Genomic DNA, 67,877 nt, shown 5'->3' on the forward strand with positions numbered 1-67,877 from the left:
TCAGAGAAGCCAGAGGGAAGCCCCTGCATGCCCCCCCCCCAGCTGCCTCTGAGCTTAGCCTGTGCTGAGTTCCTGCTCCCCTCTTGGTCATGGGAATGGCTTCATTTCTAAATTCAGCTCTGGCTTGCCTAAACAAACTGGGGGGGGGGGGGGGGCTTTCAGCCACCGGGAAGGTCATGGCTTCCCCCAGAGGGAACAGGGGCCCCATCCTCCTGCAGGGGAGGGGGAGGGTCCTGAACCCTCAGTGTGCTATTGAGGGAGGCTGCTCTCTTCTGGGCTGGTCGTCCACCTGATCTGACTGGCAGCAGCTCTGCGTGGGTCATTCCACAGGGCGGGGGGGGGGGGGGGGGCAGCCAGGCCATGCTTGGTCATTTTGCAGGGGCCCCTGTTGTGTGGCAGGCAGCCGGGCCTGGTGGTCGTGGCCAGAGCCTGGGTGTTCTTTCTCTGGCCCTGCAGACGTCATAAGAACAAGCCAGCTGGATCAGACCAGAGTCCATCTAGTCCAGCACTCTGCTACTCGCAGTGGCCCACCAGGTGCCTTTGGGAGCTCACGTGCAGGATGTGAAAGCAAGGGCCTTCTGCGGCTGCTGCTGCTCCTGAGCACCTGGTCTACTAAGGCATTTGCAATCTGAGATCAAGCAGGATCAAGATTGGTTGCCATAGGTCGACTTCTCCATAAATCTGTCCAAGCCCCTTTTAAAGCTATCCAGGTTAATGGCCATCACCACCTCCTGTGGCAGCATATTCCAAACACCAATCACACGTTGCGTGAAGAAGTGTTTCCTTTTATTAGTCCTAATTCTTCCCCCCAGCATTTTCAATGAATGCCCCCTGGTTCTAGTATTGTGAGAAAGAGAAAAAATTCTCTCTGTCGACATTTTCTACCCCATGCATAATTTTATAGACTTCAATCATATCCCCCCTCAGACGTCTCCTCTCCAAACTAAAGAGTCCCAAACGCTGCAGCCTCTCCTCATAAGGAAGGTGCTCCAGTCCCTCAATCATCCTCGTTGCCCTTCTCTGCACTTTTTCTATCTCTTCGATATCCTTTTTGAGATGTGGCGACCAGAACTGGACACAGGACTCCAAGTGCGGTCGCACCACGGCTTTATATAAGGGCATGACAATCCTTGCAGTTTTATTCTCAACTCCTTTCCTAATTATCCCCAGCATAGAGTTTGCCTTTTTCACAGCTGCCTTGCACTGAGTTGACATTCCCATGGAACGATCAACTAAGATGCCCACATCCCTTTCCTGGTCTGTGGCTGATAGCACTGACCCCTGTAGCGTGTATGTGAAGTTTGGATGTTTTGCCCCTATGTGCATCACTTTGCATTTTGCTACATTGAATGTCCAGGATGATCTCCCACCAGGTTGGGGGTGGGGGGTCTGATGGAGGCCCCCAGGGTTTGCCTGTTGCTGCCAATTTGAGAACTGCTAGGTGCTTCCCGTGGAGGTGGCAGGCGAGGAGAGGAGAGGCTGCAGCGGTCTGTTGCAGGAATAGAAGAGCCCTGAGAAGGCTCAGTTGGATCAGGGCCCTGATGCTGCTTGCCACTGGAGGCATAGACCGGGCATCCACCCATCCCAGCTGCTCTGCGGCCTGCTGGGGAGAGCCCGTCCTGCTGCCCCCCCCTCCCCTACAGCCACAGCAGCGTTCAGGAACAGGCAGGATGGGAAGCAGGTGCCTTTAGCTGCCTCTAGTCCCTGCAGACATGGGGGGGGGGGGGGTGTCGTTGCCCCAGGCGCGCAAGCCGAGTCCGTTTTAAAGGGAAGCAGCAAGCGGAAAAAAGCCCCGTGCAGCCTTGTCCCCGGGAATGCTGGACCCTGGCTCGGGGGGCAGCGTGGCCTAGCAGAGTCACTCGTGCAGAAGGCGGCAGGAGCCCCGTAGGTCCCGCTGGGTCAGGCAGCCTTCCCCCCCCCCAACCCCCCGCAGGATCCCGCCCCCGCCTGGAGACTCAGGAGGGCGGCGAGTCCATAGAAAATCCATTTATTGACGGCCACTTATTCGCTCGCTCGCTCGCTCACACGGGACAGAGGAGGGAGACATCGCGGGGGGGGGGCGGCGTATGTACAGGCGGGGGTGGGGGCGGCGGTCACGGTCGCGGGGCCTGCTCGAGCGGCTGGTGCTGGCTGCGCACGGCGAAGCGGTTGACGTGCACGGGGATGGGCACGACGATCTTGGGGTTGCGGACGGGCTCTCCGGCGCGCCCGCTCACGTTGCCGGCTTTGATGCGCTTCCACTTGGCGCGCCGGTTCTGGAACCAGATCTTGACCTGCACCTCGCTGAGCTTGAGCGCATGCGCGATCTGCGAGCGCTCCGTCAGCGACAGGTACTTCTTGCAGTGGAACTCCTTCTCCAGCTCCAGCAGCTGCTCGCTCGTGAAGGCCGTGCGCCGCCGACGGCTCTTGCCCCCCGCCGCCGCCCCCGCGCCGCCGCCGCCGCCGCCGGCCGCCTCCACGCCCCCGCCCGAGCCCCGCTTGGCCCTGGCCTTGGCCCCCGGCGGCGCCCCGCTGCCTCCGCCGCCCGCCCCGTCGGGGCCCGCCTCGTCGTCGCTCTCCGCCTCCGCCGAGCTGTCGTCGTCCTCGCGCTCGCTGCCGCCGCCGCCTGCCGCCTCCGCCGTCTTCTCGTCGTCGGAGCCGTAGGCCTTCCCCTCTGCCGGAGACACAAGGGAGCAGAAGACGACGTTAGCCCCCGGGCCTCTGACCGTCGGCGGGCGGCCCCCCAGCCCAGCGCTCCCTGCCTGCCCCTTTCCCCTGCCCGCGCCCCCTCCCGCCGTTTCCCCGACGGAGCCCCGCGTCTGCCGCCTTTGGCGGCGCCGGACCCCAAGCCGCTTGCTCCAGCATCCGCCTCCCCGCCCCTTTCTCCGCCTGGTTGGATCCAACCAGTTCTCCACACTTGTTTCTGAGTGCCGAGAAGGGGTTTCTAAAGCCACCTCCCTGCCCAATGGGGACCGGAGGCGCGTGTGTGCGGCGGCGCCACTGCTCGAATCCCACCCCCATCGGAACCTGGTATTAAAATGTTTGGATCCCACCAGTGGTCAGGACGGTGCCTCGCCATCCAACAGCCTCTTCCTGCGTGTTGGCGGCCGGGCAGGAAGCAAGAGGCTTTCCTCGTCGCTGCTCCCCCACCAGTGACTGGGAACCAGCCTCTGCGCGTGGAGGCTCCTGTGCTCCGAGTGACTCGCCCTTTGCCCGATCTGCCTTCTGGGGCGACCCCGTAACACCCCCGGCGGCCACCCAATTCTGTAGGCTAACGGGTCAGTTTTCTTCCTTTTCCTAGCCGGGCGTGGCCAGTCTCATTCCCGCCCCCATTCCCGGAGGTCGCGGAGGGGCCCGCAGGCTCCTGCTCGTGGAAGAGGCAGATTTGTCCCTGGGGAGGCCTTGGCATGTCTGAGCCCCTCGCGGGCCCTGCTTGGGAGACGTCGCCCTCCCATCCCCCCCGCAGGATCCCCCCCACTTTAGAAGAAATGTGAGGAGCAGCCCAGCCTCCCTCTGCCCCCTTCAGCCTCCCCGGCCCGGCCCCGCTGCCAGAGAAGGACGCCCCCCCAGAGACTGATCCTCCGGTTCAAGGGTGGCTCTGTCTCTTCTGTTTAGGATTGGGGGGGGGGGGCTGCTGGGTGCCGCCCTGACCCAGGAGATGGCTGCGCCCGCCCCATGGCTCCCCCGCTCCCACCCAGAGGGTGGGCTTTCCTTTCGCCTGTGAAGGCCCCACCTGCCTTTCTGGCCAGAAGGAGCGCGGGTCCCCCCCCCCCATGCTGGCCCGCCGCTCAGGCCCCCCCACTCCGCTGCCCCCTCCCGTTCCCTCATGCTGTTGCCTGCTGTTGGGCACCCTCTAGTGGCGGTCGGGAGGTTTGCAGCCAGGCCGGCCGCCTGCGGGGGGGGGGACCTGGAGGGGGCAATCCGGCGGCTTTGGCCCTCCCAGGGCCTGCTCCAACTCAGTCAGCCGCGCTCCAGCCGCCGGTGTCTTCCCGCTCTCTCTCTTCTCACTAGTGGGCTAAATCGGCCCCTCCCTCAAGTGGCTCCGGGTGGCCTCACGCTCACAACAGCCCTGTGAGGAGGCAGACGAGAGAGCTGGGCGGGCCCAAGGCCGGCCAGGAACTCGACGGCAGAAGGAAGGGCCGACCTACTCAGACCTGGTCGCCGACGGGCGGGCAAGGGGGAGTTCGAAAGGTCCGGACAGACCCCGCCCCCGCCCCCCCCCCCGAAAAAAAGCGCCTCAAGCTAGAAATGGGAAGTCCTGGTCTGGAGAAGATTGGGGGGGGGGGGGGGAGGGAGGATTTCCATGTTTCCAAGCGGAAAACTGGGAAATGTGGGGGGAACCGGAAAAAAAATTCCTGTGAAGTGTTAAGCGAGAATAAAATGCTTCCAAAGGCCACGTTTTCCCCACGCAAGGGGCGATCATTGGGCAGAGAACTTTCCAGGGGGGAATTGGGGGGGGGGTAGTGGAAAACCTCCCGTGTTGTCCCCCCTTCCTTTTGCAACGAGTGAAACGAAGGAGGGACTGGGCCCCAAAGGGGCATTCTTGTGTAAGGAGCGTCAGGTCCAGAAAGAATTCCTTGGGGTACTGCAGACGCAGGCCTCCTTTTCAGCGGGTTTTTGTTTTAATTTAACGTTTGGCAACAATTCATGTGCTATCAGGTGTTTAGCGACACATCCCGAAAGGGCGCGGCATGCTCAGCTTTATCAGAGGTAACTTAATAACTCAGCATGCTGCGGGGGCGCCTCAGTTCGGAGCGCGGACCCCGCTTGTGCCTTTCCCTCCACCGGCCCCCTTTCTTTCCCCTGCACCCCTCAGGAGGCGAAAAGCCGCGGCCTCGGGGCTCTGGGGGGGAAGGGCGCGGGCAGCCCTTCCTGGGGGTGGGGGGGTGGGGGGGTGGCCGCCTTGCCATGTTTTTCTTACCGAAAAATCAAGACCTTCCCACTTACTCATTCCTTCCATCAATATCCCTCCCAACCAAGGAACAGCGCCCAACTGAGGAACACACGATGCGTCAAGTCAAATCACTATAGGAAGTTTAGGGAACCAAGTCCATGTCCACTTTCTGGGCGGAAAAGTGGGAGGAATCTCCCCCCCGCCCCCGCCCCCCCCGACTTCAAAAGGTCTGCCAATCTGCTGCAGCCTCGATCCATTCCAGCTCTCTCTTCTTCCTCCGACCTTCCCAACCCTTTCCTGAATCCCGAGCGTGTCCCGTCCCCCCCCACCTCGCCCCCGCCCGCAGCCTGCAGATCTGAGCAGTCCTTCCACAGAGGGGGCACCTGCTGGAGAGAAGCCCCCGTGACGCACAGGGACCACCCCCCACGCCGCCGGCCATTCCACCGGGCGGTGGCGGGGGAGGGGGAGGGGCGGCGGCGGGGGCGGGGGCAACTGTAGAGCCGTCGCCAGCCCCACAGCAGCGGCATCTATCCGGGCTGGCTGCTCAACTTCCGCGCCGGCCCCCCTCCCCCTCCCTGCTGGCCCCGGCGGCACCTGCGAATCACCCGGCAGAGGCCCAGGCTGGCCCAGAGGAGAGTTCCAGGCAGGCCCGGGAGGAGGGGAAGGGGGCGAGCCCCCACCCCCGGGGCAGGCTTGCAATGCAGGGACCCTCACAAGGCCACGGCGGTGGCGCGGGGCGGGGGGGGGGCAGCCCCGGGAAACTGTCGGCGTCCGCTTGGTCGGCCTCACCGGACTCTGCCCTGGGCGGGCCGGTCCACCTAGTCTCAGGCCGCGGGCCGGCGTCCCTCGCCCCTCACAGCGGCTGCTGGCGTGGGAATCGGGGGGGGGGGGTCGAACCTGGACGGAGGTCCCCGCCTAGTTCTCCGGCTTGACCAAGTCCCACCTGCTCCTCTGGGCTGTTTCCCCCCCGTGGGCGAGGGGGAGTCCCCTTGTGCGGAGGTGGGGGTGGGAGGTGAGGGATAAATATAAAGTGAAATGAAAAATGGAATGGAATGGAATGGAAAGGGGGGGCTCCGATGGAGAGAGTCGAACGACCCCCCCCTGCACTCTCCGGCCTTGCTCCCAGCAGCCCCTGACTGTGCCGGCGAGCCAGCGTAGGGGCCTCATCCTGCCCCGTGCAGAGGGCGAGCCACAGGCGAAGGAGGCAGCCCACATAGCCCGGGGGCCAAGACCGGGGCCGGGGCCGCCGGCTCCTCTAGGGTCATGGCCGGATGCCAATTTTCACGCAGGCGGAGAATGGTGCCGGTGGGGGCGAGTTCGATTCTGGAGAACCATCTCGCTGGGTGACCCCGGACTTCTCACAGTTCTCCCAGAACTCTCCCAGCCCCGCCGGCCTCTCAGGGTACCTGGGGTGGGGAGAGGAAGGGAGGCAACCTGGTGGGCCGCCTTGAAGGGGGAGAAAAGGGCCCGCTGCTGCGGGGCTGCTCCTGCGGCCCAGGAAGGTCTGAGCGCTGCGGGGGCCACGCGCCGTCTCCAGGCAAGGCCGAGAGGGAGGGACGCTGGGTGGCAGACCGGGGTCGCCCCTCTCTTGCAGGGGAGGCCCAGAGCCGCCGCAGAGCAGCCTAGGAGCCAGCGGGGCAGCAAGCGCCAGGAGCACGCGGGCGGGGAGGCGGAGGACCCTTTGGTTCCGGCCAACGAGCCCCACCCCCGGCCCCCGTGTTTTGCAGTGCCCATTCCCCACGGCACAGGGTACCAGCCTGGCTGCCTGCCGGAAGCCGTTCGGTTGTCCGGGTGAGCTTCTCTCGCTCCCCAAGAGACCCGGGGGCAGGTTCGGGGGCTTGGCTGCTTGGCTGGTGGCAGAGGGGCGCCCCCCCCGCACAAGCCCGGATCAGGACCATTTGGCCAGCTCCCAGGGGGCTGGACTGGTTAAACAGTGCCACCCCCGTGTGTGTGGGGAGGGGGGCGCCCATCGCCTTCTGTGCGCCCACTCCCTCCAAGTCAAAGGCGCGCGATCTGTCCCGTGCTCGCAAGCAGCCCTGGGAGGCGGCTACGGAAGAAGCACTCCCGGTCGCCGTCCAGCAGCCCCTGCGCGGCCATGGCCCTGAGAGCGCCGCGCTTTTGGCTTGGCTTGTGTGTGTGGGGTTGGGGGGGGGGGCACCCGAAGCTGGTGGGCGGCTGGAGGCCCCGGGAAGGTCCTGCTCCAGCTGCCGCCAGCCCCCCCATTCAGACAAGAAACGGAGCGGGGCGGGGGGCGCCTGTCCGAGAAGACGGAGGCCCGCTGCTGGGCTGCAGTTGACCGGCCTCCCGGGACTGAGGCGTCAGGGGCCCCACGGGACAACCCCGGGACACCTCCGACCTCCGCTGGCGCCTGACCCGCTCGCGGAGCCGCTTTCGTGGGCTGATAGAACTACAGCCCCCCGCCGCGGAACGGAGGTGTCCCGGGGTTGGGGTGCGGTGCGGTGGGGAAACTGCGTCCGTTCCCCGCGTCGCTGGTCTCCGGTACCGACGCCAACCGCAGCGGCCGATCCGGACCGGCAGCTCACGGATGCTGTGTGCTCTGAGCGCCCCTGCCAGCCCCAGGGAGTCCCCTCTTCCAGGACTGGCACCCAGCGGTGAGCTGCCTGCCTCCTGGCACCCAGGCAGGCGACCTCAGCCGGGCGACCCCCGCCAACCCTGCCCGGCGCCCTCCTCCTAGCACCATGGACAGAGCCGCCCCCGGGCGGGCTCGCCCCACTTGCGGAGTCCCACTCGGATTAACGGGGAGCAGCTCTCTCGCTCTCTCTCCGGGTCCCGCGGAGGGGCGGCCCGAACCCCACACTGCGTGGGAAGGACGCAAGGACCCGGGCAAGGGCCCGGAAAGACCCACGCCGCCGCCGCCGCCCCCCCCCCCCCTGCTGCCGGTCCCGGAGTCCAGTTGCGCCTGCCCTGCCGAAGACGAGAGAGGCGGCAGAGTCCAGAACTGCTCCCCCCCCCACAAACACACACGCTTGGGGGGGGGCACCCGAAGCTGAAAAGGCTGAACCTGGATCGGACCCTTGGGGGGGGGCGCCTCCAAAAGCGCTCCTCTCAGCGCTTCCCCCTCCCTCCCTCGGCCAAGGGCTCAGGCGGCCCCGGAGAGTAGCGAGCCCGGGTTGCCCAGGCGGAGCAGAAGCAGGCAGCTCCCCCCGCCCCCCAGTGGAAAGCCCCGGGTGGGCTGCCGAGTCGTTCGTGGGGGGGGGCAGGGGCCAGGGGGGGCGGGTCCCGAGAGACTTTTTGGGAGCCCAACAGGGTGCTTCCCCCGGCTGGCTATCGCTTAGCCTCCCGCTCCCCCCTCCGCCCAGCCCCGGCGGGAAGGAAGGAAACTTTGTCCAGCAGAGAAAACTTTGGCCAACTCGCAGGCGGCGGCGGCGGCGGCGTCTCCCTGGTCGGCCGGGGGTCCTGGTGGGAAGCCGCCGCGCTCTTGGCAGCCCCCTGGTCCGCCCGCCTGTCCTCCCGCCTCCATCTCGGCGCCCTTGCCCGGCTGCCTACCTGCCAGGTGGGGGAAGGGGTCCGGGAAGTGGTGGGGCGGCTCCGGGGGCGTCTTGTCCCGGCCGGCGGGCAGCTCCTCCAGGTCCAGGCCTTCGGCCGCACTCCGTCGGCGGCAGGGCGGCTCGGTACTGCTGCGCCCGGCGGCGGCGGGCAGCTCCTGGGCCGGGTAGAAGCCGTCGGGGGCCTCGCCGAAGCTGGGCAGCGCCGTGGTGAGAGCCACCATGGACGGCACGCCTTGGCCGAGGCTGGCGCAGAAGGAGTTGGTCAGGCGTCCGGCGAAGGAGGCGAGCGGTGCCAGCGGCGGCAGCCCCGCGGCTGTCTGCAGCGGCCCGTGGGGGAGCACCAGCGGCCGGTAGGGCATGAACATCGGGTAGCCGGTGTAGAGCAGGGGCCCGGAGCGCGGCGCCGGCGGGGAGTGCCCGATGAGCGAGTCAATGGAGAAGGCGGCGCCCTGCCCCGTCGGTCTCTGCATGGCCGCCGCCGCCGCCAGCCTCCCCGGGAGCCCGAGAGCAGCTACTGGCCGGGACGGCCGGCCCGATCCCCGTTGGGCGCCAGGCTCCGCGCCGGTTGCGGGAGCCGGGGGCGTCACTTGGCTCCAGCCTCAGCCGGGAGACGGGCTCTGCCCGGCGGCGGCCGGTCCAGTGCCTCGGGCGGACGGGCGGGCGGGGGTGTGCAGCCAGCTAGCCAGCCAGCAGCGCCGGGCCACCGCGAGTCGCCCGCCCCGGCTGGGCTGCCCTGTGCCTGGGCCGGCGCTGGCTCGGCTGCTGGCGCGGTCTGCCGAGGGGGCGGGCGGGAGGCAGGGCGCGCAGGGGAGGAGATGGCGGCGCGGGGGAGGGGGAGGGGAGGAGGGGGTGTCGCCCTGCCGCCTCTGGGCTCATCCATCTTCCTCAAATTCCGCTTGAGTTCCCCGCGGCGCGCCCGCCTTCCCGCCCAGCGGCCGGGCCAGGAGCCGCGGCGGGTTCCCACTGGAGCGGCCCTGGGGCCCCCCTGGGAAGGCCCCGCCCTCGCCCGCCTCATCAGCTATTATGGCCCGTGATTGATGAGTGCCAATTACCGGCCGCCCGGCCGCCCCGGGGCCTTTGGGGGCGGGCGGGGCCGGACCAGCTGCTTCAAGGCAGCGCGCACCCACTGACGCCCCGCGCTGCCTGGCCTGGGGGCGGGAGGGACTCCCCTTCAGGCCTCCGCGGGGCTGCCACCTTCCGCTGAGACCCGCCGGAGAGCTCTCTCGAACCGCGGGCAGCCGAAGCGAGTGGACCCGGCGGGCTTCCTCCCCCCGCCCCGCGCGGGTCTACGGCCCAGTGCCCACCGGCTTGCCCTAGAGCGCGGGACGGAGGCATGGCGAGAACGGGCGCTTGGGTAGGTGGGGTTGGGAGGTGAGGCCGAATTTGCTTGCTGGCCGCCTTCCGCTGGCCGAGGTCGGGCCCGGGAAGAGACGACAGACCGGCCTCTTGTGGCTGAGGCCCCGCCGGAGGGGCCCAGCGGGCCTTCTGGTTCTTTGAGGCACAGCCTGAACTCAGCCAAGGGCCCGCCGCGGGCTCCCCCTCGCCTCCCCTCGCCTCCCGCCTCCCCTCGGACGCAGGCCCTGCTGCTGCTGGCACAAGCTGGCCTTTGCTGTTGCTGCTGCTGGCGGGGGTGGGGGTGATGGTGGGTGTCTCAGAACCCCGAGAGGCGGCGGTGGGGTGCGGAAAGGCCAGGCGCCCAGAGGAGGCCAAGCGAGGCGGCCGGCTGCTCCCTTCGGGGAGAGGAGCCCCCAAGGCGGCGCCGGTTGCAGGGGCGCCCTAGTGCAGATCCTTCTCCGGACGGGCCCTTCGCTGTCCCGCTGGGTTGTGGGGCAGCAGCAGTCGGGGGGGGGGTCGGAAAGGGGAGGCAGCTCCCCTCCGGCCTGACCCCAAAGCCGCCCCCAGGCTCTCACCCTTCGAAGAATTCCTGTAGCCTCAATTGATAGCCGCCGCCGCCCCCCCCCCCACCCCCCGCAACGCACACACATGTGGCCTTCTGTTGCTAAGCAAAGATCTGAGGCGCTCAGACCGAGGGGCGCGTCGAAGGTTTCAGGGAATCACGTCTGTTCCCGGCTCCGGCTCCTCACTCCGCCCCCCTCCGGACGACCCCCCTCCCCAAGTCCACCTCTTGCCCAAGGGAGTCTTCCTCCCCTCATTTCAGGCACCCTCTCTCCCTTTGGCATTTTAAACCCTCACCCCCTCACGTGACCTCCCCCCTCCCCCCTGGGTCTTGAAGCTGCCTCTGGAGGGCAAAGAAGTCGAATCGGGGCCCTTACTGCGTTTGGGCCTGATCTGGATGTCCCGCTTCATTTCCGGACCAGACCCGGGCTGCTGGCAGGAAGCGGGGCGGGGCGGGGGGGGGGAGCAGCTTCTTTTCCCATTAACCGTTTTGTCTGGATTCTTTATTGGGGGGCCTCGATAGGTCCCGTGGCCATTTCAGTGCGTGGCCCCCCTCTCCCCCCAGGGACCCTCCCCCCTGAGCTTCCCCGTTTTAGAGGCGGAATGGCAGGAGAGAGACTGGAGCCCCTCTTGCCCAATTGTGGACCCAAGAAAAGGATCTGGCCCATCCCAGAAGTCGACCTGATTCTTGGTGCAGTAGGCCTGGGGGGGGGGGTCGGGTCCCCTTCTCTCACTGCAATGCTGATGCAGCCAGATTCTGTATAGGGGTGCGTGTGACTATTTTGTCAGAGAAAGTGCGGAGGGGGCATGAATCCCGCAGGGGAGCGCTGCCTTCTCCTTCCTGCCCCGCCTAACTCAGGGGAGAGTAGGTGGGCTTGGTGCCTTGGCCTCCTCCGGACCCCCTGTCCTCCACTCAGCCTGGCAGCTCACGAGGTCGCCCATCTGCCTACATATCAGAATACAAACAATGTCTCCTCCCAAGTGACCGACCAAACTTCTCTTTCCCTCTCTGCTGTCAGTGGGGGGGGGGGGGTTGCTGCCTTGCTGTGGGCTCTCTCCTGGGGCAGGAGTGGCAGGCATGGCCAACTTCAACAGGTTGCCCCTGCAGCCCCCCCCCCGCTTTTTATGTGAATGGGCCGACTCATGGACAACCCCCCCCAAAAAAAATTCCTGCTACTTTTAGAGAGAGAGACAGGCCTCAGCTGCAGGGGGGGGGAGGGGGGTTGAGGCTTTCTTTTATTGTTTTTAAGTTGAACTGTGTTGGCTGTGATTTGTAGGCTGCTGTGAGATTATTTGTCTCTCATTCTATCTTGTGCATCTGCAAGCCTGCTTTCCTTTGCTGTTTCCATGTTTGTGAGGGTGGCCCCCCCCCAAATCTCCCCTCCCCCATAAAGCTAGAAGGCCAGGTTCCCTGGATGCAAAGTGTAACTGACACACATTCAGTCAGTGGAATATTGAGCACCCAAAGGCTTCACTGGACCTCCAGTGATTGATAAGAGGGAGCTGCTGAGCACTGATAGCCAGAGCACTGAGAGTTCTGATGGGAGAACTGAACTGAGAGCCAGGATGAATGGTTGTTCTGCTGTAGCTCTGTTCTCTGGAGGCTAAGGGCCAATTCTAAGTGAGCTGAACTACTCTGATTAAATGCCAGGAAGGACAGATTTAAGTTAGGGAATCTGTGCCAAGGTCCTGGAGTTAACCATAGCACAATAACACTGATTAATCACACTGGTGGCTTCGTTAGTTTTCTCTGAGGAGAACCCCCCCACCCCCCACAGTGAAGCTCCCGAAGGTGGTTTAGTTGGTAAACAGAGAAAGGAACTGGTTTTCCTGGAGGAAAGCCCCGAGTCCTCCATGGAAGATAGACACTCTAGAGGAGAGACTGCCTTGGGGTTAGTGTTTGAGGAACTGCGTAGGTTATACTTACCTGAGGGTAGGAATGAAGGTTTTGTGAGCACATTAACTAGAGAGTCAAACCGAAACCTATCCTTGTTGAAAATTTAAGTGACAGTAAAAAGATACTGAAACAACTTGTAAAATAGTGCGTGGTTCAGAAACCTGCTTCTTGTCTCATCGTAGTCAGCGTCATCAAATCTGTCAGGCTAAGTAGTCCATATTGGGCAACAGGTGCTCTCCAGCATTTCTGGCTTTGGGCGAGCATTTCAGCCTGTTCCCCCGTGCAATATTCAGTGCCTCCAGGTCTTGCTTAAATGTTCTCCTCCAGGTGTTTCGGGCGTCCTTGCTGTGTTTGGCATCAGGAGGTATCCACCTCATTGCAATCTTTGTTATCCATTCAGTCGTTCTTGACCCTTGGCGACCCGATATGCAAGCTCTTTCCACATTTTTCGATTAAGTGCTGCTTCCTTCAGCTGGTTGATGCTCATGCCTGTATCAGCTTTTATGGTATCCAGCCATTGTGTTCTTTGCCGTCCAGGTCTTCTCCCACCACTGACAAGTCCGAGCATCATAGATTTTTCTAGCGAATTTGATCGCATCACATGACCGAAGCATGTAACCCTGAGCCTGCTTATTTTCCCTTCTAGTGATGTATCTGGTTTTATGCGGCTCAAGACTTCTGCATTTGTCACCCTAGCTGTCCATGGTATGCACAGTAGTTTTCGCCAACACCACAACTCAAAAGCGTCTATTCTTCTTCTGTCGGCTTTCTTTATAGTCCAGCTTTCACACCCATGCATGGTTATGGAGAAGATGATGGCTTGGACTAGCCTGTGCTTGGTTTTGATGCTGATGTCTCTGCTTCTCCAAATGTTATCCATGCTCAGCAGCATTAAGCTTCCGATCCTAATGCTATTCCTCCGCTTTTTTTATATTTTGGGAGTTACTTCTCCATTACAGTCAATTTTTGATCCTAGGAAGATGAAGTCCTGGACGCACTCAATGTCCTCATTGTCAATGCTAATTTGGGCCCGATCTATGTTAGCTGTCGTCATGATGTTTGTTTTCTTCATATTGATAAGGAGGCCCATTTTTTCGCTTTCAGTTTTGATCTTCACTATCAACTATCTCAGATCACTCTCGGTCTCTGCAAGCAGTGTTGTGTCATCTGTATAACAAAGATTGTTGATGTTTCTGCCACCAATTTTCACTCCTATTTTTGAGTCTTGTAGCTCTGATTTTCGCATGATCCCTTCGGCATAGAGGTTGAACAAGTAGGGTGAGAGAATGCAGCCCTGTCGGACACCTTTGCCGATTTGGAACCAGTCTGTGTCCCCATGTGCCATTCTTACTGTGGCTTCCTGGTTGGTGTGTAGAGCAACTGTATCAGCTTGATCAGATGTGGTGACACACCTAGTTCTTGCAGGGCTTGCCATAGCTTATCATGCTCTACACTGTCAAAGGCCTTGCAGTAATCAATGAAGCACATGTAGATGTTCTTCTGGTATTCTTGAGCTTTCTCCATGCTCCATCGCAAGTTTGCAATGTGATCGCAAGTGCCACGACCACGTCGAAAGCCTGCTTGTACATCAGGGAGTTGTGCTTCGACGATTGGTCTTAGCCTTTCTTGAGAAGAACCTTGCTTGCATGTGGGATGAGGGCTATTGTGCGATAATTGGAACAAACATGGAAATCACCTTTCTTTAGTAAAGGGATAAAGCATGATCTTTTCCAATCCTGAGTCCACTCAGTGGATTCCCATACTGCCTGGCACAAGGCCATGATGGTTTTAACTGGTACAGGCTGTATTAACTCTGCCGGGATATTGTCTATACCAGGTGCTTTGTTTTTAGCTAGTTGCTTCATTGCCTTAACGACTTCTGACTCCAGGATCGGGGGCTCCAAATCCAGGTTGCCTGCCATTTCTACCTGCAACAATATAACTCTTCTGTGTATTCTTTCCACCTTTCCTTGATAGTAGGATGGTCAATTAGTTCCTTTCCTTTCTTGTCCTTGATGTTTCCTTTACCGGCCATGAAAGGTTTTCATGTCTTCTTGATCTGCAAGAAGAGGCCCCTTGTGTGGCCTTACAGGAAGTCTTCTTCAAGTTGTCTACAAGTTCATTCCAGTCCGCTTCTTTGACTTTCCTCGCTGCTCACTGAAAATCTTTGGGATCCGACAATTCTCCATGTGAAAAATGTGGCCAGCCAGTCAAAGTCTTCTGTGTGCAATGATGGTATGGAATTTGCACATGCCACTCCTTTGGAGCTCCTCTTCTTGTATATAATTTCAATTTTATCCTTTGCCAGAAAAACTTCCTGATTTATTTCTTTGTTTAAACTGTACAAGCCTCTGGTGCCACTTGATTTTTTTTCTTGATGTAAGGGAAAATATTATTTTGGTGTCCCTACAGAGCTGCTAATCTTCCTGTTGGTGAAGTGCCTGGCTGAACAACTACTAGACCGCCCAGAGCCCTCTGGGGATGGGGCGGTATATAAAATCTAACTAACTAACTAACTAACTAACTAACTAACTAACTAACTAACTAACTAACTAACTAACTAACTAACTAACTAACTAACTATAACTAACTAACTGAATGAATGAATGAATGAATGAATGAATGAATAGACTATTCTTATTGTTTAATTTAATTTATAGAAGTGGGAACTTTTAAGGTGTATACGCAAAGTCTAATTTACCATGGGCACACTACTGCATTGCATGTTGACAAACAAAAGGGTGGCTCATGCTAGAATTTTGGAGGGGAAAAAAAAATCTCCCCCCGGTCAGGAGTCTGTGGGAAGAGGCTTAAGGGCACTTCTTACAAGGCAAGCCCCACTTGCTTTGATTACCCATCCTAAAGCAGCATTGCAGTGCTGCCCCCTGGCGGCCTAGAGCAGCAGGGCCTCCCCCTCTTTCTTACAAGGGGTCAGCCAGGCATGCTGGGGATTCCCCCTCTCTTGACCTGGCTCACTGCTTTTGGCTACAGCGAGGCCTGCTTGCCCTCTGCAGTTCACTCCCCCTGCAGAAATGGCATTCGTGGTTATATGGAACCAAAGCACTTCCCAGTCCAAAAAGCAATCCATTAAGGGGGGGGGGGGGGGGAAAAAAACCACACAGGTGGCTGACATGGTGGGGCTTGAACCTAGGCTGACATTCGTGAAACAGCACGATTTGGGTGCCACCTCTGAAAAGTCCCCTTCTTGAGTGCCCCCCAGTTAGCTGACAGGGATACCTAAAGCAGCCCCCCCCCCTGCCCCCAAGATTACTGTAGTCACAGGGAAACAGCCAGCAGGTCCCAAGTCATCGAGGGTTCTGGGTCAACCTCAGCCCCTGAATGGAGGCCGGAGGAGGCAAATTGGGCGGGGGTGGTGTCAATTGTGGTCCTTTCGGGGTACTCTTCAAGGACAGACCCAGACAGAATGCACCGCAGTAGTCTAATCTGGAGCTTACCCGGGCTCGCACCACTGGGCGGGAGCTTTTATACCCAGGAAAGCCAGCAGCTGTCTCAGCCAGCGAAGTCTCCTCCGCGGCCACCCGCTCATCCCAAACCCAAGCTGGCCACCTGCCGGCTTTTCCAGGGGCCACGCCCCATCCAGGACGGCAGGATCATGGATGCAGGGATCAGAATGTCCACCCGTAGCGCCTCCATCCGGTCAGGGCGAAGTGCCCCCCCCCCCACGCCGAAACGATCTCTGGGGCCCTCTTCAAGGGTCCCGCGGCCTCCCTGGGCTCGAAAGCGCGGAGGGAGGGGCGCCTGCTTCTTGGGGGGCCCGCTCCGCCTGAATTTCCGAAGGTCCCGCCCAGAGGCCGGATGCGGATTGTGCACAGCACCCGCGGGGGGGGGGGGGGGGAAGGCACGGCAGGACCTTGTACCCCCCTGGGCCCGAGCAACGCCCACCCAGTTCTGCCTTCCAGGAAGGACCGAAACCCCAGCAGGCTCCTGAGAAGTCCAGAAGAACCAACGGGGTCGTCGTCCCCCCCCTTCCCCGGTCACCATCCGCCGCTGCTGCGCATCCTGCATCGCAGCGCCCCCTGGCCAAGGGACGGACGGGCCCCGCCTCCTCCCCCTCTCGCGGGTCTGATCCTGTTCAGCAATTGGCGCTGACCCTCCCCCCCGAAACCACCCCTGACTGGGAGGGTATCGGCGCCCCCCCCCCCCGCGCGGCTTCCGAGACGGTTACCACGACATGCCAGCCGTCCTTGGCAGATCCTAGGCCTGGAGGCCAGCCCCCCGCTCCCCCCCCATCCCTCCATCTAAAAAAGCCTCCTGCAACGGGGGAAGGGTCTGACTGTCTCCCCGCCTCCCCGGAATCCGCCTCCCCCCAGAAGCCCGACACGTGGGGGATCAGTTGCCTTTGGCAAGTGTAAATGGGGGCCCGCCGAATGCGTGGGGCCTGTACGCCGCCCCCCCAGCCGGGGAGGAACCGGGAGAACCCCTCAGGAAGCCAGGCAGCCTGGCCTTAGTCCAGGTGTCCCCCCGCCCCGCCCCGCCCCGGGCTGGAGTGGGGGGGGTGTCTCTCAAGCTGAGGAAGGGGCCGCTGGGAGCTGAGAGAACCCTTCAGTCGGCCTGGGGGACGGGGGCTGGAGCAGAGTATGGATTCCGGGACGCAGAAGAGGGCAGGGGGCCCTTGGTGTGGGGGGGCATATTGGCCCCCTGGTCTGCCTGAGCGATGCTTCTGCGGCAAAGGGCCAGAGGGAGGGGGCCTCTGCCGCTGCCAAGCCACGAGTCTATGGCCCTTCTCCTCGGAGCCCCGGGCAGAACTTGGCCTAAGGCCCCACCCAGCTTCAAGGCGGGGGGGGGGCATGAACCCATGATGTCTCCCGGCCCCTGTGTGATTGGCGTCTTCGGGGACTGGGGCCCCCATTCGCTGCTGCCCCCCTCCCCCGCCAGGGGTGAGAACTCTTGCAGGACAAGAGAGAACTTCCAAGACAAACTTGGGAAAAGTCCTTTTATTTGGGGGTGGGGGGAATGCAGGAGCTACAAAGACATGGAGGAGGGGGCTGTGAAACGGCCAGTCTGTGCACCGCTCGAGAAATGGAGGGGTTCCCTCCATTCCCTTTTGGAGGGGGAGGGAATTTCTAGAATTGGAACGTTGGACGCCACTGCTCCCCCCTTTTGAGGGAGGGGTGGGAGTTATAGTAGTAGACTGCTGAACGCCATTTATTTTATTGTAACTTATTATATTTACTAGATATGTTTTACGGTTTCGCTGCTTTTAAATGTTTTAATTGATTATGTTGTTCTTTTGTGTTGTACACCGCCCAGAGCCCTTCGGGGAAGGGGCAGTATAAAAATCCAATAAATAAATAAATAAATATAAATAAACACTGCAGCCAGGAACAGGAACCAGTATGGGAGTCAGAACAACAAATCCTACTGGATTCAATGTAGGTGACTAGTTTAGTCAGCCGTGGGAAAGCTGTGAGTAGAACCTGTCACAGTTTCAGGAAAGCGCTTGGCTCCCCAGGACAGTTTTGTTGGGGAAGCAGCAGCAGAATGTGAGCTGGACGGGAGGGAGGCTGGATTCGCAGCCGCTGGCGGGTGAAGGGGCAGAGGAAACCCGGAAACCGGTCATATTTACAAGTGACAGAAAACAGGGAGGGAGTTGCTGACACCAGGGGGGGGGGGGGGGAGAATTCCAAATGACTTTGAAGGACTGAAACTAACAACATGAAAAGCAGCCACCATATAAAGAATTCTGCACTTAAATGTAAGAAGACTAACAGGCACAGAGCTCAGGTCCGTGATTTGGAGGTGGTGTGTGTGAAAAGGGTCTCAGAAGGGCAGTGGGTGGATCAGCTGAGCTGGGGTGAGTGGCTGACTGCTACAAAAATGCAGACCCTCTTGGGGGCTGCCTTAATACGAGGGGAGCCAGCAGGCCATGAGACATCAGAACCCCCACGGTTTGAGGAAGGTGCTGACAAATTGGGAGAGGGTTTTTGGAGAACGGCGAAGGCAGTGGGGCTTCTGATCCACTCGCCCTTCAAGGAAAGGTTGCAGGGAGTGGGAGCGCTTAGAAGCCCAAGAGGGAGCCATGGCCAGACACTGCAGGGCTGTTGCATGGCTGGGACTTGGTCGCCACTGCTAGTGAGCATGACTGACAGGGTGTCAGGTTTGGGTTGAAGACCTTGCTGAGGGGGCGGGCTCTCACTCTCTCTGGAGGCTGGGCAGCCACCTGCCGGGAATTCCCTACATTGAGCAAGAGGTAAGACTAGTTGACCATCACTGACCGTGCCTGGTCATCTTGCCACTCAGTAAAATGCGGGGGCGGGTTTGGATGATGGGCCATTTACCCATCACATCTGTTGGCTGGTCAGTCAGGGATGAGCAGCTGGCACGATGACCTGTCCCCTCTTGGGCCGCTGCAAGATCTTCCGCAAAGCTTAACTCCACAACACCCAAGGAAGGATTCCAGGGGAAGGGGCACCTGATTGGTTGGCTTAAACGGGCAAGCAGCGGTCTGTCCATGGGACAAGGGAAGGGGATCCCTGTACCCTCCCCATGCCCCTTTCTTTGTGGGAACTGGGCAGAACTGTTTGCTCCCCTGGGAAACTCCCAGCTGGCCTTCAAGGTCTTGGCCTTGAGGGGGGGGGTGGCTTTGTGGAGAAGGAGTGGAGAATTCCCAGCGGGGACATAAAGGCAGCGGCAGCGGTGGCAGCAGTGGCGTTGGGTGGAAACCTCAGAGGGTGGAGGCAGGAGCCCCAAGGTCTGAGGGCCTCTTCATCCTGGACTGGCCTTCTGGCCCAACAGCCCAAGAGTTGGTCAGGCAGAGGCAGGCCTTTCCCAGCCTCCCTTCTCCTGGCATTTGGCTCTGCTGTCGAGTGAGTGGTCGTGGGGGCTCTGCCCCTCCCCAGTCACGTCCACTGGGTCATGTGCTAATCAGAATGTTATTATTTCAACCACTGGCCATAAAAACAGCAACAAACTCCAAAAGCTACACGTATTCCAGCAGTACAACTCAATGCAATGTCCAGTAATCCGAACAGCACCCGACTCAGAGTCCTTGAGGCCTTGCTCTTTGCTCGATTACTGCCTGGCCAGGTGCCACAGAGACACACCTCTTCCTTTCCCCTCCAGCTCTGGGCCACTTGCCTGGCATCCCCACGTTCCAGCGTGCACCACGCAAGCCGAGGTGCCGCCTGCCAGGTTGCTGCTGCTGCCGCCTCTGCCAGCGTTGTTGGCCATTCTTTCTTTCTGACCAATCGCTGGCCTCCAAGGGGGTCTGTGGCTTTTGCGCACGGCCTGCTTGGGATGCCGCTTCCTTCTTGCCCAGTAAGCAGCAAAGCCTCCTTGTGGCAGTGCCTGCCGCCACCGCCGCCACTGCGAGCATGACCAGTGAACCCCCAGAAGTTATTAGAAATATATCCTGTTGAACCCTGACCCTGTGTGTGTGTGTGTGTGTGTGTGTGTGAGAGAGAGTATTAATAAGGATTTGTTTAGGCCTTTAAGTTTCCCCCCCATGAAGCCAATCCAAGCATCTGCCTGGAAGAATGCAATTGTTTAGACTTTTAAAGAAGTAGGCATAGAAATAAGGATATTACCCAACTCTTTTCTTGTCTTTATTTTTGATATATGTATACCTTTAGATATGTTGTAGATTCCTTGGTATTACATTGATATTTTGGGTGCTGTGTGGTTTCCGGGCCAAGTATGGCCGTGTTCTAGCAGCATTCTCTCCTGACGTTTCGCCTGCATCTGTGGCTGGCATCTTCAGAGGATCTGATGTTGGGAAAGCAAGTGGAGTATATATATCACCCTGGACACTCCAACAGATATATATACTCCACTTGCTTTCCCAACATCCGAATCCTAGCATACCTCAGCTTCAGATAGGAGAAATCGTAAGGCTGCTAGAACTAAACCTTTACCACCTTTACAAGTGATTCCGGACGTGAAAGCCTTCGACAATACGTTGATATTGCTTTGCTTGTAATATTACCTTGCTTGAGACAGAGTTTCAGAAGTCAGTCACTCTCCTGTTACCTGCCTGGCAGGTAAACCCATCAACATAAACAAAAGACTTTTTGGACTTACAAGTGATGGGATGTGCCTTGGCCGTTTGGAAGAGTCACCCTACTTCCCATTGGACTATTTGAACTTTCCACTGGCAAGATCTGAAGACCCATTGGACAATGTGAATTTTCCTTTGACAGAATCCCAAGGAGCTAGCCTCAGGCAAGAAGGTGCAGCCTTTTCTTTTGGGACTTAATCCCATCAGCAAAAGCAAAAGACCGGCTTCCTCCCCTTTGTTTTAGATTGTTTCTGTATTACGATGGGGACTGCCCCCTTCCCCCTCTGATTGGGTGAAAAACTGTATAAAAAGGGCTGCGTTTCGCTCTGTAGAGGGCGGTCTGGCCTGGAAAGAACTTGAAATCCCAATAAAGAACCTCTGCTCTGAAGGCAGCCGGCCTCTGCATCCACTCATTGCCGCCAAAGCTGAAATCACTCTGAAATCACTATAAAAGCTACCAGGGCGGCTGGGAACAGGACCACTCATGCCCCCGGCCACTGGCCATAGCTCCAGGACAGGAGGTTGCCACGGTCAAGTCTGATGTGGGGCAGAGGGCAGATCCGCCAGCCAAGAGCCCCAGAATCACACTGCAATTGTCAAAACGGGGCAGACAGGTGAGGCGGTGTACCTGTCGCAGCTGCTGTTCTCTGTGCCTCGCTTGCCCAGCAGCCCTCGAGGGAGTCAGCCGGGGCGAGGGGCCCCCTTCAGCCAGCGCCCTCCTGACCCCAGGGTGGGAGGTTGGACTCAGTACAGAACGTCCTCAAAGCGGAGTAGCAGGAACTGTTGGAGGGGGGGCGGCAGGCCCAGCTCCGGCAGAGCCCGGAGGATGTTCCCTTCGAGGCAGCTCCGCAGGGCACACCGAGCCAGGTGCTTCAGGGATCGGGGCCTCTGGCCCAGGGCGAAGAGTGACTGGAAAAACCGGGGGTGCATCTGCAAGAGAAGAGAGGGCATCGTGAGCTCTCCTGAGAACACAAGGACACCACAGCCTCCGGGGAGGGTCGAACCAACGGTCCTGCCAGTATCACATTGGTCTGTTGCCTGGGGGGGCCAAAGTGGCAACACCCACAAAGATGGCACTCAGGTGAAAACCTCCCCGGGGTGGCTGCGCAGAAGGGGCCCATCCAGTCATGGTGGGCTGTGGGCAAGAGCCGGTGGAGTTCTCCATCCAGTTGAATTCATGCCCAGTCGTAGTATCATGAAGGCAGTGTGTGTTCCACAAGCTCTTTACTCCCTGAGTGAAGAACCCCAGTCACCCCAAAGGCTTTTGTGAGTCAGGAGCCATGCTCTCCGTCTTTGGGGCCTCCTGGTTCCTCCTGAATCCACCTGCCCAGAAGCCCCCAAGTGCCAGGACTCAGAGGCCACGACAAGGGAAAACCCCCTAATCTTGAGTAAACCTTTTTCATGTAATCTTTTCCATACACTCAAAAGTCCAAGATTCTCTTGCCCTTCTACGTAGGAGAGTGTTCCAGCCCCTTTTCATGCCCTTCCCATCTGGGCAAGATCATTTTTGAAATGGGTTGCGTAGAGCCATCTAAAACTGTTTCTAAAAATGCTGACCTTTCCCTAAAAATGCTGTAGTGCACGTTTGGGTGTCCCCCTGCTCGACAGCATTGTTAATCAGCCTTCCATTGCAACCCCCAATATATCTCCTTGGTTGGGGAGCAGCACCCCCCCCCCCTTTGGGGCACTTCCACTCCCACAAAGCTTCCACAGAATCATGGATTGGGCTCCCCAGTGCCCCGCCCGAGGGGGGGCGCTTCTTGGAATCTTACAGGAAGAGGTCGCCCGATCTATCCCTACTGCATGGCACAAGCGATGCCAGCAATACTCTTGTGGATGGAGAGTTTGAGAAAGGCAAAAAGCTCTCCGGGGCCACTGACACACAACCCCTGACACCCCCACCCCCAGTTCATGAAGGGCCACTGGCTCACTGGCAGACAGCGGGGGACAGGAGAGCCCTGGCCCCCATCCCAACGCCCCTGAGACCCCCCTTCTCACTTCCCTCCACTGCAAGAAGTGTCCACTTATTTTGGGTTTCTGCTTCCCGTTTTTCATTAGTCCGCAATGCGTAAGAACACTCCTCTTCTGATCCCGTGGCCTTTAGATTTACTCGGGAGGCTTTGGGGAGGGACATTATTAAAAGCCTTTTGAAAGTCCCAAGTAGATGGTGTCTCCTGGGCTGGTCTTATCCACACTGCGGTACTAAGAAGCTTTCTGGGACAAGTCAAACCTTTATAAAAGAGACAGACTTCACTTCGACTGAATGGGAACCAAACTGTAGGCCATTCATATAAAAATTAACATCAAAAAGTTGGTAGAGCAAACTTCCAAGGGAAAGCCAGCAAGAGCCATCGGGCCTCTGGTGCGCCATGACTCATCTCCAAGGGACTGGGGGAGCAGTCGCACGGTCCTCACTGCCCTTTTCTTGATGGTTTGACAATTGACAAAAAGTTCAGACACTTTTCAACTATCAGTGAATGTTGCTGCTGAAGCTACTTCCATCTGGGACAGTTAGTCAAAACAGTCACAGAAAAATTTGATTAATTGCTTTTTAATAGAGGTTAAGAGTTGGGACTGGCCTTCTTATACTAGAGGTAACTCATGTGTGCGTGCTGATTGGCTTATTTACACATAAACATACGACCTCATATTTATTTATGAATCAATCAGATATCTAGATATGACCATATGATTGCAATTGAGCAGCTTCCCCCCCCCACCCCCCCTATAAACATGCACTTCTGTGACAAGCAAATCAGATTTCTCTGGGTGGACATCTTAGAAGAAGGTCAGGTGACACAGCAGGGAGACAAAAGCTCCAGCCTGATTTGCTGTTAAAACTAAGACAGGCTATAATGTAATGAGGCAACGCCAGGAACTTCGGTAGCTTCACTATTTCTCTTCCCAGTAACTGTAAGGTTAATTTTTTCAAGCCTGTATTTTTTTCTGTCTTGCTCAATAAAAATATTTTCTTTTCTCATTAAAAGCTAAACATTTGTACAAGTTTTCTGTCAGAGAATTGAACTCTACTCCCTGACTCTTTTGCATTATCAAGAGTTAAGAGTTGTAAATCACCTGAGAATCATGGTGCTGGGAGGAGGGGCCACCCGGGCCATCTGGCCCCACCTCCTGCTCAATGTGGGATCAGCCTAGACTGCATCCCAGATGACAAGGGATTATCCTGCCACTGCTTGAAGACTGTCTGTGAGGGAGAACTCACCCCTGCCCTGGGCAGACGATCCCTCTGTTCAACAACTCTCACTGCAAACATCTTCTTCCTAATATCCAGTTGGAAACTTTCTGCCTGTAATTTAAGCCCATAATTGCTAGTCCTATCCTGTTCTGCCAACAGAAACAGCTCCCGCCCCTCCTCTAACCCTTTCAATATTTCAAGAAAGCCATCATGTCCCCTCAGCCTCCTCTTCTCCAGACTCAACTTTTGCCACGTCCCTCAGCCTTTGCTCATAAGGCTTGGCCTTCAGAGACTCTCTAGACCGGACAGGAAGGGTGTTAAGTGGTGGTCTATATATCAAAGAAAGCACAAAGCCAAAAAAAAACCCCAGAAAACAACCGGGAATGAAACACCTCCACAGAATGAAGGGTTCCTTAGAAATGGGGGTGTACCATCACCCCACAGATCGAAGTCAGGAGGCAGATCTTGAGATGGAGTGGGAAATAAGGCCCGCGTGGGGTGGACTCCTCTCAAGTAGGACCAGACCCCAAGAATCACCTGCACAAGTTCAGCAGGGACAGCGTCTGCCCACTCTTCTGTGACTCGGACGTGCTCGTAACTGTTGAGCAGGGCCTCGATGGTCCGCGGGGAAGCACAGCAATGGCGAAGCACCTGTGCAGGAGGGAAGCACACACAGAGAGGTGACGCAGAACTCAGCACAGGGTCAGATGAGCAGTACCAGTGTGCCCAGAGCATCTTGGCAGGATCCAGCTGCGTGGGCTGGCCTGCCTTTCTCCAGCTGCTCCTCGGAATCTGAACACTGGTGCGTGGGCAGGCTGCGTGGCCCCGGAAGGGGAGAGCCACTTATCCTCCTGTCTCTCCTGCATCCGGCCTGGTGAAGCTGTGGCTCCATTCTCTGTGGCACACCCAGAAGTAGAATCTGCCAGCTGCTACAGAGCGGTCGTGGAAGCAAGAGGGCGGCTTCAGGATTTCCAGGCTTTTGGACCTCTGCCCTAAGGCTTACTAGCTCTTAGCACCACTGCCCGCCCGCCCGCCCACCTGCCCACACTGATGGAGGTGTGGCAGCCTACCTGAGGTTACAGATGGAAAACACTTCCAAGTGAGCAAGCCGTTCCCTGTCCATGAAGAAGGTAATGCAGCCTTCAACTGAATCAGGGCCTCAAGCCCAGAATCCTCTACTCAGGCCGGCAGCCGTTTCCCAGCGTCTCAGGCTGAGGCCTTCCCACTCACCTCCTGCCTGGTCCTTTTAGCAACAGAGGCGGCTCCCACGGCCCCTGGTTGCATTGACAGCTGCAGCACCTCTCCCCTCAAGGGGTGTGCGCACGCAGAGGCGTACCAAGGCAAACTGGAGCCCTGGGACAAAACCTGAGTTAGGCGCCTCTCCCCCTGGGTATGGGCGGCCACCCTCCCCGACCATGACCAAACAATGATTTTTTGCACCAGCTCACAAAACACCTCCCACTCCCAGCAAAACATACATAGCTCTCTCCCCACCAACTCTTTTCCTAATTTCCTAATCACAACAACCCTATGAGGTAGGTTGTTAGCCTGAGAAACAGCTCCAAGCCAGTGCAAGTGGGTATTAAGCATGTAAATCTCTCACAAATCACCCCCAAGCAAAAAAACATTGGTACTTCAAACAAATGTCACGCATCATCCTCTCACAAAACTTACCTCCAGGGTGGGAATCCAGCACCCCCCAAACACCATCACTTTCAATGGTTCTTAAACTAGTGAGCTCAGGATTCTTTCTTTTAAATCCATCCACCTGTAAAGGGAGAATCTGGGGTCCCCTGTTTAAAGCTAAAATTGAAAAGTGATGCTGTTTAATGGGGGTGGATTCTCCCCCATCCCTGAGGGAAACAGCATCACTTTTGAGGGTTGGAGATTCAGATGAAACAAATACCAGATTCAGCCAGAAATTGGGCAAATTTGGGCACATTTGGATATTAAGAAATTGTCCAATGTACATGTCCTGCCCAATATGAACAAATCTGAGTGTTCACAAAGAATGATATTCGGTGCGAATTTTTGTACTGTTTTTCGGCCTGCAGGGAGTGCATTTTTAAAGCTAGCGGCACCAAGATTTCAGGGTATCATCCAGAGACTGCTCTAGTGATACCACCCAAGTTCGGTGATGTTTGGTTCAGGGTAAGCAAAGTTATGGACCCCCAAGAGGGTGCCCCCATCCCCCATTGTTTTCAATGGGAGCTAACAGGAGATGGGGGCTACCAATTTGAGGGACCATAACTTTGGTCCTTCTGAACCTAACTTCACCAAACTTGGGTGGCATCATAAGAATAGTTACCAGATGATACCCTGAAATTTTGGTGTTACTATCTTTAAAAATACACCCCTGACAGGAACCCCAAGAAATGTGCCCAAGATTCTTTGTTTTGCAGGGGGAGGGCGGGGGTGTTCCACTGTGGGACCTTCCACAAGCCACGCGGAGGTTCTTGCAATGAGCCAGGGCCCCTCCGCACTGATGGGACATTATTTGGAGACCTCCTTGATGGCTTCCCTGCGTTTCTCCCACAGGAAGAGCAGTCAGACCAGTCTAGGAATTAAAACCAGCAGCTCACCTTGCCCGTGCGAGTGTGGCCGCAGCACTCTGCCTGAGAAGGGGGGGGGGGTCCTGGAAGGCCCGCTGTCACACTGCGCAGGTGGAGCTTCTCAGGAAACATGGCTGTCTCAAGAAGAGGCGGTGCTGAGGGGTGGCCACTCCTGGCTTCAGGGCTTCCCTTAGCAATACTTCAGCACCAGCAGAACTGGCACTTAGCCATGGAGAGGAGACTGAATGTCTGCTGGGCTGTGGGTCGTGGAGCCCTAGAGACCTGTGGGGGGAGGGCGGGCTGTGGCAAATGGTCACCCCCCCTCCCAAGGAGGTGCAGAGGAGGCCTCAAAGCTAGAGAGGCTGGGCTGAGATGTATTGCCTTGACTGCCTCGTGAGAAGGCCGAAGGTCCTGCGGTCCAGTTCTACAATCAGATCCTCTGTCCCAAACCACCGGAGCACCTGAGCGGGGCTGCCCTTGGAGGCCTGGGGTGGTTCTCCACACACACGCTGGCAGGGCTGCCGGCTGCACCTCTGAAAAGTCCCGGGGGGTTGTGGGCAGAACCTGCACAGAGCAGGAGGGGCTGGGGAAGGGCAAGGGCTCAACGGCTCTGAGATGCTCAGAGTTCCCACTTGCTGCAGGGCAGCTAACCTCTGCAGTCTGCAGAACAGCACTTCTCCACCTGGAGGACAGCCACACAAGCAGGACTCCCAGTTTTCCAGCGGACAAGACGTCCTCGGCAGAGGTCAGGGACCCCCACTGCTGCTCCTCCCACTCAGGGAGCCCAGGAACGCCTGCCCCCCCCGCCCCCCGGGGAACTGATCCCAATGAAGCCGGGGGGGGGGGGGGGGCTGTCCTAGCCGAGAAAGCCTGGCTGCTTCCAAGAAAAGGCTCCTGGGGCTGGGGGAAGGGTCCTGTTGGAGTGGGGGGGGGACACCACAGAGGGCCTTCCTGCTCTCTCGCACTCTGCTATGCACTAGCCATACCCCCCCCCCGATGCGCCTCCAAAAGCCCCCCTTCCGTCAGACACACCTTGAGAAGGGCTCCTGGCCAGATCCGCACGGCCCCGTGGTTGAGCAGGTCGCGCACCGCCTGCTCCGGCTGGTGGTCCGTCTTGTAGGCGGCCGCTTGCAGGATGTTGTGCATGGCCATGTTGCCGCTGTAACTCATGATGTTGACGTTGGCGCCGTGGGCCAGGAGCAGCTCCACCACACGGGGGTTGGCATTCTTGCAGGCCTGGTGGAGCGGGCGCTGGCGGTCGTGGTCAGTGGAGTTCACCTGGGCACCGGCGGCCACCAGCTGCTGGCACACTTTGAAGTAGTCCTCCATGGCCTGGGCCGGGTGGGACTGGGCACAGGCGGCATTCAGGGGGGACTGCCCCTCCCCGTTCCTGGCCTCCAGGCTGGCCCCGTAGCTCAGGAGGAGCCGGACATGTTCCACCAGGCCCAGCCGAGCCGCCCTGTGCAGGGGGGTGTCCTCCTCCTCCTCCGTGGGGCTGTTCACAGTGGCCCCGTGGCACAGCAGGAGCCGAGCACACCTGCAAGGAGGGCAAAACAGTCTTCAGGGGCTGCCGGGCCACGGCCAGGGCCCGCCCCCCTGCAACAGCCCTCCTCCCGGCCCCTGGCCTGGGGGCACGGCTGGTTTTGAAGCAGGGTGGAGGCCTGGCCATGGGGGAGGACTCACTGGAGGGACTCGGGGCTCTGGCAGAGGTGCAGGGGCTTCCACCCGTCCTCAGAGACCGCCTCGGGGTCAGCACCAAAGGAGAGGAGGAGTCTGGCGCAGTCGGCCTGGGCAGCTGTGCAGGCCACATGCAGCGCCGTCTGGCCGCCGGGGGCCAGGTCCACATCTGCTCCCCGCAGCAGCAGGTGGCGCAAGCAGTCCACGAAGCCACGGCTGGCTGTGATGTGGAGTGGGGTGGTGAGCTCTTCTTTGTAGGTCAGTGACCACAGCCCTGCAAGAGAGATGGCCGGCACGTCAGACCGGGGCACAGAGTCGGGGCAGCGTGGCCCCCTTCAGTCAAGCAGAGAGCTGGTGGGTGGGGGGTGGGGGTGGGGGCTGATGCAGTGGCACGTGGCACGTGCTGAGGCACATGAACCCCTGAAGCTGCCCTCCACTGAACCAGACCACGGGGCAGTCAAAGTCAGCATTGGCTGCACAGCCTGGTGGTGGCAGCCCCCCTCCCCCCTGGGCCGGGGTCTTTCATGCCACCTACTGCCTAGCCCATTGGAGTGGAGATGCTGCCCGTTCCCAGCATGCCAAGCCTCTCCAGGCCTAAAGACGACATGGCGAGGGATGTTGGGGTCACCACCAAAGCAGCAGCAGCAGCAGCCCCTTCCCCAGGTCAGCCCCTCCCTCCTTTCAGGAGGCTCCTGCGCCCTCAAACTTTCCTTCCCTGACTGTCCAGGGAGCTCCCCCCCCACCCCGCAGTGCCTGAAGCTCCCCCATTGCTGGGCAGCCGGCGGCCCCCTCCTCCGCCCCCAACCCACTCAGCCAACGGAAATTGAAGCGGTAGTCCTTCCACTCATCCAGGTTGCTGGTGTCAAAGATGGCGTTGGGGCCCACCCCACTCTCGGGGTCTCTGAGGAGGCAGAGGATGGCGCACCCGTCTCCGGCCAGGAGGGCTTGCCAGAACGCCTGAGCGGGGCCTTCTGCCTTGGCAGTCACAATGGGCTCCATGGAGGGGGCTGGCCTGGCTGGGGGGCGGCAAGCGGGAATCGCTGGGAGCCAGAGCCCTGCAAGCACAGGGAGGGAGAGAAAGCCCACTGCGACTACTGCGCTGCCACCGCCGCTGTTGCTGCTGCCCAGGAGTCAGGTTGCAGCTGATGCTATTCTTGAGCGCCTGTCTTGTGACAAACCAGAGGGGCCTGTGTCAAGGGGAAGCAGCAGCAGGGAGGCACCGCAGCGAAGTGGAAGGGGGGGGGGGCGTGTGTGTTGATGTTGCCCTCGGCTTGCCCTCCTCCCAGATGACTGCAAAACAAACCTGATAGCAAACAGAAAGCCCTCTCAAGGAAGGCCAGGAGGACAGCATTGACGAAGGCATTCGAAGAAGAGATAGCAAAACAGGCAGCAAATCAGCCCCCCCACTTTCACCAGACCACTGCCCAAAGAGTCCGGAGAGCCTGTAAGTCCAGATGTTGACCACCTGCGCAGTGGAGGTCACGTTCTTTCAGGCCTACCTGTTCTGCCCTGGCAAGTCCCCATTGGTCAGTGGTAACGTGCCTTTGCAGAGGGAATACAATCAAGCACAGATAAGAGCCTTGAAAATTGCAACCACCCTTGAAGCAGTAGACAGTAACCATTTTTAAAAATCAGTTATCCGTGGCCCCAGAGTTATGTCCGTGGCTGTACTGACAGGCAACCTGTCTTTGTGGAAAAGAGCAAAGGACTGGTTTCCAGTGCAACAAGATGGGTCTCTTGAGCACCCCAAATCCCACCCAAGGAGTCTGAACAGCAGGCCTTTAAAAGCAAAGTGTTTGAGGAAGGGAATCGCACAGTGGAGCCACCCAAAAACTGAGGTGGGCCCTTGGCTAGTTCACCTGTCGTAGGTGGCCTGGTACGTGGAAGGGGTGGGTGGGTGGGCAGCATTGTGGCCAAGTTTGCCAAGGATACCAGATTGTTCAGGGCGGTGGAAGCTGAGGCTGACTGTGAAGAGCTCCAAGACATGTTTTGTAAATTGGGGAACACCCAAGAGGCAGAGGAAGTTCCGTGCCAGCCAGGGCCAGGGGGTGGACTCTGGAACAAAACCCCTGATTTCAAATGCATGCTAATGTGGTCAACCTGGTATCAGGGGGATTGTGTCTGTGTGACAGATATGTTCCCAATTCTGTGTAACTGCTTGAAATAACACATCAATGCTGCTCAAAAGATATATGTAACCAGCCTGCTCTATGTAACCACTGCCATCTGTGCATTCTTCCCTTGATCTCTACTTTATGGCTTCATATGCATTGTAGGAAACATGGCTCCCCCTGGCTCCTCTGTCCCATGAGAAAAGAATTACACCCATTAACTCATGGGGCAGGAAGTCTGCTTGAGTCTGAACACTGTCTGCCACTGACCTTGGGGCGCCTCAGCTCCAAAGACTGTTTTCCACAAACTCTTGGGAAACCGGGAGGGGGGCTTCCAGCGGCGAATGAAGGGGACTATGAATGCCAGCTTCATCAGAACTGGCTTTGCCAAGCATGGGGCTGCGATACCTCATCAATAAATGCTACTGATCAATACCTCAGAGTCCATTTATTGACTTGAGGTTCTGAGACCGAACATGTGGCTGAAGCCCCGACTGAAAGAGATCTTGGGGTTGCTTGCAGGGGACAGCTCAGTGAAAAGATCGACTTCATGTGTGGCAGCAGCCGTGCTGGGGATTGTTAGGAAAGCACGGACCAGCCAGCATTGCAACGTCCCCGTAGAGCTCCACTGTGTGGCCCGACTCGCACTTCCTCTGCGCACTTCCAGTTGCTCCGTCTCAACAAGGACACTGCAGAGCTGGAAAAACCAGCCAAGAACATGAAGGGTTTCAAACCCTTTTGCCGCGAGGACAGGCAAAAGAGACAGGGGCTGTTCAGAAATAAACTAGTGAGGGGAAACACCACGTCTCTGTGCCTGTTTATTGACTTAAAACCCGCTCCTCTCTCGGGTCGCTGGGTTCTGGGTGGCTCACTACTTTCCATAAACAATCTACCGGTATTAGAAGAGATAAGCCATAGTTTTAAGAACAATCATTTGGCATCTCAGACTGCTGCTGTCAAAACTGGTGCTGCTGCTAATAGGTGGCAGAAAACCGGCCTCTGAGAGAACAAGCCCTCCAGAGAGATCCCTCCGGGCCTGTCCAGTCATAGCGCCTACCTGGGATCGGGCCGACAGGTCCCCCTCAGGCCATTTATCCAGCAGGAGGAAAAGCTCGCTGGGTGTTGTCAGCATATTGGCAGCACCCAACTCCAAACCTCCTGCCAAGCTGTGCCAGGGGGTGCATCCAGATCTTAAACAACATCTGGGATAGAACCAACCCTGAGGAACCCCACAAACCAGGTGTTGCCTGCTTGAACACCCATCCCTAATGGTTGCCGTCTGAATGTCCCTGGAGGAAGAAAGCAAACCAGGCAAAGACGGCACCACAAATGCCAGGGAGGCCAGGGAGCTCACCCAAATCGAATGCTCGGCAGTATCCAACACTGATGGCAGATCCTGCTCTGATCAAGAGGGGTCCAGAGGGGGTCCACAAGGACCATCTTGGTCCCTAAGTCCGCCCTGAATGGACTGAGTGCTGATGTTTCACCCACAAAGGCCTGGAGCTGATCAGCGACTGACGGCTCTCTCAAGTACCTCCCCCAGGAAGTGAAGATTGGACACCGGGTGGTCATTGGGGCGGCATCTTTATCTAGAGAAGGTTTCTTCCAAAAGAGTTGGGGAAGCAACCCTGAGAGAGAGACTTTGATTCTCCCTCAAGGAGACTCCGGCCCCATTCTGACTGGCTTTCATCCTCCCTCCCAGCAGCCAACATCAGACAGCAGAAGCAGGTGAGACAGCCCAGAAAGGTGCCAGATGTTGCCAGCAGAAGCTTTCCTCCACCTCCCTAAATACTAGAACTCAAGAGCAGGAGAAAGTGCTTCTTTGCTCAACCCCCTCCCCCCCCGAGGAAATAGGGTTGGGGTCCCAGGCACAAATGCCTTTCTCAGGGGGTGACATACATTCACACAAGATGGGTCCGTTGGTGGCTGCCAGCTGGGTTGCTGAAGGGAGCCTCCATGTGCAGAGGCTGTCAACCTTTGGACACCAGTGCTTGGAGGCGTCGTCGTCAGGGGCAGGCCTTGGCCTCTGCTTGGCCCCCCAGAGGTTGGGATGCTGGACAAGAGAAGCCCTCACAGCCCTGACTCAGCAGAATCCCCCCCCCAGGAGCTGGAGGGCCCCCCCCCCCGTCTGCTGGGAAGGAAGGCAGGCAGGCAGGCAGGCAGGCAGGCAGGCAGGCAGGCAGGCAGGCAGGCAGGCAGGAGCGTGGGGGATGCCGGGGCTGGGCTTTCTGTTCAGGAAAGAAGGTGAGTCAGAGGGAACCTGACGCCCACCCCCAAGATTATGTCTGCAGCAGAGAAAGTGGACAGGAGAGGGTGTTTCTGTTTTGTTTTGTTTTCTTCTCCATAATGCTGGAACCCCCACCCCACCCCCACCCCCACCCCCTCGCGATTCAAGAGAGGGAAAAGGAAAGCCCTTCTGGACTCCACAAGCATCACATGATCATGGAATTCAGTGCGTTGGGATACAGGGATGGCCACACTCACTGATGACTTTAAAAGTGGGCGCCAGGGGGGTTCAGGGAGGACCTTTTCATCAACGGCTGCTAGTCATGGTGAGCAAGATGCCCCCCCCCCACACACACAGAGGGCAGCATCCCCTGGAACTCGGTGTCAGGGGGCCACGTCCAGGGGAGGCCTGCTGGGCTGATGCGGAGTCCCTCTGAGGCAACTGGGCGATCCCACAGGGCTCTTCTCAAGTCCTCCTTCAGAAGTGCCTCACAGGTGTGAGCCCTTCCTGCTCCCGAGCCAAGGTTCCTGCAGGCTGGAAAAGCAGGGCTTTCCCCCTCTGTTCCCCGCCCCCCCACCCCCACCCCACCAGCACGCTGGCCTGGGGGTCACAGATCACCTCCCCCCCTCTTGCTTCGCTGCCAAGCACCACCCCGGCCCTTACCCCATTTGTGGCTGGTCCAGCGCAGGTCATCATGGCTCTTGGCCAGAATGGTGAGGTTGACTTCAGCCCGCTCCGAGAAGTGCCGCTGCACCTGTTCCAGGTCCCCCGTGTACAGGGCATTCTGGACCACCATGTCTTGGCACTCCAGCGGCTCCTTGCGGCCCCTGAAGCTACTCCGGACAGGCCCTGCCAAGCCCCGGCAGGCCTCTGCCTTCTTGGCCTGCTCCCGGCAGGCCCCCCCCCTGGCTCCAAGGAACATGGTGGGAGGACCCAAAGGAGGGGAAAGGCCTTGACCGGAGCTCTGAACTCCGGCTGAGTAGCTTCCCTGCTGCCGTTGACCTTGAGCAAGGAGCAGATGGGCACCTGGCCTGCCTCAGCCATTATAAATAGAGCACTCATCACCCGCCTTGCGTCTAGCTTGGCCTGGATCGTCAGGAGCCGGGAAAGCTTTCCGAGTGGGCCAAAGGGGGACCAGAGTGAGCCATTCGGATCTCGGCTTCAGTGGCAGGGCTTCCCGAGCCAGCTGCTAGGTCTCGGACTTTGAAGCAACAAACGGACAAGTGTATTACTGATCAGCAGTGTTTATTGATCGACATCAAAGCACCCAGCTTGACTAAGCCAGTTCTGGAGAACCCTTTCTTTCAATGCTAGTCCCCCCCTCCCATTTCCCCAAGAAATGTGAGAGTTAGTTTGGAGCTGAGGTACCCCAAGGTCAGTGACAGACAGAGATAGAGAGCCACCTGGCTTCCTGCCCTCATGAGATAACAGAAACAATCCCAGTTCTCATGAGACCAAAGTGTCAGGGGAAAGCCTAGTTATCTACTCAGTGTGTGAAGCCATAAAGATCAAGGAAAGAATACCCCAGAACGGCAGTGGTAACATATAGCAGTCTGGTTACATATATCTTGTAGCAATCACCTAGATCAGGGGTCTGCAACCTGCAGCTCTGGAGCCGCATGCGGCTCTTTTGTCCTCGTACTGCGGCTCCGCATGGCTTGGCGGCTCCTCTCAGCCTCCTTCGGATAGTTGCCCTAAGGGTTAATGGGAAAGAGTCCCCGTTCCTTGAGAGGCACAGTCCAAGTCGACTATCCCAAGCCACTTCCGGCTTCCCTGTCCCAGCTGCCTGGTTGGCTGATGCTGGTGGTGACAGCGTGGGATGGGGGCGGAGCACCGCTGGTGGATCCTCTTGAACAGCTGAGCGATGAAGGGCGGGAAACAGGAGGGAGTTGCAGGACGTCAGATTTTCAGCGCAATCCTAACCTCAGTTCACCCCTCTTGAATGGGGGGGTCAGGGGTCGACCCTGCTTTGGGTGACCTCATTTCCCCCAATCCCAAGTCCTTCTTGGAGGGTGGGACCACATGGGGGACCCCAGCAGCGCCACCTTGGGTTGCAGACCCCCCCAGCAGCCCAGCTGAGCTCCGGGGGCTTTCCTGGCGGATGGCAGCCTGGCTGAGTCCAGGTGAGATAGACGATGTCAGGTTTTAAAGGAGTTATTACCTGCAGTCCTGCAAGGTTGCACTCGTCGGGGCTGTTTGATGGGGAGGCGGGGGTGGGTGGGAATGGTTTGCTTCTGCATTGCCAAGGAGGGCAGGAGTGCATGGGGAAAGCCTTGCACGTGGATCTTGGAAGGTTTACTTCAGAGTAAGCCATTGTCAGCTTGTAGAAGGTAAGCTTGTAGATCGTGGAAGGGAGGAATGCAGAGATCATCCTCAGCCATGGTTGTCACGGGTTGCCAACTCCCGGCGGGCAAATCCCAGAACATTTGGGGATAAATATAATTACATATTATAGATATAATTGTTTATACAGAGTGTAAAGGTAAAAAAATATGTATACAGTGTTATCTTCATTTTAAATGTAAAGAAGTATTTGCGGCTCCAGTGTTTTCTTTTCCATGGAAAAGGAGTCCAAATGGCTCTTAGGGGTTAAAGGTTGCTGACCCCTGACCTAGATACAACCCCCCTGACATTCCACCCCCTTTAAAGCCCCCTCCTCCTGGTCTGTGAGGGTATGAATTATGGGATGCTTTCATTAGTCGGGGAGGGGGGGCATCAACCCATTCGTTGTAACCTGGTGGAAAATGGGTCCAAGGTACAAGGTACTGCTTCCGGCCCCTGTAGTCCTGCGAATCCATGATCAAATCCACTTTGCGACACAGATCTTCTCCAATCCACTTGGGAGGGGGCACCACGAATCCTGGATGCCAACGATCAGCCGGGGTGCCTTTTTCAGCCAGCTGCAATGGAACACTGGGTGTCTGCCACCGAAGTTCGTGGGCAACTCTAGTTCAACCATGGAAGCCATCAGCTCCAGCCACTGGCGTAATGCCCATTGGGCAAGGTGGGCAGCTGCCCAGGGCATCACCTTGTGGGGGGCATCAAAATGCTGGGTTCGTTTTTGGGTATTTTAGTGGTTTTCCACTTTTGGCCTGCAGGGGGCGCAGTTTTTAGGCTAGCAGCACCATAATTTCAGCGTATCATCAGGAGACTGTCCTTATGCTACCCCCCAAGTTTGGTGAGGTTTGGTTCAGGGAGTCCAAAGTTATGGACTCCCAAAGGGGGTGCCCCTATCCCCCATTGTTTCCAATGGGAGCTAATAGGAGATGGGGGCTACAGTTTTGAGGGTCCATAACTTTGGGCCCGCTGCACCAAACTGCACCAAACCTGGGGGGTATCATCAGGGCAGTCTCCTGATGAGACCCTGAAAGTTTTGAGACTGTGCCTTCAGAAATGTGCCCCCCACAGCCTGCAACCCCCATTGACAGCAATGCAGAAAACTCAATGCAGAACAAAGATTCTTGGGCAAATTTCTAGGATGTTCCTGCAGGGGGTGCATTTTTGGATGTATCGGCACCAAAATTTCAGGGTATCATCTGGAGATGATGGCAACCCCCAAGTTTGGTGCAGTTTGGTTCAGGGGGCCCAAAGTTATGGACCCTCAAAACTGTAGCCCCCATCTCCTAATAGCTCCCATTGGAAACAATGGGGGATGGGGCACCCCCTTTGGGGAGTCCATGGTACCTTTGGGACTCCTTTAAACCAAACCTCACCAAACCTGGGGAGTAGCATAAGGACAGTCTCCTGATGATATGCTGAAACTTTGGTGCTGATATGTCTAAAAATGCACCCCCTACAGGCACCAATGCCCTGGTGCAAAAAAAAAAAAAGTTTGGTGGAGTGGTGGAGTGGCCGCCCAGCATGGGGGCATCCAACTCAGGTTTTGCCCAGGGCTACAGTTTGCCCAGGGCTGCCTCATTATGCCCCTGGCTCCAGCTCCTCTTAATATCCCAACTGAAGCTCCGACAGGGCTGACTCCGGAGCTGCTGCCAGCCAGGCCCGGCAGGCCCACTAAGCTGTTGAATGAGAGGACGTTCACTGGAAATCTGGCCGGGCTCCCTGGCAAGGGAAGGTTGGAGTTCGCTCTGGGCACACGGAGACCCAACCTCTGATGCAGTGGCATCTGCTCTGTGGCAGGGGCAGGAACTGCTGGCAGCCGGCACAGAAGGCAGGGAGGGGGGCAGGCGGTGGGAGCAGTGGGGGGAGGGTGCTGGCTGCTGCCATTCCTGGGCAAAACCCACTCCGCAGATCGGCCTTGTCTCCTTTGAGCTGGAGGGGCCCCTGTACAGCCCCTCCCTCCCTTGGCAATTTGTCCAGAAGTGTGTGTGATGGAGGAAGTGAAGGAGAAAGAATCCCTCTGGGTCATCAGGGTCATGGACATCCCCCCCCCCCCATAGATGCCTGCATTATGTCAACTGATGTTGCCTTCAGCCAAAGGCTCATGGAACCCAAATGCCCGCACTGTCCCTCACTGTCCCACCGGCCTGGTCCTCCATCCCACTCAGACAAGAGCAGCAGGAGCCCCTCCCCAGCCTGCTGTCCTGAGGCTGGGAGCCCCCAAGTTCTCCCTCAGACCCCCTAACCCACCTAGCAGTTACTTCCGCCCATTCAGATTCTTCCTGGGGGGGGGGGCAGGCCTCCAGCCCAGGGTTCTCCCAGCCGTTTGCTTGTCCTATTTTAAGGGGGACTTGCTTCAGTGCAAAGGCAGGGCAGGCTCAGAGACCCCTCCCAGGATAAATGTCTCCGGGGCATCCGTGGTCCAAAAAAGGCACTCGAGGGGCTAGACAGGTCTGCTACACCAGTTGCTTCCCCCTGGCTTTTGAATGCAAACTTCTAAACCGTAGCCACCCAGCAACAGGTGTTGGCCGTTGCTGAGAGGAGAATGGCTTTGGTTCTTCATAAGAACATAAGAACTAGCCTGCTGGATCAGACCAGAGTCCATCTAGTCCAGCTCTCTGCTACTTGCAGTGGCCCACCAGGTGCCTTTGGGAGCTCGCCTGCAGGATGTGAAAGCAATGGCCTTCTGCTGCTGCTGCTGCTCCTGAGCACCTGGTCTGCTAAGGCATTTGCAATCTGAGATCAAGGAGGATCAAGATTGGTAGCCATAGATCGACTTCTCCTCCATACATCTGTTCAAGCACTTTTTAAAGCTATCCAGGTGAGTGGCCATCACCACCTCCTGTGGCAGCATATCCCAAACACCAATCACACGTTGCGTGAAGAAGTGTTTCCTTTTATTAGTCCTAATTCTTCCCCCCAGCATTTTCAATGAATGTCCCCTGGTTCTAGTATTGTGAGAAAGAGAGAAAAATTTCTCTCTGTCAACATTTTCTACCCCATGCATAATTTTATAGACTTCAATCATATCCCCCCCCTCAGACGTCTCCTCTCCAAACTAAAGAGTCCCAAACGCTGCAGCCTCTCCTCATAAGGAAGGTGCTCCAATCCTTCAATCATCCTCGTTGTCCTTCTCTGCACTTTTTCTATCTCCTCGATATCCTTTTTGAGATGTGGCGACCAGAACTGAACACAGTACTCCAAGTGCGGTCGCACCACTGCTTTATATAAGGGCATGACTATCCTTGCAGTTTTATTATCAACTCCTTTCCTAATTATCCCCAGCATAGAGTTTGCCTTTTTCACAGCTGCCATACATTGGAGTTGACATTCCCATGGAACGCTATCAGCTAAGGCATATAATCCCTTCTTCCTGGTCTGTGACTGATAGCACTGACCCTCTGTGGCGTGTATGTAAAGTTTGGATTTCTTTTGCCCCTATGTGCATCACTCTTTTTACATTTTGCTGCATTGAACTGCACTTGCCATTTCTGAGCCCACTCACCCCCCTGAACTATCAAGGTCAGCTTGGAGCTCTTAGCAATCCTTTGTGGTTCTCACCACCCTACATAATTTAGTATCATCTGCAAACTTGGCCTACCACACTACCCACCCTACTTCCAGGTCATTTATGAATAAGTTAAAGAGCACTAGTCTATCTACTGGATCCTTGGGGACAATTCCACTCCCTACATCTCTCCATTGTGAGAACTCCCCCATTTATACCCACCCCTTTGTTCCCTGTTCCTCAATGGTTTTTTAATCCATAGGAGGACTTCCCCTCTTATTCCTTTCATTGCTGAGTTTTTTTTTCTCAACAGTCTCTGGTGAGGAACTGTAGAAAGCTTCTTCCTTGGAAATCAAGTGAATGTCCAATGGTTCCCCACACGATATCCACATGTCTGTTTACACCCTCAAAAGAACTCTAGTAAGTTTGTAAGACAGGATCTTTGCTCTCTTGCAAAGCCATAGCTGACTCCCTTCCTCAACGGAGTCTCTGCTTCTTTCTACATGTTTAATAATTTTATCTTTAATGATAGATTCTACTAATTTACCAGGAACAGATGTCAAACTGACTGGCCTTGTAATTTTCCTGGGGGGGGGACCCTAGACCCTTTCTATAAAGATTGGTGTGACATTGGCCCATCTTCCAGTCTTCAGGGATGGAGCCTGATTTCAGGGATAAGTTGCATATTAATGTGAGAACATCAGCAATTTCATGCTTGAGCTTCCTTTAAGAACTCTTGGATGAATGCAATCCTGAGCCAGGGATTTGGTAGCATTTAGTTTTTATCAATGGCTGCCAGAACTTCTTCCTTGTCTACTACTAATTTTCACTAGTTCCTCGGATTCACCTCCTAAGAAGCTTGGTTCAGGTGCAGGAATTTTCCTCACCTCCTCTTTGGGTAGGGAAGACAGATGCAAAATTCATTCAGCTTCTCTGCAATCTCCCTGTCATCTTTTAGCACACCTTTTGTTCGCCCCTTCTACATCATTCTATCTTGGACCTACCTCGCTTCCTAGCTGGCTTCCTGCTTTGATGTGTACTTGAAGAACTGTTTGTTGCTAGTCTTGATGTTAGCCACTGCAACCATCGTTTCTATAATCCTTTTTTTTTGCCTCCTTACAGCTGTTTAACTTGCTTCTCTTTTGCCACCATTTGTGTTCTCTCTGGTATTCTTCATCGGATTAAGTTGAACTTCCATTTTCCTTAAAAGACATCTTTTTTTTCCCTAATAATGTCCTCAACCTCCCCTTTGTTAAATCCATGGTGGCTTTCTTTTGGACTGGGCTGCCTTTCCTAACCTCTGCGGAACACATTCCAGCTTGAGCTTTTAAGACTGTGTTTTAAATAACCCTCCAAGCACTTGGACATTTCCTTTTTTGGACTCTCTTGATTTTTCCCCTTTCAGCTTCCCCATGACTATCCCCCTCATCTTTGGAAATTTCCCTTTCTGAAGGAAATTCGTAGCTTCAGTAGTAGTTGCTCACTTTGTTCAAGCATGCTGGAGATACTGGTCAATCTGACAGGCATTGTGGTCGCTGTTCCCCTATTGGCTCAACAACACTGACTTCCCTTTTCCAGGTCCTGGGTCCCACATAGAAATTAGATCTAGGATCACATCTCCCTGGTTGAAGTTCTACAACCATCTGCTCTAAGCACAGTCATTTAACATATCCAGGAATGTTCTCTCCTACTATGACCTGAACATGCATTTTTCCAGTTTATGGGGATAGTTAAAATTGCCCATTACCACAACATTTTTGCTTTTGTTGGCCTCTCCTAATTTCTTTTTTCCATCTCAGAATCCTCTTGTGCACCCTTTGGTCAGAGGCTGCATAATATATTCCTAATGTTAAATCTATGCTTCACCCCTTGGTATTGATATCCACAGTGCTTCTGTAGAGGAATCCAGTCTCCCCTGCATTGTCTATTTTATGTGACACTATGCTCTCTTTGATGTAGAGGGCCACCCCACCCCAATAGCCCTGTCCTATCCTTCCTGTAGAGCCTGTAACCTGGGATAACAGCATCCCACTGGTTCTCCTCATTCCACCATGTCTCTGTGATGCCTACTATATCAATGGAGAGTAGAGTTGGAGTGGCGTGGGTGGCCTGGAGTTCTGTAGATGATACCACAAATTATGTGTAGGGTGGTGAGAACCACAAAGGATTCTGCGAAAGAGCTCCAAGCGGACCTTGATAAATTAGGTGAGTGGGGCTCAGAAATGGCAAATGCTGAGTTCAATGTAGCAAAATGTAAAGTGATGCACATAGGGGCAAAAAAAATCCAAACTTCACACATGCAGCTACAGGGTCAGTGCTATCAGTCACAGACCAGGAAGGGATTTAAGTCTTAGTTGATAGTTCCATGGGAATGTCAACTCAATGCATGGCAGCTGTAAAAGGCAAACTCTATGCTGGGGATCATTAGAAAAGGAATTGATAATAAAACTGCAAAAGATTGTCATGCCCTTATATAAAAGCAGTGAGTCGCGACCGCTTGCCAGATGCACTGTGTCAGTTCTGGTAGCCATAGGGTTGCTATCAGTCAGCGGACCAGGAAAGGGATTTAGGGCAGCCCTGAAGGATAGTTCCATGGGAATGTCAACTCAATGCATGGCAGCTGTGAAAAAGGCAAACTCTATGCTGGGGATCATTAGAAAAGGAATTGATACTGTGAAACTGGCAAAGATTGTCATGCCCTTATATAAAGCAGCAGGACCGCACTTTGGAGTACTCAGGCCCAGCGCTCCTGGTCACGTGATCTCAAAAAAGGATATTGAGGAGATAGAAAAAGTGCAGAGAAGGACAACGAGGATGATTGAGGGATTGGAGCACCTTCCCCTAAGTGAGGGAGAGAGGCTGCAAGCTGCTTGGGACTCTTTGGCTTTGGAGAGGAGGCGGCTGAGGGGGGAGCAATGATTGAAGCTCTATAAAAAATTATGCATGGGGTAGAAAATGTTTGACAGAGAGAGAATTTTTCTCTCTTTCTCACAATCTTACTAGAACCAGGGGAGGCATTCATTGAAAATGCTGGGGAAGAATTAGGACTAATAAAGGAAACACTTCTTCAGCATAACGTGTGATTGGTGTTTGGGATATGCCACAGGAGGTGGTGTGTGATGGCCACTAACCTGGATAGCTTTAAAAGGGGCTTGGACAGATTTATGGAGGAGAAGTCGATTTATGGCTACCAATCTTGATCCTCCTTGATCTCAGATTGCAAATGCCTTAACAGACCAGGTGATCGGGAGCAACAGCCGCAGAAGGCCATTGCGTTCACATCCTACATGTGAGCTCCCAAAGGCACCTGGTGGGCCACTGCGAGTAGCAGAGAGCTGGACTAGATGGACTTTGGTCTGATCCAGCTGGCTTGTTCTTATGTTCTTAATGTCCTCCTTCAAAACTCTGTTCTCCAGCTCCCCCATTTTAGGTCGAATGCTTCTACTATTAGCATAGAGACACCTGTATACTCTGTCTCTGTCCCTAACCTGGGATTTATGTGTTTTGCCCTCTAGCCTTTTGTAGACACTATCACTTATCACATTGCTATGCTCCTCGCTTGTATGTGGGTTGATTTAGAAACTCCTTCCTCTCTGGTTCCCTGGCATCCCCATGGACTCGTATTCCGAACCCGAAGTCACCTCAGCTCCTGTCGGCTTTCCCCCAAGGATTGGGCCAGTTTAAAAGCTGTTCTGCCACCTTTTTAATGTTGAGCCAGCAGCCGGGTTCCTCTTTGGTTAAGAGGAAGCCCGTCCCTCTTTGTACAGGCCTGCCTTATCCTGGGCAAAAGGTTCCCCAGTTCCTGACAAAAGCTGAAACCCTCTGCCTTGGCTACACCACCTTTCCTCATCCACGCCCATCGAGACCCTGTATCTCCGGCTACCTAGCTCGCCTCCTCACAGTGGAACAGGTAGCATTTCAAGAAGGAGAAATGCACCACCTTTGGGGTCCTGATTTTAACCTTTTTTCCTAGCAGCCTAAATTTAGCTTCCAGGAACCTCCGGCTACATTTCCCAATGTCATTGGTACCCAATGTGGGACCACAACTGCTGACTCCACCCCAGCACTGTCTAACAGCCTATCTAGACAGAGGCGTGACGTCGCAGCAACCTTCTTAGCACCCAGGCAGGCAAGTCACCATGCAGTCATCACGCCTGTCACAAACCCAACTCTCTGTATTCCTAATGATTGAATCACCCACTACAAGGAGCCCCCCACCTCCCCGAGGGGTATCCTCCGTGCGAGAGGATATCTGACCACCAGCTAAGGAAGGGGTCCCATCTAAGGGAGCATCTTCCCCCACCTCAGACTGGCACCCTCCGTCACCCACATTCTCCATGACATCTGAAGAGATGTCACCTTGGGAGTGGGACCCGTCTGCTAGGTCCCTGAAAGCCTCGTTTGTTGCCCTCTCTGGCTCTCTCAGCTTCGCCAGGTCTGCCACCTTGGCTTCAAGAGAACGCACACGTTCCTTGAGTGCCAGGAGCTCATTGCAGCAAAGGGTCTTCTCCAAGGGTCTTCCTGTCACAACAACCTACAGTGGCCGGTCACAGTGTGAAAGAGTGACCAGCCCCACAGCCAGAAGGGGTCTATTATCCCCTGAGGTCTTTCCAGTCCCACCACAACTCCGGAGTCACTCCTGGTCACCTGGCTGGCACCTGCTTGGTTTTGCTCCAGAAGGTTCTTATCCTTGGTCTGTTCTTGTTCCTCTACTAAATGAAATAAATTCCACTCCAGTTTCATGCAGCTGCTCTCACGTGGTGGGTGAAAGAAATCTAGAAATTCCACACCAGCCTTAGAGTTAGGAAAAGGCCCTGCCTAAAGCCAAGTGCCTCGGATGCCTCTTCTTCCAAAATTAAAGCAAGCGCCAACTTGCTTGGAGCAGGAGAATTTCCAGGCTTCTGCATGCATGTGCCCCCCCCAACCACAGAAGTGACACTTGTACCCGACCCCCCGCCTTCTAAAACAGGAGGGTGGCCTGAACCCTGCCAGGCCTGCCTCTCAGACAGAACACTCCTCCGCTGCGGCTTCTGTTCTTTCCACATCGACTCCTGCTCTGTTGCCATTTTATTTTGATCTCGTTGAATAAAATGCTCTTGTATGTTTCTATGCAGTCTACTGGACTCCACTCCAAACGCCTTTGGAGATGCTGTCTATGAAGACATGAAATACAGCATATCTGCTTGATCTCGTGCGAATCCTCTCCCCTGCCCCCAAATTCACAAGTGACCTCCCCCCCTTCCCCAAGATGAATGTAGCACTGGGGTCTGGTGATCATCCTCCTCTGCCAGGCAAAGCAGATGCCCTGGGGGCTTGGAAGGGGTCTTCGGGGCTACTGCTGCCCGTGGCTTTCCTGTGGGTGGTTTTCTGCCCTCCAACCTGTCTCTGTTGAGGACAGCTTGGCTTGGGTGCCAGAACTAGGCTGCTGCTGGCATCACAACTGACCTCTAGATGGCAGAGATCTCTTCCCCAGAGGATGTGGCTGCTGTGGAGGGCAGACTCCTAGGGCATGATACCTCACAGGGGCCCCGCCCACCACAGGACCCACCCACAAACCTCCCAACCTGGAGTTGGCAGCCGGCCAGGACCCATTTCTACTTTCACACCCAGCCCAGGAAAGACTCTGCCCACTTCTCCTCTCCAAACAGGAGCTTCCCAGCACAACGTGTGCTACCTCCAGATCTTGCAGCCCCCAGCAGCCTGCCCCACCCTGCCCTGCAGGAGCCCTCCTGGCCCCACTACCAGCAGGGCACTGGCCAGCCTTACTGGAGCAGCAGAAAGTGGCCCTAGCCTGCCCACCTGGCTTTTCTGCAGTTAAGACCAGGAGGGTATATACCATGGGGACATGGGGAGACAAATGTCCCCTGGCACCCCATTGGGGGCGGGTGCAAAAATTTCAGGTTTGTTTATAGTTTTTTGTATTTTTAGTGTTTTTTAAGTTTGTGGCCTGCACTGCAGGGGGCGCAGTTTTTAGGCTAGCAGCACCAACATTTCAGGGGTTTTTCAGGAGACTCTCCTGATGGTATCACCTAGGTTTGGTGAGGTTTAGTTCAGGGGATCCAAAGTTGTGGGCTCCCAAAGGGGGTGCCCCATCCCCCATTATTTCCCATGGGAGCTAATAAGAGAAGGGGGCTACACTTTTGAGGGTCCATAACTTTGGCCCCCTGAACCAAACTTCACCAAACCTGGGTGGTATCATCAGGAGAGTCTCCTAAAGACACCCTGAAATTTTGGTGCTGCTAGCTTAACAATTGCACCCCTTATAGCAGGCACCCCCGAAATTTCCCCAGATTCTCAGTTTAAATCCACCCCCTTCGGTAGGGACTTAAAGGGAGAATCTGAGGTCCCCAGTTTAAACATTGAAAGTGATGCTATTTCAGGGTGGGGGATAATCCACCCCCCAAACAGCATCACTTTCAATGTTGTTTTAACTGGGGACCCCAGATTCTCACTGGATTTAAAAGAAGAATCTGGGCTCCCTAGTTGAAACGTCATTAAAAGTGATGCTGTTTGGGGGTGGATTCCACTGGAGGTGTTTTGTGAGAGATGATGCTGACATTTGTTTGGTCAATGTTTTGCTGGGGGTTATTTTTGAGAGATTTACATGCTTAATACCCACTTGCACTGGCTTGGAGCTGTTTCTCAGGCTAACAGCCTACTTCATAGGTGTGAAAAGGGATTGGTATGAGGACAAAATTGGGAAAGAGAGTTGGTGGGGAGAAAGCCATGTATGTTTTGCTGGGGGTGGGAGGTGTTTTGTGAGCTGGTGCAAAAATCATTGTTTGGTTGTGGTGGGGGAGGGGCGGGCAGGTGCCAAACTCAGGTTTTGTCCCTGGGCTCCAGTTTGCCTAGATACGCCTCTGGTCAAGACCCAGTGGAGGCTTCAGGCCTAACACGGGGCCCCCAATGCCAGCAGACCGGCACCTCCTAGCCTGACCTGGTCTGACTTCCCTCCTCCGCTGCCCTGATTGGCTCAGCTGGAGCAGTGCTGGTGGGGCCGGGGTAGAAGAGAGCACCGGGGAGGGGGGCGGAACACACAGGCACCCTCCCCAACAGGTCAGGCCCAGAAGTGCACTCCTGCACCCTGCACAGGGGCGGGGGAGAGTGGATCTTGTGTTCACGTCACATTTTCTCTTTCACACAGACAGACTCCAGCTTGATTGGCAGGCCCCCATTTATGCTGCAGCCCAGAGCAGCCTCCTCCTCCCCTTCCACCACCCTATTTCTTCTTCTTCTTCTCTTTCCCTTTCATCTCAGCTGCCTTCCGCTTCTCCTCCTCAGCCAGCAGCTTCTTCTTGCCCAGGGGAGTCTTGGCGTACCAGTCCTGTGGCAAGAAGGAAAGAGGCTGCAACGACAGGAGTAAAACGCGGCCCAGAAGCCCTTGCTGCTTGACCAAAGTGTCACCGGCGTCCACACAAGCCAGGCAAAACACGTTCACTCCACGGAAACTAACCTTTTTCAAGGGCCCAGAATGAATAAGCTTTGGTTGACCTCCCTTTGCCTTTGAAAGGAGACCAGAGCACCAGGTGGGGGAGTGTCACAAGGTGCTTGTGGTTCTTGTAACAAGGTCTGATGGGACACTTAAGGGAGTTTATGAATTTTGCTGATGGATTAAAAGTTTTAGAGAATCGCTATTCTATGTACAGTTTGATAAATATATATATCAATGGAATGTGCATTAGACATTCTTGATTATGAATGGAGAGAACGATGTTCTTTGTGCCTTTGGAAGCTGATAAGCCTCTGTTTCAAACAAGTGTTTTAGAGAACGCCTAGTTGGCCCAGAGAATCGGGGACCTGCCTGAAGACTTCCTGTATTAGTCCTGGAACTTCAACGAACCACTGAGATCTAGCAACACTCCCTACACCGATAGATTGCATAGGGTTGGGATGGTCAGATTGGCAGAGAAGTTTCTAGATCAGGGGTAGGGAACCTGCGGCTCTCCAGATGTTCAGGAACTACAATTCCCATCAGCCCCTACCAGCATGGCCAATTGGCCATGCTGACAGAGGCTGATGGGAATTGTAGTTCCTGAACATCTGGAGAGCCGCAGGTTCCCTACCCCTGTTCTAGATGGTTAATTGGAAGTGTTATATTGAAGTGCAGAGTTTCGTCATGACGTGTGCAAGATTTAGGGTTCTGCTCTGAATAGAGATGCACCCCCCCCCTGCCTTGAGGAGAGAGTCTTTACTCAAGGAAGGATTCACTCCCAGGGAGAGGCGCAGATGGACATGAACACGGGGGCAGGCTTTGCAGGTGGGCCAGGCGGCTTCCTGGGGAGCCTGCAGAGACCAACTCCAAGGAGGAGGAGGAGGAGGAGGAGGAGGAGGAGGAGGAGGAGGAGGCAGGATCAGGGGAAGGCCTCGGCCCCTGTGCCTTGTTGTAACTGGCTCCTCCTTGTCACTGTGTGGAACAGGAAGCGGGACGGGATGAGTCTTGGCTGGGAAGACTCCGCTGGGCCCTCGTGATGGTCTCACCCAACTGTGGAGGGGCATTTTAAAGCCTGAGTGGACCCTGGAGAGAAAGGACCAACCGGCCCTCCCTCTGCCCCCACCCCCCAGGGCAGAGCACAGCCCAGAGGGCGCCAGGGGGAGAGCCAAGGGGGTACCTGGAGCAGGGCCTCCTCCTCTGGGTAGACGGGCTCTGCCCTGGCCAACATCTGCAGGAACTCGCTGGCAGCCAGCGGCCGCTTGGGCAGCTGCAGGAGACGCCTCTCGCTCAGCACCGCCTGCACGGCCAGCGCCATGCTGCCTTGGCTGTAGCCATCGGACACCTTGGCCAGGGCGCTGAGGTCCAGGGAGCCGGCCAGGACGCCGCCTCGCTTCTGGATGAGCCGCTGCCAGGTGACTGCGGGGCAGGAGGGGGGGGGGAAGAGGGGTGAGTCTCCTCCTGCCAACTCCACTCAGCAGCCTCGGCTGCCACAAACTCATGTCCTTGCTGTGTATATTGAGGGCCTCGACTGCCAGACATAATACTGACACAGAGAGAGGATGTGGCCAGTGGCATCCTGACCTGTGTCAGGGGTTGGCGGTGTGTGTGTGTGTGAGGTCCAGTTACATGTTACAGAGCGAGTGAGAGAAAGAGAACATGAGAGAGAAAGAGGGCGATGGGGGGGGGCATAATCACACACATGCCTCCCTGCCTCTACCCCCCTAAACTGCCCTGGAGAGATCTGAGGACCCCTTGCTGCAGGTACAAACCCGCCCCCACCCCCACCCCCACCCCCACCCCGGGCTGAAAGATGTTTTCCCTGCAGAAAGGTCAGGCAGGCAAGTTCTGCAGTGCCAGGGTCTGTATGCAGGGCTACGAGGGGGGAGACCCCACCCACTGCAGAGGCCAGAGACCCCCGTGTTTGGCTGCCTCTCCGCCCCCTCGAGGGCCCGCCTGTGCCCCTGCCTGCCCTGAGGCCTTACTGTAGCGGGAGGCATAGTCTGGGCGGGGGATGAGCAGGATCCTCTCGTAGGTCTTGCAGAGACCCTTGACGTCTGCCAGGTAGGGCCGGGTGGTCGTGCCCAGCAGCAGCACCCGGTCTGCGGCTGTCAGCAGATTCAGGGCCTTTGGCAGGTCCTTCTTCAGCCGCCTGGGGTCCAGCTGTGGCGGACAGTGGTCAGCAGGTCAGTGCCTAGGGCAAGGGGGGACTGGCCCCTCTCCTGTGTTGTTGGGTGCCCCGTGGCTGCCCTCCCCTCCTTTCCACGCCACAGAAGATTCCCGCTTCCCCCCACCCCCCCTCCTGCTTCACCCCCCTCCTGCTCACCCACCCTGCAGATGGGGAGGGAGGCAGTATCAGGGGCATCTCCCCACTGTCCCTTCTTCGCCCATGGGTCTGGCTGCCAACTCTGGCTTGGGAAATTCCTGGAGATTGGGGGGGGGCGTTCGGAGGGGGACCTCTGCAGGATCTAGTGCCAGAGTCTGTTGTGTTCCAAAGTATACAAAATAGGGAGGCAGCAAAGTTTCAAAGTGGAGCCCAGAATCAAAGAAGTCCAGGGATTCCTCCGGCTGCAGCCACCATGAGCCACCATTTCCTTTCTCCCTGCCTTGGAGTGGACGAGGGCAGCCGGAAACACTGGCCCGGACGGCAGGAACGGAGCTGTCAGAGCCCCACAGTCCACCCTCCTAGGCTGTCACCACTCCTAGGGCAATGGATCAGGGTCGTCTAGAGATCCATCATAATCCCAGGCCCCATGGGAAGCCTGGTAACTCGTGGGTAGGTTTGCCGGCTTGTGGGTAGGTTTGCTGGCTTAGTGGAAAGCCCATGCCTACGGGGGGGGGGGGGAAGGAGGAGGAGGGCTCCTGCCACACCTAATTTTTTCCTTGAGAATGTCTCTGAATTCAGTGCTTCCACTCTCATCCCACGCGTGACAGGTGGAGCTGCCCCCTGCTGCCCCCTCTGCCTTTGGTGAGTCTGCTGCCTGCTCCCAGTGGGGGCAGCAGAAGCACCCCCCACCCCCACCCCCCTGCCACACTGACCTCCTTCTCCTCTCTGGGGACTTTCTTGTAAAAAGTCTTCTCAGCATTCCCTACCCAGAGGACAGAAGGCTGGAGGGCGCGGGCCACCTTCAAGGGGGGGGGGGGCGAGAGAGAGAGGGAGTCGTGCTCCAGCAACCAACCTCTGTGTTCAGGATCCGTTCTGCAGAGGCAGCTGCTGGGCCTGGGGTTCTGTGAGCCGGCCTCTGGCCCACCCTGGGGGCCTCCGTCAGGGCCCTTGACAGCCACCTTTCTGTGATGAGGCAGAGGGGTCCTTTCCTGGTTTCTGACCCACCCTCGGGGCGGGGGGAGGGGGCACCCAGGGTGGGCCAGAGCACAGCCCCACCCCTCCAACAGACTGCAGTTGTGCACAGGGGGACCTTATTCCCACCCAGGGGAGACAGGCGCACGGCCATGAAGTCAGGGATTCTAATATTGCCTGACCAATTTTCTGGTGTTTAGAAATTAATCCCCCAAATAACAAACATAAATGTCTTTGGCAACAGAAGTCAGTATGTGCAACATGTGTGTACCCTACACATGCAAATCCAGACACCAGCCACAACTATATTTTGCTTCTTTAAACGGAACCACCTTTGGAAGGGGTCTTACTCGTGAACTGCACTCATGAACAGCTGCCCCCTCCCCTTTTCAGCATGGCTCAAGGCAGCGGACACTTCACAGCATCAGCCATCAGTGGAGACCCTCCCCAGCGGAGGCCTGACCCAGCAGCCCCCTCCCTCCCTCCCTCCCTCGGCTGATACCTTCAAGACCAGGTGCAGCATCATCTGAAGGCCGCTCTTGCCCGCGTACTTCCCTGCCAGGTTGCCTGGCGAGAGGTCGAAGAGGTTGGCACCCGTCTCAGTGCACACGGCATGAACCAGCATCTTCTTCCCTGTGCCGGGGGGGCCCGCAAGAAGGACCGACCTCACCAGGGGAGCCAACTCATGCACAGTTGGAGAGCCTGGCCGGGGGGGGGGGGGGGGGAAAAAAAAAGAGGGAGAGGGGCGGGGGGCCCCGGGGGGGGGCCGGGGGCGGTGGGGGGGGGGGGGGGGGGGGCCCCGCCCCGGGGGGGGGGGGGGGGGGGGGGGGGGGGGGGGGAAACAAGACAGAGCAGAATTGGGGCCACAGCAGGAAAGACGCTGGCACTTTGGAGAGAGGGCCCCGGTAACCCCAGGGAGAGTGGGAACCGGCTGCCAGTGGGGGCTCTTACCAAGAGGCAAGATGGCATATAGAGCTATGTTCTGTCGCACATCTAGCATAGAGGGTATTGGTTCAATTTCCGCCTGGCGTAAGGTGGTACCCAAGTAGCAGTAGTCTCCTGGGGGAGTCACACAGGGGGAGGCTCTCACTGACCTGCCGTGTCAGAGGCTCAGGCCAGAAGAGCTCCATCTCTGGCATGCGGACTGGCCGGGGCCCTCTGCCACTGCGTTCAACCGCCATCTCCAGCATAGTCAATCCAAATTACTCTTGGCAAACAACAGGACTTTGTAGACAGACTCAGGGCCAGGGATGATTGATTCACATCGCTTATGCCCCCCCCCCTTTTCTGAAAGTGGTCCTCAACAGTGTGCCAACGGATCCATTCCACTTCGATATCATTCATTGGCACACTGGTGCATTTTTCAACAGCAACCCTGTTAGACTAACCCTGTTAGAACTAGCCTGCTGGATCAGACCAGAGTCCATCTAGTCCAGCACTCTGCTTCTCGCAGTGGCCCACCAGGTGCTTTTGGGAGCTCACGTGCAGGAGGTGAAAGCAATGGCCTTAAGAACATAAGGAAGAGCCTGCTGGATCAGACCAGAGTCCATCTAGTCCAGCACTCTGCTTCTCGCAGTGGCCCACCAGGTGCTTTTGGGAGCTCACGTGCAGGAGGTGAAAGCAAAGGCCTTCTGCTGCTGCTGTTGCTCCCGAGCACCTGGACTGTTAAGGCATTTGCAATCACAGATTAAGGAGGATCAAGATTGGTAGCCATAGATCAACTTCTCCTCCATAAATCTGTCCAAGCCCCTTTTAAAGCTATCCAGGTTAGTGGCCATCACCACCTCCTGTGGCAGCATATTCCAAACACCAATCACACGTTGTGTGAAGAAGTGTTTCCTTTTATTAGTCCTAATTCTTCCCCACAGCATTTTCAATGAATGCCCCCTGGTTCTAGTATTGTGAGAAAGAGAGAAAAATTTCTCTCTGTCAACATTTTCTACCCCATGCATAATTTTATAGACTTCAATCATATCCCCCCTCAGACGTCTCCTCTCCAAACGAAAGAGTCCTAAACGCTGCAGCTCTCCTCATAAGGAAGGTGCTCCAGTCCCTCAATCATCCTCATTGCCCTTCTCTGCACTTTTTCTATCTCTTCGATGAAATGGCGCTTTTTTGAGGATCACGTGACCAGAACCTTGAACACAGTACTCCAAGTCGCGGTCGCACCACGGCTTTATATAAGAGCATGACAATCTTTGCAGTTTTATTATCAACTCCTTTCCTAATTATCCCCAGCATAGAGTTTGCCTTTTTCCACAGCTGCCATGCATTGAGTTGACATTCCCATGGAACTATCAACTAAGACGCCTAAATCCCTTTCCTGGTCTGTGACTGATAGCACTGATCCCTGTAGCGTGTATGTGAAGTTTGGATTTTTTGCCCTTATGTGCATCACTTTGCATTTTGCTACATTGAACTGCATTTGCCATTTCTTAGCCCACTCACCTAATTTATCAAGGTCTGCTTGGAGCTCTTCGCAATCCTTTGTGGTTCTCACCACCCTACATAATTTGGTATCATCCACAAATCCATAATTTGGTATCATCCACCCTACATAATTTTGGTATCATCCGCAAACTTGGCCACCACGCTACCCACCCCTACATCCAGGTCATTTATGAATAGGTTAAAGAGCACCGGTGGCTTCGATGGCCCAGGCAGTGGGGGAGGGTCACTCACCCGAGTAGTCGGACAACTGCACTTTGGGAGGCTTGATAATGATGCCTTGAAGCACCAGCTCTTCGTAGAGAGAGTCGATGGTCCTTGGAAGGGCAGGCAGAGCAAAGTCACCCCGAGTGGTCACCATTTACCCAGGAAGGGGAGAGGTTGAGGTTGGGAGGAAGGAAGGAAGGAAGGGTGGAGCAGGAGGCTTCCGGAGGGGTGTGTGTGTCTGTCTCCCTCCTACTCTGTCCTGGGAATGCCTCCAGTGGCCGGCCACTGTGCCCTCAGCTAGATAACTCTCCTACATTGGGAATGGGTGTCACTGCAGCTTCCCACAGCCAATCAATCAGCCCCCCCCCCGCCCCAAGGAACTGCATGCAGTGATCTAACAAGAAGATTGTTCCAGCGGGTGGGTGATGGCGGCGGCGGCCGCCATGTTAGCTCATTGTGTGTGTGTGTGTGTTGCCTGCCATCAAGTCACAGCTGGCTTTTGATGATCCCAGGGAGAAGCAGAGGTGGTTTGCCCCGCCCTTTCTTTGCAGAGACTCCCTCAGTGGTCTGCCCATTCAAGGACTGACCCAAGATCTGGCAAGGCTGAGTGATGCCGGCTGCCTGCCCTCCTGAGCCCAGAGAAGGAGAATTGGGTCCAGTAGCGCTGCACAGGAGGAAGGCCCAGCAGGAGAGGAGCCAGCTCAGCCAAGGGAGTCTTGGGCTTCAGTTGGCAACATCTCAGCAAGGCTGTTGTCGAGAAGACATTTTGGAGGACGTGGATTCAGAGGGTCAAAAGCGTCATGAGTCAAAAGCAACTCGACAGCACTTAATGCACTCAGCATTTTAAAGACCCCCCCCCCAAAGTTCAGCAAGTTCTTGTTCAAGTTCTTCAGTGTCAATGTACCTGTCATCAGACCCGAGTTGGGCTGGACAGCATCTTGGCCTTCCAACCCCAGCCAGAAGGTGGGAGGGGGAGGGGCTGGAAAGAACACTCAAAAGGTTGGGGGGGGGGCTGGACTCCCAAAAGTTCGGGCCCAGAAATGCCTGTTGGTCTCTAAGGTGTGGCTGGACTTGAATCCAGCTGTTCTCCTGCAGACACACACGGCTACCTCCGAAAACCATCAGATCACTGAATTACAAAAGCTTCTGCCCTGGCCGATTTGGCCAGTCTTTGAAGGTGTCCGTGGACTCCAACTTTGTGTGAAATGAACGTGACTTATCGCCGGCAGCAGCCAGGCCTCCCCAGGACCACACAGCGCAGGTGCAGTTCCCAGATGAGCAGAGCAAACCCATAATTTGTTCAGGATAGGCGGGGTGGGGAGGGGAGGGGAGGGCGCTTTGTGGCGGGAGGAGGCGGGAAGAGGCCTACCTGTCAGGGGTGAGGTCTTTCTCCTTGGTGCCTTTCTTCCCTTTTTGCTGCTCCAAGCGAACCAAAGAAATTATTTCCTGCAAACCTTCCAAGCAAGGGCAAGTGGGAAGGACCCCCCAGCCAGGCCCAGGCCCAGGCCCAGGAGACAGACCCCTCGCTCTGTTGCCATCCCAGCACCCTTGCATTGCCTGGCACCACTGAGGGAGGGGCGGGGAGGCCTCTCCACCTTGGCACTCTTCTTGGGCTTGGGGGGCTTCCCAGCTTTGATGTCTTCCATGTCCACGGCCAGCCTCAGGTGCCGAAGCTCCTGGCGCATCAACTCATCCACCTGCAGGGGTGGGCGGGGTGTGTGTAAAGCTTTCAGTAGTGCTGACCCCTCCCTTGGGCCCCTCCCCAGGACAGACCCTGCCCAGCCCCACCCCCTGCAGCCAGGTGGCCACCTGCAGCCGAATCTCTGTCTCCACATCCTTCTGCATCTCAGCCTTGATGAGCTCCGCTTCATAGCGCTGTTCAAAGTTGACCACCTCGTCTGGGTCGTTCCACAAGGCTGGGCGGGGGAAGAGGGGGAGGAGGAGGAGGAGGAAGAAGGGTGTCGTTTCCCACCCCCACCCTCATAGATGCCATTCAGTGGGACTTCAGTGGGCAGCAGCCTTTGCACCCGGGGTGGGAGGGGCAGCCGGCTGGATGTCCTCCAGCGGAGCCAAAGAAACGGTCTGTGATGGCTGTGGGTTCGCAGGACTGGGCGCGGTGTGGACGGCCACGGGATGCTGCCTCTGACCCTGCGCTGTGCCCCCCAGGAGGGAGCAGTGCTGGCAGAACAACCTGTAGTCTGGCTGCAGGTCACCCTGCTCCCGTGCAATGCCAGCGCCAGGCAGGCCAGCCTTCCTCCAGGCTTCCGCCAGCCCACCAGCAAGCAAGATGCTGACCTGCTCCGGCACCTTCTGCCGCTCACCTGTGTACTCCCTGTAGCCTTGGTCGAGGGCAGTCAGAAACTTGGAAGGGGAGAGCTTCAGCCCCTCGTCTTCCTCCTGTGGAAAAGCTCCAGCCCTTTGCACTGACTTGGAGGTCAGGCCCACCTCCCTCCTCACCCCCCCTCCCAAGGGCCTCCCCCTGTGGCCCAAGGGAGGGGCTCCCTGCACAGCAGAGCTGGTGGCCAAAAGGCATTGCGGGGATGCTGTGTGCCGCCCTCACCAGCAAGGGGCCCCCTGCCCGCCCGGCTGTAGGCAGGAGGAGATTAGTTTAACTCCCCTTTGTTTCTTTCATGCAGGTCTGTTGCAGTGAATTTCATCAGTCCTGGTTTCAAGCTGTTAGCTGTGGCCTAAGAGGGTGACCTAAAGGATCCCGTGCCTGCGCTGGTGCCCTTTTGGGGCCTTTGCCTGCCTGCCTGCCTGCCTGCCGAGGGGCTCTCTCTACTGCTCCCGGGGTGTCACAGCAGTCAGAGCCAGCTGCCCTCTTTCGCTCCTCCCACCTGCCCTGCGTGCCACCTCCTACCCTGCAGAAAGAACTCACAGGATGCCAAGGACACCAGGGGGTTCTCTGCTTGGTCAAAGAACACTGGCTGCCTGCTAAGGCTGATCAGGTCACTCCACGGCAGAGCCCTCCCCCAGGGAGTTCTGGGAGGTTTGAAGGGGCTGGCTTGGATGGCCAGGAGACACCTTTCCCAGGACAGGGACTTGATGTTGATTCTCCCGTGACTCGTGGCCCTGAGGGATGGTGGGCCAAGGCCTCCCCTCTCACCACTTTCTTCTTCGCTTTGGTCTTTTCGGCCTCCTTTGGCTGCTCCTTCCCTTTCTTCTTCTTCTCGGCCTCCTTTCCTTTGCCCTTCTTCTTTTCTACCTTGATTTCTGCCAGATCCAGCTCCGCCTTCACCTGGGAAGCAAGCCGAGAGCAGAGGGCAGCCGCCGCCTCATTGCGCCAAGAGCAGAGGGCTGCCGGGGAGGGGGCAGGACAGCGGGGTGGGGGGTCAGCTGCGAGGAGCAGCAGCAGCCTGCCCGGTGGAATACCTCCTCTGGACTCCTTTGTGCAAAGAGGACGCTGGAGCCGCCAATCTCCTGCTCGGGGAAGTCAGGGAAGCGGCCGGTCAGCTCCCTGGGGAGGAAGAAGACGGGGGAGGGAGGGAGGGGGGGTCAGCTGTCTCGGGAGGCGGCAGGCCCTCACAGGGGGAGAGAGAGGGGGGCTCCTCCAGGCCCGCGGCCAGCTCACCGACACTCGATGAACCACTGCCGGAGCTGCGCCTTCATCTCCTCGCGCATGCTCGGTCCCTCCACCTCGTAGACGGAGTCACGGATACTGTCCAGGGCCTGCCGGTACTCGGTCTCGTAGTCCGCCTGGCGCAAGCGCCGGAACTCTTCCCCGAGCTGCGCCCGAAGGGTGGCCGGAGCGGTGACCGCCGCCTGCGGCTCCAGCGCCTGCAGTCCAGGGAGAGGCCGAGAGAGCGGGCAGCGCCGACGTCGGCAACGGCCCTTGGCCTCGGGACACCCACGGGCGGGCGGGCGGGCGGGCGGGCAAACGAGCCTCTCACGGCGACGGCGACGAGTCCGGCGGCTGCAGGCGCGGCGCTTCCCTGCCCGGCGGCGCCCCTCGCCCGCCTCCTCCCCCTCCTCCTCCGCCGCCGCCGGAGCCACTTTCCCGCCTCATTGCGCCCCAAATGGCTTTTAAATAGCCTTCCGACGACGCAATTATGGAAAACGCTGAACTAAACACTCGGCCCACTCGGCCCGCAGGCGGCGGCGGCGAGACCCCCCCCCCCAGGCTGGGCGGAGGGGGGGAGGGAGGAGGAGGGGACGCCCTCCCCAGCCAGGCGCCGACAACCCCCTCCCCCGCCCGTTGCTCACCATGCCGATGAAGGCCATCTCCTGCTGCCGAGCGACGACGGTGAGGCGGCGCTGCAAGCAGCCCTTCCACACCTGCGGGGCGGGGAGAGGCGCGTTGGCCGGGGGGGGGTTCCTCCAGATCGCCTATGGCCCCCACCCGTGACCGGCCGGGGAGGCAGGGGCGAGGGGGGATAGGACGGCCAAGTGGGATTCTCTCCCAACGCCCGTCGCTCCCGCGCCAGCCATGAAAGGCCGCCCGGGGGTCCTTGGCCGCAGGAGCTTCACGGAGGCTCCGCGCTGCCCCCCGGCTCAGGCAATCCAGCGGCACCCCCAGCTCCGCAGGGAAGGAGGCGTCCCGGCAGTGCGGGCGGTGGTGGGAAGTCGCCCGGTCGGCGGCAGCGAGGGGCTTCTTCTGGGGCCCAGCCCGGCTGGCCGCACCTCTCTCCCCCCCCGTGGTCACCACGGTGCCCCCCCCCCGGTCCCGCGTCATTCTCCCGGCCGACAGTGATCCCGGGAACCAAACCAGGAGTCTTCCCGGTGAGCCCAGCAGCAGCAGCCGCCGGCCACTGGGGCCTCCCTCCCTCCCTCCCCAGGCTGTGGGTCCCGCCCAGACGCCGCCGGGACGCCCGGTCCGGCAAGGCCGCCATTGGCCAAAGGCGTCGGGGGGGGGGGGAGGCAGGGTGCCGCAGGGGCGGACAGGTGGCGCGGCACGGGAGGGCCAGCAGCGGCAGCGGCGGCTGGAGGTGGGGTTGGCCCTGGAGGCAATCCGCCCGCAGCAGCCTCAGCAAGGCAGGAGGCCCGCCGGCGGGAAGCGGAGAGGCCAGAGGCCCCTTCTGCCCCCGCCCGCCCTCGCGCCTTCGCCTCCGACTCAGGGGGCTTGAGGGGAGACCTCCTCGGGAGGCCCCGATCCGCCAACCAGGACGCCGTCGGCGCCGCCGGCGCCACTGGAGGGCTGGCGGGGAGCCCCCGCCCTTCGCAGGCAAGGGCGGCCTGACGGACCTTCTGGATGCAGAGGGCGGCCTGGACCCGGTCGGGCTCCCTCTGGCCGCTCTCGCGCGCCTTCCGCTCGCGCTCCTCGTCCCGCCGGATCTCGCGCATGAAGCGAGCGCGCAGCCGCCCCTGGCGCATCCGCTCGGCCATCTGGATCAGGCGCACCGCCTCCTCGCGCGGCATCGACGGCCGCGGCGCCTGCGGAAGGAAGGAAGGCGGCCCTTTCAGCGCCGGTCCTAGCGGCGGCTACCACGCCCATCCGTCACTGCCAGCCGCCGAGGAGGCCCCCCCCCCTTCAGGCCGCCCGGCCACTCACCGCCGCCACCTTGCAGGGCGCCGTCCGGGCCAGGATCTCGGCCAGCACCTCCCGGCGCTCCTGCAGCACTTTGGCCCGCTCGAGCAGGAAGTAGCGCGGGATGGGCACCTCCAGGTCGGCCTGGGGACGGAAGGGGACGGTTCGGCGAGGCGGGAGGGCCGCCGGCGGCCCCGCGCAGCTCCCGGCCTGCCAAGGCGGCCTGCCGTTGGGCCCCCCTTCCCGAGGCCGCTGACCGGGCCGAGGTGGAGCTGCTGCAGGACGTGGTCCAGGTCGTGGTACTCGGAGAGGTGGAGCGCCACCAGGTCGCGCTTGAGCTCCAGCAGGCGGCCCAGCACCACGTCGAGCAGGCGGCGCAGGAGGGGCCGCTTCTGGGGCTGGACGGCCTGGTCGTAGCAGGCCTCCAGGCGCCGCGCCGTCCGCAGGTAGCGCACGAAGAGCGTGGCCAGCTCCTGCCAGAAGACCGCCGCGTTCCGCTCGGCCTTGCGCGGCTCCGCCGGCAGCTCCTGCGCCAGCAGCTCGGCCAGCTCCGCCCGCGACTCCAGCCACATCGCCTCGTAGGTGCTGCAGCGGGGCCAAGAAGAGGCGCGGGCCCGCGGTCAAGCGCGCCCCTCCCTCCCCGCCTCCCGGGCCGAAGCCGCCCGCCCAGCAGCGCCCAGCGGGTCCGGTCTGGCCTGGCGCGCAGCGGCGGAGAGGCTGGGGGGGGGAGGGGGAGGGCTCCCATGTTCCGGCAGAGCCCCCGCTCCCTCCACACTCGGGCCGTGCTCCTGGCAAGCGTTTGCCCGTCTGGCAGCTGCCCTCCCTGCCCGACGCGCCCGCCGGCCCTCAGGGCCACTGGCCGGGCACAGGGGCGCAAGCTGCGCGAGTCAGAGCCCCGCCGCCGAGAGGGGCGCTTGGGCGAGGCTTCGGGCCGGCCGGGCGACAGATCCGCGGGGTGCCCCCGCTGGCCGGCTCCCTCTGCCTGCACCAGGAAGGGACCCCTCCCTCCCCCCTACCTGTTGGCCATGGTGCCGCCGCTCTCTGGCTTCCAGCAGGCCGACGCGAAAGTCCCCGGCCCAGGCAGGCCCGCTGGACCCCGCCCTCCATTGTCGCCGGTAGTTCCCACAGAGACCAGAGAACGCCGCGCCGGGAGAGCCTCGGCTGCCCCCCCCCCCCCACGGCCACGCAAAACCGGCAGCCGGAGCCTTTCGCTTGCGCCTCCCCTGAGTTGCCGCAGCGCCTGGTGCGCGTAGACAGGCAGAGCGGGCGGGCGCGGGGCGGGGGGGCTTTGCGCCGGGCCTGGCGTTTGGCTCTCCTGCCCCTCAAGAGTGGTCCCGCATTCCCATCCCTAGAGAAGCGGCCGGGACGACCACTGCCCAAAAGCCCCCTGGCTGCTCAGGGCTGAGGATGGGAGAGGAGGAGGAGGCCTCCCCAAGGCAAAGGCCGGGGGAGGGGAGTCTGCCCTTGTCCCAGAGGGGGAGGGCTGCCCTTTTCTCAAGGGAATTCACTTGCCAATGTGTGAGGCCTGTAACTCAGCGCAAAGAGGTGTAGCTAGGGAAAATGGGGCCGGGGCAAAATCTAAGGTTTGTGCCCCCCCTCCCAAATATGGGTGGCCATCCTCCCCCACCACAACCAAACGGTCATCTTAAAGTCACCATCACATTATATAACATGCCCCAACACACACATCTGAACACACCCAGAGCTCCCTAGTTTAAACATTGAAAGTGATGCTATTTTTTGAAGGGGGGAATCCACCCTGAAACAGCATCACTTTTAATGTTGGTTCTGGTGGGTTTTCTGGGCTGTGTGGCCGTGGTCTGGTGGGTTTTGTTCCTAACGTTTCACCTGCATCTGTATCTGTGGCTGGCATCTTCAGAGGTGTATCACAGAGAAAAGTCTGTTTCACGCTGGGTCATGACATTGATAGGATGGAGAGGCCAGCTGGAGGTTGGAGTCATTCGGTGTGCTCTAAGTCCGGGATTCCAGGAATGTCAGGGAGGATGCAGCCATTTCTGGAGGGTAAGGCTGTTCTTGTGATAGGGGGCGGTGCCAAGGGAGTCCTCGACCCGGCATAGAGTTCTCTCAGCCAAGATGATCTCCTGGAGCCCATGCAGTAGAAGGACTTATTATTAGTGCAACAGGACACCAGAGGCAGGGAATGCAGGAGCCCTGACCCTTTAAAGAGCCGAGGGGTAGACTTCATTAGCTGAATGGAGTTTGGAGGTGGTAGAGCCTAGATTAGCAATGGCAGCTTTTTTGTTCCAAACTTGGGAGGTCCTGAAACCCTGTAAGGACCTCCTCTTTAAGGAATTGGACATATATTGCAGGAGAAACTTATCCCATTGATTCTCCTCTCACACGGGACAAAGGAGCCCCAAAGGGGATCTCGGTGAGAGCAATATGCCGAATGGGAGCTATAGAAGGGAGGCTAGGAGAATTCTATTTCCTCAAGCTCCTTAGCCCAGGATTTGCCTGGAGGGTAAGGTGAGTTCTTCCTACTAAGCACCCTTGTTGAGCGGAAATCTATGTCCATGTCCAGATGAGTCAACGCCACATGTGAGGGAGCACTCTCAGTGTGAGGAATGTTGGTGGAGCTAGTAGCACTGGATGAGTGAATATAATTAGAAGACAGCGGAACTAATAGATCTTCAGGTGGGGGGGGGGGGCTAGTGTCCATATAGCACTGAGTGGAGGGTCCAGAGATAAACTGGATCAAATTCCTTTGGCCGTGCAGGTTCGGGGGTAGAGTTGTCGAGGATGGAGAAATAGTTCCCAAATTGGCTGTCACTGGCAAATTATCAGAAGCAACATTCAAGGGGGATTTAACCAGGTTTGGGATCCAGCAGTTTTTTCTATTGCAAGTTCCAAGTTCTTCCACTCATCAATAAAGTTCTGGATTCTCACTGGTGTGGCAGTATGTTGAATGTCTAACACTGAGGGACCCATAGGAGATGCGTGCCTCATGGGAGCAGGCTCACCAACCCTCGTGTTTTGGCAAGCTGGAGTCACTAGATTGGGAGATTTAATATTCTTAAAGACTCGCGTGAATATGAGATCATAACAATTGGCAAAGTCCTCTTTCCAGTTGAGCAGCTGGTTTGGGAAGGAAGGTGTTGCAAAGCTTAGGATCATCCTGTGATGACTGTTGTAATAAGGTAGGTGTTCAAATGATCTGATCTGAACCTTCCTCGGGTCACAGTTCAGCAGTTTACTCAAAGAAGTCCTAATTCTATGGCAGTGGTGGCCAACCTATGGCACGGGTGCCAGAATTTAGCACTCAAAATCTCTGTAAGACACGTTTGCATTATTGCTGGAAGTTTGTCATGTAAGTGCTTGCTTCACAAATTATACCCCTCTCCTAGGAGTAAGTGATTCACCCTTTCGAAGCATTGCACGGTTGCTTCAAAGCAGGGGTCTTCAAACTATGGCCCTCCAGATGTTCATAGATTCCTGAATTCCCGCGGAGAATTTCACCACTTGGCCATGCTGGCAGGGGCTGATGGAAATTAGAATTGTAGTCCATGGACATCTGGAGGAATAGTATTAAGACCCCTGCTCAAAAACAAAACCACTGAAGCTATCACCAAGCTATCCCGTGCTTGGCGTGCACCGGAGCCAACGAATTTTTCCTAAAACTAAAGAGCCTCGAGTATTCAGGTTAAATTGCCGATGTTAGCACCGCATTGCGATAAATAGAGTGGGTTTGGAGTTACCAGTTTGGGCGCTCAGTCTCGAAAAGGTTCACCATCCCACTATTCTACTTGGCAGTTAGACCCGTTGCCAAGGTTGGAGAAGCAGGTATCTCCTATTTTGCCACCTGCCACCTGAGTGTTTCTGGAGAGACCAGAGACATAGAGGGAGTTCATGCCAGTCCTGGAGGATGAATAAGCAGGAGCTTCGAGGAAGATGCAGTCCTGGGGATCAGAATTATTGTAGTATGTGGACTTGAAAGCACAACTACCAGAGGGTAGGGAGGATGAAGGAAGAGCCTCAATTTTGAGGTGTTTAGGGAGGCAAAGTTAGTCAGCCTTGGGAGCTCAAAGGTTTTAAAGATTCGAAAAGGCCTGCTTAGCTAAGAGCTCAATTAAGCCATTAGTACTGGGAGGGACAGGATCTTTTCCACTGACCACAGCAAGGTTAAGTGAAGTTTGGTTCAGGGGGTCCAAAGTTATGGACCCTCAAAAGGGTAGCCCCATCTACTATTAGCTGGGAGCTCTCCCTTTGGGGGTCCATAACTTTGGATCCCCTGACCCAACGTTCACCAAACCTGGCTAGTACCATTAGGAGTGTCTCCTGACAATAGCCTGAAATTTTGGTGCCACTAGCCTAAAAACTGTGCCCCCTCCTGGCCAACAATGTAAAAACACTAAAAATACAAAAAAAAAATTAGAAATGAGTCCAAATTTTTCTCTGCCCCAATGGTGGGTGCCAGGGACATTTGTCCCTGGATGTCCCCATGGTAGCTACACCTCTGCTTGGTGGCAGCAGTGCTGAGATCCTCAGAGGCTCCTTTGATGGGAATAGGACACGCATTGCAGCTGTGAGGGTAACCGTGCGGGGGGGAGGCAGGGGAGCCCCAGGTAAAATTATGCAGATGCACCTGGGTCAGTGGTCTACACTTCACTTGGGAGAGCTCAGTTCTGCAGAGAGCGCCGACAGCCCCAGATTCACAGGATGGGAAGCATTCTTTCCCCACATAATGGGTCTGCTTCCATTTTTTTGCCCCCTTGTAGTAAACCAAACAGTTGCCTGCTTCACAGGAGAGCAGCAGCATCAGAAAGAATCAGGGTGCTGAATAAATTCTTTATTTGGTATTTGAAGACTTTCATGGCCGGATTCAACTGGTTGTAATTTGGATTTTTCAGGCGCTGTGTGTGGCGTGGTCTGGTAGATCTACCAGACCACAGCCACACAGCCCAGAAAACCCACCACAACCAAATTCAGTATTATCTCTCCTGATTCACGAAAGCGCCTTTTGCGTGAGCCTTTCTCAGGGGATTGGCTGTAGCATAAGTCTCCAGCCTCACCTTGAACTAGGACAGATCCCCTGACCAAACCACAAGCACAACTGGTCAGGATCAGGAAGTAACAATAAAGGATTCATTCAACGTCATGATTGCTGCTGTGACTTCCTTCACAATTCCCCCAAGAGCAGTCATGTTGGGTCAGGGCAGCACCCCAGCTCCCCGCAGCATCCTTTTGTTCCTGAAATGATCTCACCCCCCCACTCGGGACCCTGGGACCACGGAATCCCGCCTGCCGGCACCCTCTCGCAGCCCCAGCCCATGCTGTGAGTCACACGCAACCAAGATATTTTAGATCAGGGATTCCCAGCCTCACTGAGCCTGCAGGCACCTTGGGGGTTCTGAGACAGCATTTTTTGGGGGGGGAGCACACACACAGCAGACCGAATATCGCAACAGGGCCGCCCAGCTGCTGCTGCATACTGGAGTCACATAGGGAAGATTCTCCATACTATAGGGGTAGCGGCTGCGATCAAAAGCACAAAGTTTGATAAAATCTGCTTTGACCAATCCAAATCTCCATCTGCACAAAAGCCCCCCCCCTTCACAGAAACTTACTGTGTACGCCCGCCACAAGCACCAGTTTGATAATGCGCTCCACAAAGCACAGATGTTAGGGGACCAGTTTTGCGACTCACGGGAAGCGGGTGTCAGACAAAGGCTTACTCCAGTTCCAGGAGAGCCTTTGTGAACTGCCAGCCTTTAAATGCGAGGTGGAGAAAGCGCCATCGTAGCCGTGATCACAGTAGTTTTTGCTCCTAAGCGTTGCAGCCCACATCCACGGTTGGAATCTTCAGGTCACCAGCCGTGTGGGTTTCACTTTGTGGCAGTGTGGAGATTGTGTTGCAGGGTATGTGTGTTTTGCATCTCACGGTTAGGGAGGATTAGGGCCTGTTGCATGCCTCCAGGTGGAAATTTGGCTGCAGCGGTACAAACCCCAGAAATCCCGAAATGCCTGGGCGGCAGGGGAAACTGCGTAGCGTTTTCTCCGTTTGTACATCCAGCCTATAAAGGGATAGCCTGGAAAGATCCAGCGCTCCAGGAATTGCGACGTACCGGGAAAGAAGGGAGCTCCATCAGGGCCCCCGCTGCTTCCCCCCTCCCGTCCCCAGAAGAAGCAGGCAGGAACACTGGAGCTTTCCCTGCCCCCCCCATCTTTATTTACTCATAACATCTTGGGCAGATCTGGCAAGTATATGGATAAATAACTGTTTAAAACTAACAGAGGCCCAAGGAAAGCAAAGTACAGAGACTGAAGTGGGGAGTCAGGTAAGCTCCCATGCCACTAGATGGCAGGAGGCAAGCATTAGGGTGGGCGCTGTCACACAAACTGAAGAGGGCAGGGAGGGCGTCCCGCTACACAGCAGAGGGGGACACAGTCAGCAGAGCCCTGGAGGCGGCCGAGAGGAGATGATCCAAGCGCTTGGCCAGGAGAGATGGAAGAAGCGGCTGCGAGGCGCCGGAGTGGGTCGGGGAGCCGCAGTCGTCTGTTCCTGCTGGGTGGTGCATTTCAGTCCAGCCCGGGTGGGGAGGCTTGCCCCCAGTCCCCAGAGGCGGCCCCAGCCGGCCCCGCCAAGCTCACACGTTGTGGGTCCTCTTGGTTAGCTGTGGCTCCTCCCCGGCCAGTTTGGACTTCAGGTGCTCCTTGTAGGACAGGATGTCTCCCTGCCACCTGGTGATCGTCTGCTTCTCACACACCCAGATCTCTTGCGCAACCTGAAGGAGAACAGAGGTTTTCACTGGAGGAAGACCCTCATCCGCTCTGAACAGTGGAGGGCCGGATCTATGGCACACACACACAGGGTGAACTGTCAGGCATTAAGTTGTGCTCAATTTAGGCCGCAACAACAGCCTTCCCTCTGGTGTCTTGAGCCGAAACAACACTGGGAGAGGGAGGGAGGGAGAGATCTGGCCCGCTGGAAGACCCTCAAGTACACACAGGGCTTTCCCTGGCAGGCCAAGCAGCGTGTCTGTGGACGGCCAAACACTGGGGAAACAACGGACTTCCTCCATGGCTGCAAGCCAAGACCAGCCACGCCTGTGAAGGGGAGCCAAGGAAGAACCTGCAGAAAGCCACACACACAGGATTGAGAGCCCAGCCCCCCAACCTCACGTGCTGCCAGATCCCACTGGAAGCAGGTCTTGGCCAGTCGTCATAGAATCAGAGAGTTGGAAGAGACTCCCAAGGGCCATCAGGTCCAACCCCCTGCAGTGCAGGAACACACCATCAAAGCCCTCCTGACAGATGTTCATCCAGCCTCTCTTTAAAAACCTCCAAAGAAGGAGACCCCACCACGCTCCGAGGCAGCGAATCCCACTGTCCAGCAGCCCACAGCCGGTCAGGAAGTTCTGGCTGTGTGTGTTTAGAGTAGGATCTCTTTTCCCCTCCCACCTTGGCCAGACCCGTCCACTCCCGGTCCCTCTAGAATTATTTCACAGTTTGCTGCGTAGGATTTGCAAAGAGTGTTGGAAGAAAGCTGGCCCTCCATTACTCAGGCAGCCCTTTATCTACATGGAGACCAACATGCTGGCACCCATGTGCAGCCACAGGAAGAGTTAGTCTCGGCTGCTAATTGTTCTCAAGACAGATTGCCCAGGAATGCAGAGGCTTCTCGTAGCTGTCAAGGCTAAGCTAACCATTCATTTCTTGCAACATGCATATCTCACCTTTCTGCCCAATCAGAACTGCTGACAGATCTCTCTTTTCAAAAGCCAACTAGAGCCGGTGGAGGTTCCACACAGCGAATCCCACAAATCCTTCTGTGGACAAATGTCCCTGCTTCTGCCCTCACTGCCAGGAGCCCAAGTTCTGGCATCCGGGGTGGGAGAAAAGCTCCTCAGCAGCTCACCAAGGAACCCCAAACTCTGCATGTGGGCCGAGGCCTTTGTGGTGGGGCCGCCTCTGGCCAGCTTCCGAAGCACCTGCCGCTGCCCTTCTCACAGCCCCCCAACCCCCTCCCGCAGCAGAGGGCTCTTTCCCGTCTGTGGCCTGCAGCCCACCCTAGACAGAGTGACCCCCTTTCCAGGCCGAGGGGTGGCCACCGCCTCGAAGGGCCTGCCAGTCACCTGGTCGGGAGGGAGGGGCTGCCTTTTCTGCTTTCAGCATCCAGGGCATCCAGACATCCCACCGCAACCTGGGCTACTTCAGGGGTGTCAAGACTTGCCGCCTATTCATTTAGTTACCACCACTGTGGTGCAGGCCAGCCTCCTCAGACATATACTCAAAGCAGGCTGACAACAACTAAAGAGTATCAAGCATGCAATAAAAAACAAATGGCAATAAAACAACCCAGTAATAACAACATTTCCAATGAAACCCTCCTCTGTTTCTTCAGCCAGGGCATAAAATCCAGCAAAACTGACCAACATGGATAAGACTCAGAGCAGCTCAAGGAAGAAGGAACCCCTCAGTTGAGAGGAGCGGCCCCTTGCCTGGGTGCCCCAGCAGCAGAAAATGCTGGGGGGGGGGGGGGGGGAAGAAGAGGGGCAAAAAAAAAGAAAACATTTTTCCACCGGAGTTTGGTGGTTGGGAAGTGGCTGTAGAGGATCATCCTGTGATGACTGTTGTAATACAGAGTAGGTGTTCAAATGATCTGATCTGAGACTTCCGCCGGGTCACAGTTCAGCAGTTTGCTCGAAAGTCCTAATTCTATAGCAGTGGTGGCCCAACCTAGCCTGGGTGCCAGAAGGTAGCCTCAGAGCCTCTGTAGACGCGTCGCTAGAGTTTATAAATGTGGGGTGCTTCTGGTGCTTATGCCCTCTAAGTTGAAGTGATTCACCCTTTCGAAGCATTGCACGGTTGCTTCAAAGCAGGGGTCTTAAACTATGGCCCTCCAGTGTTGTAGACTACAATTCCCATGAGCCTACCGCCTATTTCCATGCTGGCGGGCGTGGGAGTGTAGTCCATGGTATCTAAGAGAACCTGAATTTCAAAAGAATACTCGCTAAAACCATGACTATCACCAAGCTTCCTCCCGTGTAACGCGTGCCTCGGAGCCAACAATTTTTCCTAAACTAAAACCTCAGTATTCAGGTTAAATTGCCGTGTTGGCACTTTGCGATAAATAAGTGGGTTTTGGGTTGCAGTTTGGGCACTCGGTCTCGAAAAGGTTCACCATCACTGTTCTATGGCGATTAGACCATTTGCCAAGGTTAGACTTAGTGTCTCCTATTGCTACTGCCACCTGGTGTTTCTGGAGAACCAGAGACATAGAGGAGTTCATGCAGTCTGGAGATGAATAAGCAGGAGCTCGAGAAGATGCAGTCTGGGGATCAGAATTATTGTAGTATGTGGACTTAGCTTCTTCTGAGGTAAAGGAGGATAGAAGAGCCTCAATTTTGGTGTTTAGGGAGGCAAAGTTAGTCAGCAGGAGCTCAAAGGTTTTGGACGTTAGAAAGGCCTGCTTAGCTAAGAGCTCAATTAAGCCATTAGTACTGGGAGGGACAGGATCTTTTCCACTGACCACAGCAAGGTTAAGTGAAGTTTGGTTCAGGGGGTCCAAAGTTATGGACCCTCAAAAGGGTAGCCCCATCTACTGTGGCTGGGAGGCTCTCCGCTGGGGGGTCCATAACTATCCCCTATTCTTAAACCTAACTAGTACCATTAAGATGTCTGGCAATAGCCTGAAATTTTGGTGCCACTAGCCTAAAAACTGTGCCCCCTCCTGGCCAACAATGTAAAAACACTAAAAATACAAAAAAAATTAGAAATGAGTCCAAATTTTTCTCTGCCCTAATAGTGGGTGCCAGGGACATTTGTCCCCGGATGTCCCCATGGTAGCTACACCTCTGCTTGGTGGCAGCAGTGCTGAGATCCTCAGAGGCTCCTTTGATGGGAATAGGACACGCATTGCAGCTGTGAGGGTAACCGTGCGGGGGGGAGGCAGGGGAGCCCCAGGTGGGCCCTTTACGGGTGCACCTGGTCAGCCCAGTCTACCCTTCACTTGCCACAGAGCTCAGTTCAAGCATAGAGCAGCCCCCCCCCCCCCCCCGCGATTCTGAGATGGGAAGCATTCTTTCCCCACATAATGGGTCTGCTTCCATTTTTTTGCCCCCTTGTAGTAAACCAAATAGTTGCCTGCTTCACAGGAGAGCAGCAGCATCAGAAAGAATCAGGGTGCTGAATAAATTCTTTATTGTGTTGTTGAAGACTTTCATGGCCGGATTCAACTGGTTGTGGTGGATTTTCAGAGCTGTGTGGCCGTGGTCTGGAAGATCTACCAGACCACAGCCACACAGCCCAGAAAACCCACCACAACCAAATTCTTTATTGTTATCTCCTGATTCTGACGCCTTTTGCGTGAGCCTTTCTCAGGGGATTGGCTGTAGCATAAGTCTCCAGCCTCACCTTGAACTAGGACAGATCCCCTGACCAAACCACAAGCACAACTGGTCAGGATCAGGAAGTAACAATAAAGGATTCATTCAACGTCATGATTGCTGCTGTGACTTCCTTCACAATTCCCCCAAGAGCAGTCATGTTGGGTCAGGGCAGCACCCCCGCCCCCCGCAGCATCCTTTTGTTCCTGAAATGATCTCACCCCCCCACTCGGGACCCTGGGACCGAGTCATGCGGCACCACTCTGCAGCCCCAGCCCATGCTGCTGGAGTCACCACGCAACCAAGATATTTTTAGATCAGGAGTTCCCAGCCTCACTGGGCCGAGCTGTGGGGTTCTGAGACAGCATTTTTTGGGGGGGGAGCACACACACAGCAGACCGAGCCAGCCATAACAGGGCCGCAGCTGCTGCTGCCGCCACTGAGTCACATGGGGAAGATTCTCATGCTATGGTGGCAGCTGCAGTCAACACAAAGTTTGATAAAATCTGCACAACCAATCAAATCTCCATCTGCACAAAAGCCCCCCCCCTTCTGAAAACACTGTGTGCACGCCACAAGCACAGTTTGTGTGCGCTCACAAGCACAGTGTTGGGGACCGGTTTTTAGGCTGCGGAAAGCAGGTGTCAGACAAAAACTATTCAATTCAAGAGCCTTTGTGTTGCCAACTGGCTGCGGTGGGCCTTCGTGGCCGTGATCTGGTAGTTTTTGCTCTAAACGTTTCGCCCACATCCACGGTTGGAATCTTCAGGTCACCAGCCGTGTGTGTTTCACTTTGTGGCAGTGTGGAGATTGTGTGGCAGGGTATGTGTTTTGCTCATCTCACGGTTAGGGAGGGGTGGGGCCTATTTGCATGCCTCCAGGTGGAAA

The 67,877-nt window shown here is 56.8% G+C and overlaps 3 protein-coding genes across 4 annotated transcripts; all 3 read right to left on the reverse strand.

The window, feature by feature from the left end:
• Positions 1–1,981: 1,981 nt before the first annotated feature.
• GBX1 (gastrulation brain homeobox 1) lies at positions 1,982–9,134 on the reverse strand. The gene is made up of 2 exons (XM_048510614.1): positions 8,381–9,134; positions 1,982–2,653 (listed from the first exon to the last, which is right to left on the reverse strand). Exons 1-2 carry the CDS (start codon positions 8,850–8,852, stop codon positions 2,094–2,096), a joined length of 1,032 nt encoding a protein of 343 aa, XP_048366571.1. The 5' UTR covers positions 8,853–9,134; the 3' UTR covers positions 1,982–2,093.
• Positions 9,135–20,071: 10,937 nt separating this feature from the next.
• Positions 20,072–32,891, reverse strand: ASB10 (ankyrin repeat and SOCS box containing 10). Of its 2 annotated transcripts, none has more exons than XM_048511245.1 (5): positions 32,616–32,891; positions 27,621–27,888; positions 26,970–27,474; positions 23,923–24,036; positions 20,072–21,122 (listed from the first exon to the last, which is right to left on the reverse strand). In XM_048511245.1, the coding sequence occupies exons 1-5, from the start codon at positions 32,872–32,874 to the stop codon at positions 20,937–20,939; spliced, it is 1,332 nt and encodes a 443-aa protein (XP_048367202.1). In that variant the 5' UTR covers positions 32,875–32,891; the 3' UTR covers positions 20,072–20,936. The 2 variants fall into 2 exon arrangements, with proteins under 2 accessions (XP_048367202.1, XP_048367203.1); XM_048511246.1 differs by lacking the exon at positions 32,616–32,891 and adding an exon at positions 28,424–28,625.
• Positions 32,892–44,934: 12,043 nt separating this feature from the next.
• Positions 44,935–57,388, reverse strand: IQCA1L (IQ motif containing with AAA domain 1 like). The gene is made up of 19 exons (XM_048510538.1): positions 57,288–57,388; positions 56,901–57,228; positions 56,668–56,787; positions 56,361–56,549; positions 55,383–55,454; positions 54,751–54,956; positions 54,552–54,636; positions 54,289–54,417; positions 53,501–53,576; positions 52,989–53,095; positions 52,775–52,876; positions 52,549–52,598; positions 51,207–51,289; positions 49,476–49,583; positions 49,027–49,226; positions 48,266–48,352; positions 47,212–47,389; positions 46,407–46,645; positions 44,935–45,121 (listed from the first exon to the last, which is right to left on the reverse strand). Exons 1-19 carry the CDS (start codon positions 57,386–57,388, stop codon positions 45,017–45,019), a joined length of 2,565 nt encoding a protein of 854 aa, XP_048366495.1. The 3' UTR covers positions 44,935–45,016.
• Positions 57,389–67,877: the final 10,489 nt, after the last annotated feature.

Source organism: Sphaerodactylus townsendi, linkage group LG11 (assembly GCF_021028975.2).
Source record: "Sphaerodactylus townsendi isolate TG3544 linkage group LG11, MPM_Stown_v2.3, whole genome shotgun sequence".
NCBI lineage: Eukaryota > Metazoa > Chordata > Lepidosauria > Squamata > Sphaerodactylidae > Sphaerodactylus > Sphaerodactylus townsendi.

Bases quoted from the DNA above. Each gene is read 5' to 3' on its own strand.
- ASB10 (XM_048511245.1), bottom strand. From the start codon at position 32,874: ATGTTCCTTGGAGCCAGGGGGGGGGCCTGCCGGGAGCAGGCCAAGAAG. The intron at 24,037-26,969 runs GTGTGTCTGACG...CCTCCTGCACAG, and splicing joins GGCCAGGAGCCCTTCTCAAG to GTGCTTCGCCATTGCTGTGC. The intron at 21,123-23,922 runs GTGATTCTTGGG...CTTCTCTTGCAG, and splicing joins TCCCTGCTGAACTTGTGCAG to ATGCACCCCCGGTTTTTCCA.
- GBX1 (XM_048510614.1), bottom strand. From the start codon at position 8,852: ATGCAGAGACCGACGGGGCAGGGCGCCGCCTTCTCCATTGACTCGCTC. The intron at 2,654-8,380 runs GTAGGCAGCCGG...TGTCTCCGGCAG, and splicing joins CCCCTTCCCCCACCTGGCAG to AGGGGAAGGCCTACGGCTCC.
- IQCA1L (XM_048510538.1), bottom strand. From the start codon at position 57,388: ATGGGAGCCCTCCCCCTCCCCCCCCCAGCCTCTCCGCCGCTGCGCGCC. The intron at 55,455-56,360 runs GTCCGTCAGGCC...CCCGCCCCGCAG, and splicing joins CCGCCCTCTGCATCCAGAAG to GTGTGGAAGGGCTGCTTGCA. The intron at 54,957-55,382 runs GTGAGCAACGGG...CCTGGACTGCAG, and splicing joins AGATGGCCTTCATCGGCATG to GCGCTGGAGCCGCAGGCGGC.